The 66,104-nt window shown below is 31.2% G+C and overlaps 5 protein-coding genes and 1 pseudogene across 5 annotated transcripts in view; 1 reads left to right on the top strand and 5 right to left on the bottom strand.

Moving 5' to 3' along the window:
* Positions 1-8,247: 8,247 nt before the first annotated feature.
* LOC116402768 lies at positions 8,248-8,846 on the bottom strand. The gene has a single exon (XM_031882922.1). It carries the CDS (start codon positions 8,746-8,748, stop codon positions 8,515-8,517), a length of 234 nt encoding a protein of 77 aa, XP_031738782.1. The 5' UTR covers positions 8,749-8,846; the 3' UTR covers positions 8,248-8,514.
* Positions 8,847-18,010: 9,164 nt separating this feature from the next.
* Positions 18,011-21,492, bottom strand: LOC116401739 (annotated as a pseudogene).
* Positions 21,493-32,533: 11,041 nt separating this feature from the next.
* Positions 32,534-39,645, bottom strand: LOC116404130. Its single transcript, XM_031886380.1, is given in 5 exon segments — positions 32,534-34,714; positions 34,716-35,991; positions 36,196-37,877; positions 38,024-38,180; positions 38,306-39,645. Coding segments are annotated over 5 exon segments (6,636 nt in total).
* A 10,495-nt stretch (positions 39,646-50,140) lies between these two features.
* Positions 50,141-54,167, top strand: LOC101208350 (vesicle-associated membrane protein 713). The gene is made up of 4 exons (XM_004150481.3): positions 50,141-50,646; positions 51,647-51,837; positions 52,719-52,882; positions 53,737-54,167. The coding sequence occupies exons 1-4, from the start codon at positions 50,427-50,429 to the stop codon at positions 53,825-53,827; spliced, it is 666 nt and encodes a 221-aa protein (XP_004150529.1). The 5' UTR covers positions 50,141-50,426; the 3' UTR covers positions 53,828-54,167.
* Positions 54,168-54,682: 515 nt separating this feature from the next.
* Positions 54,683-58,882, bottom strand: LOC101209318. Its single transcript, XM_004150484.3, has 3 exons — positions 58,019-58,882; positions 56,742-56,926; positions 54,683-55,374 (listed from the first exon to the last, which is right to left on the bottom strand). Exons 1-3 carry the CDS (start codon positions 58,578-58,580, stop codon positions 54,943-54,945), a joined length of 1,179 nt encoding a protein of 392 aa, XP_004150532.1. The 5' UTR covers positions 58,581-58,882; the 3' UTR covers positions 54,683-54,942.
* Positions 58,883-63,454: 4,572 nt separating this feature from the next.
* The window catches only part of LOC101208107 (putative clathrin assembly protein At5g35200), a 6,084-nt gene continuing 3,434 nt past the window's right edge, over positions 63,455-66,104 (bottom strand). Inside the window, exons 8-16 of the mRNA XM_004150480.3 lie at positions 65,959-66,009; positions 65,794-65,859; positions 65,647-65,712; positions 65,475-65,555; positions 65,311-65,388; positions 65,022-65,189; positions 64,731-64,809; positions 64,398-64,516; positions 63,455-64,174 (exon numbers count right to left, since the gene is read on the bottom strand). Coding sequence (XP_004150528.1) covers positions 63,812-64,174; positions 64,398-64,516; positions 64,731-64,809; positions 65,022-65,189; positions 65,311-65,388; positions 65,475-65,555; positions 65,647-65,712; positions 65,794-65,859; positions 65,959-66,009 — 1,071 coding nt within the window. The 3' untranslated portion in view covers positions 63,455-63,811. The remainder of the gene's footprint in view (positions 64,175-64,397; positions 64,517-64,730; positions 64,810-65,021; positions 65,190-65,310; positions 65,389-65,474; positions 65,556-65,646; positions 65,713-65,793; positions 65,860-65,958; positions 66,010-66,104) is intronic.

A 66,104-nucleotide genomic window follows, 5' to 3' on the forward strand; every position in this document is an offset into this window, starting at 1 on the left:
ATAGTACTGTATGTTTGGCATATGTTTGTTATAATGAACGACTATTAAATTTAAGAATTGTGGATCCAATTATAGTGTATTTGTAACTCTGCCGCGTAAATTAGGTTAATTATGTTGTCATCAATGAGATGTATATATTTTTGTTATGAACAAATTGGACCTATTTGTTATCATCGATGACTTGTAACTTTTAAGAACTGTGTATTTGAATTCTAGAAAATTTATGGTTTGAGTACTTTATTGATCAGATAAGTAATGTGTATGTAAATTATATAGTATTTGACGTACTGAACTTACTTATGTGAATTTCAATTACGATAAAATTTTAAATTCAAAGTGTTATTAACAATATGTATTTTGAAGGTATTTAAATTCAAAATTTTCTATAAATATTTTGAAATATAAATAATTTAAAATATTACGAAAATGTTGAATTTATGTTTGTCATTATTTTAGGAATATGATGTAATATTTGAAGTCAAGATATTATAAAATAACAAGGTTGAAATTTTGTTAGCCATTTCCATACGTGCTATTGTATATTATCTTATAATTTTTTTAAAATAATTTAAAATATACATAATATGAAAGTGTTGAATTAATGTCTACCACTATTTTAGAGATAATGGTACTATTTGAATTTAAAATATTAAAAAATATAATGAATCATGAATAGTTAAAAACATGTATTATCTACCTAAATGGATATTAACGGATAAAAAAAAGTTAAATTTTGGAATCACAAGTTTTAAGAAAAATCTTAATATTTTTTCGATTGGTTATTTTTTAGTTTATTACGATAAAATTTGTTATTCTCATTATTATCTTAAAATTTTATTTTCGCAAAATGCTTCTCAATTATAAAAATCCCACAATCTGATAGACAATAAAAAATAAAAGTGAAATTATGAAAAAAGAATAAAAGATACCCACAGTTGAATTAAAACGTCCAACAAAAAAAATATAAATAGCAAAATGTTTTTGAATTATAAAAATTGCACAATCGGATAGAAAATAAAAAATAAAACTGTGAAATTATATAAAAAAAAATACCCTCACTTGAATTTACAAGTCCAACAATTTATAGAGTTTTAAACCATTAAAAAACACCAAAATATTCTATAACTAAATTAAATACCACTAAATTTAGAGAGTTTTGTTATTCTCATAAATATTCCATTTATCTAGGAATATTTCTTTTTCTAAGTTTGTGTTCATAAATAGTTATGGATCCTTTATCATTGTCAGTCATACTATATTTTTTAAACCATGTTGATGTGGAATATAACAAGTGTAGATAGTAGTGAATAAGAAGTTTTGAGACTAATCACAAATTGCTACATCACTTATTAAAATAATGATGAAAAGTGCAAATAATTAAATTTGAGACTAATTAAAATTGACATGTGCCCCAAATTAAAGAATTGAAAACATAAATTGGCCAATTCTAATAATGGCACATGTTTTCATCTTAACTATTGGATTAAGATAATCATTTTGGTTCAATTAAATATTATTTACTTGGACTAAGTTCAATTAAGCCTAAAAATAAGTTTAATTGAGCCCAAAAACTAAATATTACCCAAATCCATGTGATTGAGCCCAAGAGTCTGGTTCATGGACCAACCAAGCTCAAGCCTATAAAGCCCACCAGTGAACTCTATAAATAGAGAAGTTCTTATTTGAAAAAGTTGGAAATTTTTTACTCCAGAAGGTCTAGAGATAATTCTCCCAAGAGACAGAAGACTCCTTAACTCCTGAAGTCGACTAACCTCAAAGATTGAAGCTCATTTGAAGATACAAGCTTTCTTCTAAGACTCTAACTTCCCTCGAAGATTGAAGCTCCTTTGAAGATACAAACTTTCTTCCAAGACTCAAACTTCAAGAACATCACATGCTCCGCTTCCTCAAATCAAGCGTAGACATTCAGCTAACTTAAAGAACATCGCGTGCTCCGCTTCCCTAAATCAAGCATAGACGTTTAAGAAACTTCAAGAACATCACCTGCTCCGCTTCCTCCAAATCAAGCGTAAGCATCCAGTCGAGAGAGAATCAGATGATCAAATTCTAGAGATCGAACCACATCGCATCAAATCAACAAAAATACAACATCAACACTAGTTCAATACCACGAATCAAATTTCTCCAAAAATCTCGTGCGTACAGATAATATAGAAGATTCTCCTTTAGATGTTTTTATTTTTAAAGTAACTTGGAAGACTTTTAAGTTCCTTTTGGATACAGATTGAGAGAATTGAATATGACTTCGAAATTGATAATACAAACATCATGTTAATTGAGATATGCTTATCTAATTACCCTCGACTATCTTACATATTTGGAGTGTCACACCTCATTCTAGAGTCTCTCCTCACTAAGCCCAAGATGGCGGCATGAAGTCGACCGACATCATTCTCCTTCTAACAATATCTATCGACCCTGCTTAACCTAAACTTAAAACTATCTCTTTGTAAACACACACTGTGAAAAACATCTAAAACCTAAAAATATAAAACTTCATAACATCTTTCCAATGGACAACCTGTTTAAACAAGTCTTACATAGACGTAAATGAAATTAGAATCTCAAGAACACAAAACTATAGCTTTACAAAATCAACTTAAGTAGTTCTTACTAGTCTAATACAGACACAACAACTAAGTTCAATAATAATCTTAATTGCAGACTATCATGCACAAAATAGAATGAGTCCTACTAAAAAAATCTTAAACCCAACTTCTAGCAGAGTAGTTGAATTTTTGTCAGATGTACGAACTACAATCTCTACCATTAAGGAAAATGAAATGTTGAAGGATGAGCTATAAAGCCCCATGAGTGACAACTTTTAAAAACAAAACATGCTTACTAAAACAAGTATGCAAACACTTGAAAAAAAAAATCTTTACATCACACTTTCTCTAGGCAAGTATCTTCAGCAAAGCAACTCATGGCTTATAAGCAACTAGCATGTCATTACTACGTTGTGGTAATGCATGCCCAATACCTCTAACGTCTTCCTTCCTAACTTTAACTCTATCATGTAGTAGGGAACATCTAGTTACTTCCATCGTCCTTGTCGTAGTGGGGCAAGCCCTGCACTAACAACAGTTTCGTTGTCATGGAGTGCACGCTTAACATTGACAACAAAATAATCTTCTCAGTGCACATCATATCATCAATAGTCTCAATCTCAAATCTCAATCATACATCTAATATAAATCTTAGTAATCTAAGAACATTTAATCATGCTTTTCTTTCAAGTATACTTGCTTAAATCTCAACTTAGCTTAACTTGTACTTAGCTACTAAAGCTCTTTAACTCGACGTCACTCTTGCATCATGATTGCTTACATATCTTTAACTTAGATATTTTCATAAACTCAGCATCCAAATATTTTGCTTAGAAATATTATGTTCAAAGGAACATATTCAACTTGAATGCTTTAAAACTCAGGTCATGCATGCTAATTTGTAAATCTCATTCAAACTCTTTCTAAACTTGAAATTCATGCTTTGTAAATCATTTAATTATAACTCAAGAATAATTCAAATGCTTTAACTCAAAGCATGCTATATGCAAACCTTGAACCTAAGAAATCTTAAGTCTTTTAAGGAACTCAAGAGATGAACAAAGATCAAGTTTATTAAAATAAAATAGTTTAAAATTGGTGTTGCAATAAAAACTGGAAAAGGATTTTACTAAGGTTGATGGTTGCTAAGTGTTATGGAAGATGTGTCATTATTTTGGTATTAAGTTAAAATGACAAAGGTTAAGTGTCATTGTAGCTAAAGTATGCCTAATTAGGAATGTTTAAGATTTGAATGGGTGTTGGCTAGTCTTGTTACAGACTTCTAGGCATCCAAAGAAGGTCATAAGAACCTTTAAGGACACAAGTTGGTAGCCAAAAATGTTAATTTGGTATAGCCAAGAAGTGTCAAGACAACCTCTATAGGACAAGGCTAGGGGGACATGCACATGAGTGGCAAGGATAGCTAGGCTCTTAGAGTGTCAAGCTAACCTCTAAAAGAAGGATGACATGCGGCCAAGAGACAAGGGCCAAGGGCCATGTGGCCAAATGCTAGTCTTTGGATGACATGGTTTGTTAAAGGCGTTGAGAGATGATTGAGAGGTTAGGCGAGCAAAATGAATTCATAGGCATTCTACACTTGAGTTAGGCAACAAGAATTAACTAAAGAATCTCCCAAGGCAAAGGGGGTAGGTAGCCAAGGATGATATAAGCATTATAAACCAAGAGGTGAGGTGGAGTGCAAGTGGATAACATGCAAAACACCTACATTTTTCCAAGTAGGAGGCGTAAGGTAAGCAATATGAGGTGGAAAGTGAAATGTATGCGATGTAAGAGACGAGAAGGAGGTGTCAATTAAGGAGCTAACATGCAACGATCCTTATATAAAGACAACTTGGATGAATGGTGTTGGCAATCCACTCGTACCAATTGGATAATTCAGCTTGAAAAATCTCCTAAATTGGGTCTAGTATCAAGGAAAGGGATGCCAAGTAGAGAAAATGTCAAGAAGGGAGGCGTTGAAGTGAGGAAAGACGCAAAGGTCATTCTTGAGGGAAAACTAGAAAGTGTTGAGTATTTTGGAGCTACAGAACTTAATACTTGAAATTTTTTGCTGACATTTTGAGGTAAAGCTAGTTAAGACATTTATAAACAAGTTTGTAGAAAGAATTTTCTTGATTTGAGTTCTAGATTTTATGTTATTAAGCTCCAAAGTTGAGAAGTTTCTGGACAAGGCCAAAGGTGAGTCGAGTGCCAGGATGACAATATGAGATGGACGTGCAAATTGAGCAAGAGAGGTTATTAAGCTCGGAGCATGCGATAAGTATATTTTTCTCAAATAGAATATAAATACCCTATTCCCAAGACAAGTGGAGTTTGTATATTTTTCTCAAGCCAAGAAGAAAAACCTCAAGTTTGTGAGTGACTTGCATTAAAATGTTTTATTTAAATGCTTAAGATTTTCAAATCAAATTTCAAGTTGGAGAAGCAGTAGCTAGTGGATGAAACTTTATTTTAAAAGTTATTTATGAAGCTTGATTTCAAGTTACGCAAACATGGGCTTGTGTTATATATTACCTTTTAAAAGATCTCTAAAATGTATTTCCAAGCATAATTTATTATGTATGATTTCAAGATACACAAACAATATGGTTTAGGGTTTAGAATATTAATAAAAAAAAACAATTGAGATTATAAGGATAAGACGAAGAATGAAATTATAAGCCTTGCACGATCCAAATGAAATGTTTTATTATTGAGCAAAAAGTTAGCATAAATAGATTGTTCAGTTTTGAGTTGAAAAATATTATATGAACAAAAGATTAATATAAAAATATATACGTCAAATTGCACGTCAAATACGTGTTAAACTCTTAAAAACAGATATACCAAATCGAATATATCTAGCATATATTTGAGAAGTATTTAAAGTGTCACGTATTTGAAATAAGAGTTAGAGAAGAATTGAGTTGATTTTAATATTGTAAACATGGATAGGGAAAAGAATATATGAAGTAGTGAAAGAAAAGAAAAGAAATAAAATAGAGGTGTGAGGGTGTGATAGAGGCCACCTTTGGGGATGCAAACAATAATTATGGAGCCGAATACTGTAGAAGGAGACTGAGGTGTCCCTTTTAAGAAGAAGAAAAAAAAGTGCGTTTCGTCATTCTCCTTTAACTATATTATAAAAAAAGAAAAAAAGAATTGAAAAGAAACTAATAATTGAACTCAAATGAAAATGGAATAAAAACATAGGATGTGTCCAATCCACACAAATAAAATTTAGTCAAATACGGACGTTGCTTTCTTTTTTTCTTTGATAGAACCACACACGCGTCAACCTTTAAGTTAACAATTGTTTGGAGGGAGAGAATTGAAAGGAAAACACAGCCAATTTATATAAGCTGAGTCGGTAGAGGCACATGCTTCATATTTTTATATTAATTTTTTAAAATGTTAAATTATAATATATATTAAATAATATTTTATTTTTATCAAAACTATCATTCTCTCCTCTCACAATCGATTGTGGTTTTTTTTAAAAAATTTCAATATTTGAATTTTTTACTGTATTGTTTCTTATATAAAATTTTTGAATCCTCTCCTAAATCAAAACAAAAATTATTTGAAATTAATTATATTTTTCAAAATGATAAGTTTTGAGAATAAAATGGTTGGAAATTAAGTATGTGTGTATTTGGGTTGGTTGTGCATGAAAATATTAATTAAGAATGTATGAGAATTAATTTCTTTTTTGTATTTCAATTGTAAAATTAATTATAAAAAATCTATAAATTTTCGATATATTAATTGATAAACGATAAACCAAATTCAAAATTACGAAAAAAACATTATTTAACAATCAAATAATAATATTAATTAAATTATTAGTTAGAATAATTTGATGAATATATATAATTATGATGTATTAAATAAATAATGTTTTGTATATCCAATTTGAAATTTGTAATCATAAATCGAGATACTCTCTGATTGAATAGGAGGTGATAGAGATGGCAAGAAACTGAAATTAAGTGACCAACCATAGGCTAGCGTAGTCTAGTTAGGAAAACTTACCACGATCAGCTGATTCAAGGGAATTAGGATGCTTGGGCAGTTAATCACATGGAAGCCGAGAGTAAGTCTCTTGATGTATTCTATATCATAGAATATACAGTTGTCGCAGGGTAAGACCACTTCTGGTCATCCAGACAAAGTTGAGTGACATCATCATGTTCAGGAAGAAATTATCAAAATAGTCTTGAGGACAATGACAAACATATCTTTTTCAGCTTTACTTTTAGTTTTTATCTTTGTGTATTATTTTGTCTTTTTATAATAATTTCTTTTTAGTTTATGTTTAAATGCTTTGTTAGATTACGAAGAGACGAAGATAAGTGAGGTTTTCTCCGACCCAAATCTTATCGTAATATTTTAATTTTGAAAGAAAGATTATAAAGAGATAAGTTGTTAGTTAAGGTCATGTGCTGTGGACAACTTTCTTTGTCTTTTTCTAGGTGGGTAATTATTGTATTTAATTTGTAAAATTAGTTAGGAAAAATCTATAAAATTTTGAAATATTAATTGATAAGCGATAAACCAATTCAAAATTTTGAAAAAGAAATTATTTAACAATCAAATAATAATATTAATTAAATTATTAGTATAGATTTAATGAAGGTATATAATTATGACGTATTAAATAAATAAAACAATTAATAAATTTTAGTTAATCATAATCATCATTCAGAATTACAAATAAATTAATTATTTAATTGATAGTTTTATTCATCGATTCTTTGCCGATTATTTAAAAACAAGCGTGAGTATGTTTGTGTATAAACTGATATATTATATTAACATAAAAAGTAAGTATATATATTAGTTTTTATTACATTGTAGTATTTAAATTAAAAATTATCATTTTAATTTTAATTAAATTTAATTTAGAGACATTTTTAAATATAATAATAAAAAAGTATTTACATCCTAAAAAAATGGATGGCTTGGATTAAAATTTTGCTACGACCCTAAATAGTTTGTTAATTCTTCTATTTTAAAGATTTTTCTTTAAAACTACTTACAAACTATAACAAAATTATCAAATTCTTTAGTGAGTTATTTTTAAAAGTTGTCAAAAATAACAAATTTGACAAAATATTTACAAATTATAGCAAAATTTTGGATTTTATCAATAGGTATAACACAATTTCAAATTCTATCAATAACAAACATTTGATGAACACCGATATATTTCTATGGGTGACATTGATAGACATGCTAGAAGTTTATCAATTTCTATCGTTAATAGAATAAAACATTATTTGTTATATGGTGTGTATAGTTTTAATTTTTTTTCTATTCATATGATGACTCTTCTTTAATATTTGTATGTAATTTATTAATCTTAATAAAAATATATAAAATGAAAGAAAAAAGAAATGGACTAAAGAAAAAAAAAAAAAGATAACGGATACATCCCATTATTATAGACGAGTATAGTTCATACAAATAAATGATTGTACGAAATTACTAATTCTTATACCTAAGCTATAAAGTGGTGTATCAAACAAAGACATCTTTATTCCTAACTTATTTTCCTAATCGGAATTCCCGTAATCGAAACTGCAGACTTAATATCAAGATGTTATCTTCTCAATAATGTTGCTATGTTTTGTTGGGGGCGTGCTTTCTTTGCTTAAATAATTTGTGTTGATCATTTCTTTTACATAACATTTATTATACATATGAACAAGAATCAATCCCCAACATTAAACATTATGATTCCATTTGAAAGTACCATTTTAACATCATATCCTAACAACAATTAATTGTATAATTCCCAACGTTTTTACTTTATCTAAAATTAACTGAATTTAACTTTATTTATTTATGTAAGAAAAAGACAGGACCAGAATTTATGATCACAAAGCTTCTTGAGCTTGTCCCATTTATACTAAAAGAAAAGAAAATAACAAAAAGTTTCTCAAATAGGAATCGCATTAGACACGGAAGGGTAAACAACGGTGACCGGATGACCCATGATACGGCGGCCTTTGTGGTGGCGGAATAAGTAAACCAGAGCTCCGACGGGCCACTCCACCACCGCCGTCACAACCAAGGCTAAGAACCCCAGGCTCGGCCCAACCAACCTGCACCTGCACGGGTTCCTATGGGTTCCACACTCGATGCAGATCGGAACGCCGAGTCTCACACCCATTTCTCCGGAGCACAGCGGAGTATTGAGGGAAAATAGGGAGAGAAGGAATTCAGGGATTGTGAGAGGAAACGTATGATAGATTAAAGTTAAGGAATTTGTGAGTTCGCTGATTTTGATTTATAGACGGAAGGTCAATATGTGAAATTGGGATTTCTTAATGGAAACGTGGCTATCTGAACAAGACGTGTCGCAGAGATGGGTAGTGGTACAGGTGTCCTCCTACTATTGCTGGATGTTAAAAGTTTGATTTAAGAATACCGGCCCGGCCCAACCGATGTTGAAAATGGGCCGAAAATACGCCCAATATGTTTTTGTTAGTTTACATAAAAGAAGCCCAATTTTTACCCATCCATCTATTCAACCATTCTGATCTCAGGAATTAGATAAGGTAGCCACTTTTAAAGTTTGCATTTGGAAATACTAGCAAATATTACAGTAATGTATACCATATTATATTATAAGATTTTCACAAATGTCGTAAATTGACTAATATTTTATAAAAATATAGAACCAAAATTATTCATTTATCTATATTTATTATTAATAATATATTAAAAAATAGAAAAAGAAAAAGGAAAGTAGACCATGATTAAGATTTGCATTTATAAAATATGGTAGGTGTCCTCCTACGTAAATATGGTAGGTGATTAATTATGTTATGGTAATATTATAATTAATTTTATTTTTGTGATCTTTTTAAAAAATTCTTCCCTCCCATCCTCTTTCACTTTCCAATATCTCTTGCCTATTCTTTCTTTTGTTTTGCATTATTTTTCATATTTTTCACGTAGTTATAATATATATTAAATAATACGGTGTATATTTTATGAATGAAATATTCTTATATTAAATTGTTTATGTATTTTATTTAAATATTCATCTCTTAGGTAGTAAATAATATGTTATGTTTGAAATAATAATGATTATGTATGAAACATGTTTGTGTTTACCTGAACATGAATGAGAAAAAGTTATGATGAGTATATGTAATATATGCCACTAAAACATTAGTTGTTACGTTGAAGAAAATTAAGTATGTTTGCATTGTATGGACTTTGATAAAAGAATTGAAGGTCTAGAGAATTGTATGAAAAAAGTGGTTGAATATATGTTAAATTGGTTTCTGAATAATATATATGAAACAATATATATTTTATAAATGAAAGGTTATGCTATCAATTTATTAAACTGGTTTATATATTTTATTTCAAATATTCATATTATATGTGATAAATAATAAGTTATGTTTGAAATAATATTAGCGATTAATTACAAATATATTAGGTTATGATTAAGGGTATATTAGGTTATTATTAATTGTTATGTTGCTAGTATTATGGAAATACTGAAACATTATATGTGTATATTTTTAATATGATACAGTATATTATACTATCGTGTTCAATGTTCCTGGGATTTTATGAGATATTATTAGTTGAATGGAGATAAAATGTTCACTATGCTTCTTATAAAGATATTTGGAATAAGATGTACATTACAAACATAAATGATAACGTTCACCATATATTTGTAATAATATGGTGTATATTAAAGATGTAGATTTCTTACAGTAACATGAAACACAAACATTAATAACCATAAACAATGTTGTGATTCGAGGTACTAATAGATTATTATTAAGTTTTTTAAAATAATTTTTTATTCACCTTTTTAATTGCAAATCTATTAACAAAAAATACTTTTGTACAAATTTCAAACTTCTCAACCTTAATTCCCATCAACCAAAAAATAACCAATCTTGTGCAACCGCGATCATGACAAAAAAGCAAAAAAGAAAAGAAAGAGAAATGAAAAAGTCGATGAAAAATGTGGCATAAGGAGTTTTGAGAAAATCGACGCCCTATAGGCTGGTATGTGTCATGACGATGGGTGATGGTGATGGTGATGGTGATGGAGTTCGGGTAAAGAGGGCAACTGGAATGGGATTGAAACCACATACTCATACAATCCTTACGGAAGTAAATCATGAATTATCTTTGCCTCTTCATCTCCAACAAACAAGCTTGGAGTATAAGAACATGTATCTATTAACATTTTTTAGTTTTTTTTGGATGATTCGTTCAAATATCACTTAGACATTTTTTAGATTCATTGTAGTGGGTTTTACATTTTGTGATCATACTTAGACATTTGAAACTTATTTCTATTGTTGTTGGTTTTGAGAGTTTACATTTTTAGTTAGACTTTAGTTTTAAAGTTGTACTTGAGATTTATTCATTTTGATGTTCCTTTCCTAGATTTATATAGTTTGAAGGAAGGAGAAATAACTAGTTTTTTAGACTTTCTAACCGAGTTAACTATCTTTTATGTATTTAATTTTTTTTTGTTTATTTTGGTATGCCAAAATGGAAGTTAATATAGCACACGTACCTTGACACATTAGAGAATTATGGTTTGTTACATTTTGGCAAAGTATTAATTGTCAGAAATATTTTCATTTTTAATTTTTTTGTTGCAATGTTTGATATATTTTGTTATAGTCAGAAAATTCATTCTATATTTAAAAATTAATTTAGAAGTCTAATATATTAATAATAAATATGAAAAAAAACTAAAATTGTTTTGGCCACGTACATATATGTACTAATTTAGTGTGGGGAGAAATTTTCTTTACTCCGCCAAAATTTTTTTCGTTGGCAGAAATAGTTTCTCCCCACAAAGCAAAATGGACAGAAAGTTTATTTTTGCCCCGACGTAATGAATTGGTCGTGGACGAAAAGACTATTCTTTCGAAGTCTTTTTCGTTGCCATAAAGTATATTTTTGCCCACGTAATGATGATCGTGGCAAAAATAACTTTCAACCGACGTTCTTTTCGTGGCAAGAAAATATAGTTTTGCCAACGTGATGATGATCGTGGACTAGAAATATCTTTTTCTACCCACGATTTTAATTTTTGTGTGAGAATTTCTACCGATGCAACGTCAGAAACGTGGGTCAAGGAAAAGACGACAGTGTTTCAATCACGCAATATGTACACCAAAAAAAACATCAATAAAAGGTATGTTCACGTTTTTCTGTGTCAGACGAAAATTCTTGTAGTATAGAGTGAGGAAAGGATATTAAAATCCAACCTTGTTTTGGATTTAGGGTATTGTATGATGGAGAACTCGAACATGTGGGAAGCAAAGTAATTAGAGGACAAGTGGCGTATTTGTTCCACGTGTCCAAAGCCAACAAGAATGTCTCTTTCACAATTGGGTCGGTATAATTGAAATATTCATGGGGCTTAGTATATGAGGATCCCATAGTTGGACTCAAAAGTTATTTAAAATACAAGTAACTTGGAACACTTAACTTTTATTTTATTATTTGGCAATAAGGTTGGAAAAATTGAATACGATTTGGAGATTGATAATAATAATAATGAGCATGGTAGATGAGCCATATTGCCCTCAAACCATGAATAATCTTACCCATATAAAGAGCCCCAAAATAATTGTTCCACTCAACCTACATAAAAATGAATGAATCACTTTTTTTTTTTCTTTGTGTGCAAATGCTTTATTTACGATATATATAGTTAGAAGCATCAAACATCTATCTTGTGTAATTTAGTTATATATGAACAAAGGTAATTATCATTTCAACTATTTTTTTATAATAATTTATAATTATTATATATATATAATTATCTTAAAATATATATTATTTGAATTCCAACTAATTCTGTTTAATGGAAATGAGTTTTTTCAATTTTTAATCTAAGAAATTTAATCAATTAAATTTTGGAAATGGTACAAAATAGAAGATTTGATAAAATAAAAATATTTACACATCAGACAAGAATGAAAAATGAAGTATAATAAAATTGGTCTTTTATTGGTTTTGTTTTATGGAGTTTAACTATTTGCTCATTTTTTTCTATTTCGGAACAAAATCCATTAAAATTTGTGATAAATATAAAAAACAATTAACCAAGGGATGATTTGAGATGGATGCTAGCAACATTTTTTGAAACTTAAACATTTAAAAGATCCATCAAATAACTTTTAAATTTCGTAGTTATTGTAAATAAATTATTGTTTTATCTATTTATGTGTTTGGTAGAGAATATTTATTCTGTTTATGTTTTCAAATTGATGATTATGTAAATATGCGATTCTGTTTTCTAAATAACTATTTTTGAATGATATATTCAAACAGTCTAATTCTATAAAAAATATTTCAATGTTTCTATTAATTATTCAAAATTTGATTTTTACATTTTAAAAGTTGAATTATGTTAATACATATAAAAATATTAATTAGCAATTTGTTATGTTACAAACTCAATTTATTTTTTTTAGTCTACGTGGAATTTTGTCCTTGTTTGATAAAATCTTAAAAAAATGTCTCACTTCTATTTATATTGGTTGTCAAATAAAAAAGACTATATATATATATATGTGTGTGAGGTTTTATTAAATAATAGACTAAACTCTAACTCTATATTTTTTTTCCAATGATAAGGACTAAAATTGCAACTTAAACAACTTCTTTAATATAAATTATATCTATAGAATTAAATTAATACTAACTTATTGTCAATTAAGAGTGTGTTTGGTTGAGATTTTGAAGTATTTAATTTTGTTAAAAAAAAAACTATTTTGAAAAGTTGCAGTGTCTCCCAAATTAGAATAATTTCTTAGAAATTCATTTATAAAATAATTAATTTGAGAGAAATCATTCAAAACCAAATTTTTAGAAAATGAAGTTGAGGTGATGGAAAAATTGGCAATTTTTCTATCTTTATGAAAATTACAAAATTGCCCTCCATACTATCTCTCCAATCTTATTAATATTACATTGTTGAAAGAAATAAAGTATGGTTGAAAAATTATCTCACTTTTTTTTTCTATTTTATTTTGAACAATTACTAAAATGAAACTATCTAACAAAATTTATAGAAAAAACAATGTTTTTTATTCTAATTTTACTAATTTCAAAATTTTAAAACAATTAGTTCTAAGATATGGTGCCATAAATTTTAAAGTATATTTCTTTTAAAAAATTAAAATATATGTATTTTTTATGAAATTAGGTCATACTATTTAGTAGTCTTTTATAGTAATTTGAATTAAGTATAAACCTTTTTGGTTTATGACAAACTAAACAAAATTCACATATAAACACTTATAAAAAAGTCTAATCAAACATGTAAGTGTTTAAATTTAAACTCATTTTCAAGAAAGTATTTAAAAGAAAATGCATCTTTAAAAAAACATGTTATTAGTTCAATCCAAATGGACCTAAATCTTAGTAGATAAGTAAGACTAGTTTTATGATTTATAAATATATAACATAAAACACATCTAAACATTTTTTTGAAAACGAGAATCTAATTTTTGAATTAATCACCCAACACAAATTTTAAAACATAAAATAAATTATGTTTTCCTTAAATCATTGTTCTCAAATTCTCTACCACATGGGTCAAATAACTAAATGTTGAGATCTTTCTTAGATATAATCAATTTTTTAAAATTTTAGAGTGATTAGAAAATGAAATTGTCTCTTTTGAAAAAATATTGAGACCATTTTAAATAAATTCAAATCATTTTTTTATTTTTTAATTGTAAAATAATTAAAATAGAAATTTATGTATTATTCTTTTAAAAAGAAAAATTACATCAAATGACAAAAACATTTAGAAAAAAATAGCTTATTGCACCTATTTTTTGCATAGTGTGAATATGACAAGATGGTAGTCATAGGACTATCGAAAGGCTATCAAACGGTAATCATAGGACTATCGAAAGACTATCTGACAATAATCACAGGATTATCTACTTTTACAATTTAGAAAATGTAATGACATGGACCCTATTATCATAAATTTATTTGCTATTTTTGCAAGGATACTCTAAAAGAATCTATTAATTAGGTGAGTTAGTTCTAGCACCGCAAGAAGAGATAAAATAGTTAAAAAAGAATTGTTTCCATATATCCACTTTTTAGCAAATCAATATGGAGGATTAATTTTCTAATTTACCTCGAGTAATCCTAAAGTCAAAATCCCTTCAACTCTTCTATTTTAGATTTTTCTTCTACTCTGCCATATCCCCCACTGAAAATACCATCACCACTATCGCGACGTGATCGCTACGTGGAGCGGCCAACCTCCCCGTTTATTTAATGTTGATAAATAAATAGTTTTGGAGTCGCCACCAACTATACTAAGGTGTGATTGGTCACCCAAAGAAAAAAATAAAAAGATGGTCTACGTAAATTCATGAGATTTAAGTTCGGGAGTCTGTTGTTTGTAGGGAATGTATTAGCACCTTACAACACCCATAAAATGGTTACCAAACTAAATTTTAGGGATTCACAAAACAAAGTTTTTATTTAGCTTTTTTTTTTAAATGTCTCATGTTTATCAATTTACATCAAAGAAAATAAAACATAATCATGAATTGATAATTATGGGTGGCATAGAAGCCATTAAAAAAAATGAAGTTTATTTTTATTTCAAAAGATATATTTTTTTTTATATATTCACCTCAAGAATATTAAAATACCAAAACTTTGATATTTTAATTTCCATCATAAGTATCTAATGAGAAATTTCATGTATCTAAGAATTAATAAATTCATAGAAAACACTACTAAGTCTCATTTAAAATATGAAATGTGTTTATTTATTTTTAAATCTATTAATTAAATTTCAAATGGAGAAATTTCATGTATTAATGGAATTTAAATTATAAAATTCATAAAAAAAACAATATTTTTTCCAATTTACATTTTTATATTTAAATTAGAAAATAAATAATAATACTCGCAAAACATATTATTAACTAAGGTAAAAATACATTGAAATAAAATAATACGGATAAAATAAATACATACATGATATAAGAAGGATGAAAAAATAATGTAAGATTTCGGGATGCAAAATAATTAATTAAGGCAGAGACTAAATTAACCCACGATGACAGACTAATTAATTGATGCAGTGCCAAATGAATAATTATTAACATGGGATGTCAAATGAGTGTCAAATAATTAAAGAAGACTAATAAATTAATAATTAATTACTGCAGGATGTCACGTTAATACAAACGCAAATAATTAACACAACATACAAATAATTACCACAGGATACATGATGTTGATTAATTAATTAATACATGAGAATAATTAAACAGAAGTAATTAACAGATACCAAATGGATGCCAAATAGTTAAGTAGATGCAAATAATTAACACATAATGTCAAATGGGTGCCAAGTGATTAAAGTAGGCATGCAACATGTTAATTAATTATTTAATGCATGATGTCACGTTAATACAGATGTAAATAATTAACACAACATACAAATAATTATCACACAATGCAGGATGCTGATTAATTAATTAATGCATCAAAATAATTAACAGATGTCAAATGAGTGCCAAATAATTAACTAGATACAAATAATTAACATAGCAGCCTAATAATTAACACTATGCTAGTTAATTAAACAAATGAAATAATTAACATAGCACCCAAATGGGTACCAAATAATTAACGCATGATGCAGAACACTAATTAATTAACGAAATAATTAACGCAAAACCATCCACCATGAATTTAATAATAAAAAAAAAACTTACCAACACGTGTGTAGGCTTCTTTCTTGATCCTCTCAATCTCTTCCCAAATCAAAAAGATTACTTTTTACGTATCTCTCTTTTTCTAAAAAAGCTTCTCCTCTTTTTATAGGCAAATGTTTAGGATAGGTTTGATCGATTATTTTAAGTGAAATGGAGTGAAAAGACTACCGAGAAAAAGTGGGAGAAAGTGGAAGAAAGTAGGAGAAGTGAAGAGTACTGGGAGAAAGTGAGAGAGTGAGAAGGTATGAGTGTGGTGACGAACGAAACGAAAAATAGGGGATGGTTGAAAAAAAAAGAGAAGAAACAACCCTTTTATTTTTATTTTTATTTTTAGAATATGTTTTTGTTTTTATTATTTTTTTGTTTTAAAATATAAATTTAAAATTTAATATTTAAAATTCAAATTCAAATTCAAATTCTTTTATAATAAAAAATAAAATAAAAAATATAGGAAAAAATATGGTATCTACAGTTTGCCCCTCTTTGTCCATTCTGGAATTATTTAAAGCTGGACAAATGAAATAGATAAAGTATTTGGGCTGATTTATTTTTATTTTTTAGAGAGATAGGAAGAAAAAAAAACTATCAAATGAAAAGGATATCACCTTATCTTCAAAGCTAGGTCTGATAAATGAGGATCTGATAGACAGGCTTCGGCCTCACTTAGATCTGGGCTCGATTTAACCAAATTTAAAAAAAAAAAACATCAACCTTAGCTCTAGGACTAGTTTGATAAATAAGGAAAGGACCTGATAGACAGCTTCGCCTCAGCTTCATATCTGGGCTCGATTTAACCAAATTAAAAAAAAAAAACATCAACCTTAGCTCTAGGACTAGGTTTGATAAATGAGAAAGGACCTGATAGACAGGCTTCGCCTCAGCTTCATATCTGGGCTCGATTTAACCAAAATTTGTAAAAAAAAACATCAACCTTAGCTCTAGGACTAGATTTGATAAAGTGGACTCATCCTTCTTTTAAAACTTAAATTTAATTTAAAATATTGTGCTTTTCAAAGGAATAAATAGCTCACTACTCCATTTTACCAATACCATTAACAATTTATGAGCATTGTCGTCATAGGATAGAATAAGACATATATCACGAGAATTTTTTAAGCTGTCAAACTCGCCTCTCTTCGTATCAAAACAAATGAATCCAACTGCGATAGATTGTACTATGTTGTAAAAACATAATATTGTTTTAGTTTTGGACTTCACAAAACATGAATCCTTTAGGATGTAGACTTCCAATTACAACAACTCACAATCATAGAGAAATGTGTCTGGACTTGTAAACGCCTACATTTCTTAAGTCTTAACAAGAGAAAATCATGGCTTTTACTTGGTTTGCAAATACAATAAGTCGTACTGAATCTTTATTAATTAACAAATAGATAGAACAAATGGGCTAATGAATAATGGATGTTTACTCTATTTGATGGCATTTAAAAAGGATGAAAGAAAGAAAAAGGATTGACAAATAAAGAAGTGTTTGATATATATGATAAGAAATGAAAAGATAACAACGATTCTTGGAATAGGAGTACAAAGAGAGGAGATAAGGGGAAGTTTATACAAATGGAAATAACATTCTAGGAACTAAATGTAAGTTTCCTAGAAATACCCCGACTTCTTTCAACACTACGAAGTTTTCTATGAAAAGGCTCACGCATAGTATCTTCGAACATAATCTGAATTCACCGGATTTTTTAACTCAACACCATCCATATTGGTTAAAAGTAAAGCTCCTCCTGAAAATGCCTTTTTTACCACGAACGGACCTTCATAATTAGGAGTCCATTTTCCTCGATGGTCCTTTAGAAATGGAAGTATCCTTTTTAACACTAAATCTCCTTCTCGAAAACTTCGAGGGTGTACCTTTTTATTGTATGCTCGCATTAGTCTTTTTTGGTAAAGTTGTCCATGACTTAATGCTGTCAAACGTTTTTCTTCAATGAAATTCAACTGCTCATAACGACCTCTTATCCATTCAGCTTCATCTAACTTAGCTTCCATGAGAACTCTCAATGAAGGTATCTCAACTTCTAAAGGTAGGACAGCTTCCATACCATAAACCAAAGAAAATGGTGTTGCCCCTGTTGAAGTACGAACTGATGTGCGATATCCATGCAATGCAAACGGTAGTATTTCATGCCAATCTTTGTATGTTGTTGTCATCTTCTCAATGATTCTTTTAATATTTTTGTTGGCTGCCTCAACTGCCCCATTCATCTTGGGCGATATGGAGTCGAATTTCTGTGATTGATCTTGAATTTCTCACAAAGTTCGTCCATCATTTTGTTATTAAGGTTCTTGGCATTATCTGTAATAATACCCTCTGGTAGACCATAACGACAGATCAACTCTTTTTTGATAAACTTGACACACTCCTCTTGTAACATTGCAGTAAGATGCCGCCTCTATCCATTTAGTGAAGTAATCAATGGCTACAAGAATAAAACGATGACCATTTGAGGCTTTAGGATCAATGGGTCCAATAACATCAATTCCCCACAAAGAAAATGGCCATGGTGCTGACAAGACATGCAATGGAGATGCTGCTGCATGAATCCTATCCATATAAATTTGACACTTTTTACATTCTCTTGCATATTTTATGCAGTCTGATTCCATCGTTGTCCAATAATAACCAGATCTAAGTATTTGTCTGGCCATAGTATGTCCGTTAGCATGTGTTCCACATATTCCTTCATGAATTTCTATCATAATTTGTTTTGCTTCTTCCACATCAACACACCGAAGGAGTACCATATCATGGTTTCTTTTATAAAGAACTTCACCACTTAAGAAAAAGTTCATGGCCAACCTTCTTATTGTGCGCTTGTCATTCTTTGAAGCTCCATATGGATATTCTCTACACTTTATGTATTGCTTGATATCAAAATACCATGGCTTTTGTCATTTTCAATATTCATGCAATATGCCGGCGCATCTCTTTTCGTAATTTGGATTGGATAAAGCTCATACTCAAGATTAAGATTAAACATGACTGCCAGGGTGGCTAATGCATCTGCCATTCGATTGTCTTCCCTATGAACATGGTCAAATGAAATTTTCTCAAAATTTTGAGATAATTTTGCAATGTATTGGCTATAAGGCACCAATTTAGCATCTCTTGTTTCCCATTCTTCCTTGACTTGATGTATTACTAGCATTGAGTCACCCAAAACTTTCAACTTTTTAACACTCATGTCGATTGCTGCTTGAAGTCCCATAATACAAGCTTCATATTCAGCGATATTGTGAGTGCATTAAAACATAACTTAGCTGTTAGGGGAAATACCTTTCCTTTTGGGGAAATTAGTACAACTCCAATCCATGTCCCAACTCATTTGAGGCACCATCAAAAAGCATAATCCAAGTCTCATGATCGTAGCATCATTTTCAACTAAAAATATGTTTTCATCAGGAAAATCAACGCTCATTGGCTCGTAATCTGCTACTGGTTGGGCAGCTAAATGATCAGCAAGCGCACTTCCCTTTATTGCTTTTTTAGTAACATAAACAATATCATACTCTGACAACAAAACTTGCCACTTTGCAATTCTACCAGATAATGACGGTTTCTCAAAAATGTATTTTATTGGATCCATTTTTGAAATAAGCCATGTCGTATGATATAACATATATTGCCTCAAACGGTGAGCGGTCCATACCAAAGCACAACAAGTTCGCTCTAACATTGAGTATTTCGACTCATAATCGGTGAATTTTTTGCTTAAATAATAAATAGCATGCTCTTTCTTCCTGATAAGTCATGTTGTCCTAGAACACCACCCATAGAACCTTCTAAAACCGTCAAGTATAGGATTAACGGCCGTCCTGGAGCTGGAGGTATCAATACAGGTGGGCTTTGTAGATATTGCTTAATTTTGTTGAAAGCTTCTTCACAATCCTCATTCCATTTTCCTGGATTATTTTTACGTAAAAGCTTGAAGATTGGTTCGCAAGTTGGGGTCAAATGTGAGATAAATCTGGATATGTAATTCAGTCTTCCAAGAAAGGCTCGAACTTCTTTTTCCGTTTCAGGGGATGGCATGTCCATGATAGCCTTCACTTTATCTGGGTCTACTTTGATCCCTTCTTCACTGACAATGAATCCCAACAGTTTTCCCGAGGTTGCCCCAAATGTACATTTGGATGGATTTAATTTCAATTGATACTTTCTCAACCGATCGAATAATTTTTGAAGTATAGTTGTATGATCTTCATTTGCCTTGGATTTTGCAATCATATCATCAACATACACCTCTATTTCCTTATGCATCATATCATGAAAAAGTGTAACCATTGCTCGCTGATATGTTGCCCCGGCATTTTTCAAACCAAAAGGCATTACTTTGTAGCAAAATGTTCCCCAAAGGGTAATGAATGTTGTTTTTTCTCTATCTTCTTCAGCCATTTTGATTTGATTATATCCTGAAAACCATCCATGAAGGAGAAAGTTGAATATCCTGCAGTGTTATCCACCAACATGTCGATGTGAGGTAAAGGGAAGTTATCTTTTGGACTAGCTCGATTTAAATCTCTATAGTCCACACACATTCTCACTTTTCCGTCTTTTTTAGGTACTGGAACAATGTTTGCCACCCATTCAGGATATTTGGAGACTATGAGGAATCCTGCTTCAATTTGTTTTTGTACTTCCTCTTTATTTTAATCAATATATCAGGCTTCATTTTACGTAGCTTTTGTCTTACTGGATTGCATTCTGGCTTCAAAGGAACACGATGTACTACAATATCCGTATTTAACCCCGGCATATCCTGATAACTCCAAGCAAAAATATCTGAGTACTCACGTAACAAATTGATTATTTTTTTTCGAGTTTCACTGGTCATTGATGTGCCAATTTTTACCTCTTTTGATTCCTCCTGAGAACCCAAATTGATTACTTCAACTAGCTCTTGGTGAGGACCTAAGACCTTATCTTCTTCTTCTACTAATCTTAACAGTTCTGAGGATATTCTCCCAGCATTTTCATCGTCACTCTCTTTGTCAGATTCCATAGTGTATATTAAGGTATCAAGGGTAGAACTGGAATTACTAACATCTTCGTTCTTATGAATGTTGTCTATGAAAAAGTTTGGACTTTTGTGTTTAATTTGCAAGATGCAAGAAAGAAAGCAGAGAGAAGAAGAAATTAGAAAGAATGAAAGGAAAATGCGAAAATTTCATTAAATAAAAAAAAGTACATTCCATTTTGTAAAGCAAACAAAATACTGTGGCCTTAAGTAGAACCAACTAGAAAATTAAAACAAATAAAAGTTTAATCATTACTCTTGAAAATCTCCAGAAAATGTAGGTAGGTCTACAACATCCCAATTGTTAAGCTCAAAATTAGGTGGACATGCATAAACTTTTCATCTTCAAATGATGCTTCTTGTGCCACTGCTGCAATTGATAACTCTCCATCTTTGTTAACAAACAATTTTGAATCAGAGTCACGTGATGAGTAACTTATACCAGCACTTTGAAAGTATCATATAATGCTGGTATAAATTTTAGACTTGGATCAAACTCCCTCATCTTGTTTCCAACACTTTTTTCTTTTCTTGAAAATTTTATCATATACGTTTGCATATAACCCAAACCAAATCTCCCTTCATTGCTTGGTGTATTTAGAAGTGTTTCAAGCTTTGATTCAAAATATCCTCCACTCTCATCATCCTTGTCGTAACTTTAGGCATGTGTGACTTTATTACTTCACCTGCAGTTGCTTCATCATAGTTGCATGAGCAATTTCAAAAGAGCGAAAAGAACACTCTAAAGCTTCTTCTTGCCTCCACATATGGGGTTGATATCGGTTTTGTTATCAGAAAATCTTCCTCTCCCATTAAACAAATCATCTTACTCCAACAATAAATTTCAATTTTTGATGCAATGTAGATGGCACCACTCCTGCAGAGTGAATCCAAGGACGACCTAACAAAAAGCTGTAAGTAGGTATTATCTCCATTACTTGAAAGACTATATTGAAAGTACATGGGCCAATTTGATTGGTAATTCAATGTCACCAATTACTTCTCTTCGTGATCCATCAAAAGCTCTTACCATAGTACTTGATTTATGTATGACATGTCCACTGGAGCTTTAATAGTGTAGATTTAGGCATTATATTAAGAGCTGAACCGTTATCCACTAAAACTCTTGCTATGACATAATCCTTGTACTTCACTTGAATATGCAGTGCTTTTATATGGCCTAAACCTTCAGGAGGAATTTCATCATCCGTGAAGACTATAGTTTGAAGACGTAATGCTTCCAATAATTCCGCTGAACTTTTCCACTGAAATGTCATGTCCAACATGTGCCTTATTCAAAATATCTAATAGCACTTTGCGATGAGGCTCTGAATTTAAAAACAAAGATAATAAAGAAATTCGAGCTGGAGTATTATGCATTTGCTCTATGATCTTATACTCACTTTGTTTTACTATTTTCAAGAATTCGTTTGCTTCCACTGTAACAGGTTTTTTGCATTCTATATCTTTTGTTATGACAGACATCTCTACATCTGCTCTTTGTCATGTTCATTCACATTTCTTTTCTCACTTTTCCTCCCTTGCCAATGTTAAACTACTTGAAGGAGCTGTTAAATTATCTGGTTTATAACATCTTCACTTCGAGTTATCCCGCTGATTCCTGTAATATTATCAACTGAAGGACCTGTAATGACTTGGCAATCATACCGCCATGCAGCTTTCAAATCCTTAAATTTGAAAGGACTCGGTACTTCGACAATGAGTTGTTTAGGATTGCAGGAACTTGATTTATTACGATTTTCTTGATAAAAGACTGTCAAAGGCCTTGGTAAAAAGGATTTTCCTTTTTTGCAACTTCACCCATTAATGTACATATTTTATTGTCTTTCATCTCATCTTTTCCTTGTCCTTCGTATACTGTGAGTATCTTCGAATCCATAAATTGTTGTACTTTAGATCTAAATGTACAACATCGTTGGATAGGTGGCCTGCAACTCCTTGATGGAATATACAACGTTTGCCTTCATCGTATCCTTCGTATCTTATATTGGGGTCTAAATATTCCAAACTAACATATCCTGCTTCAAAAAGACCTTCAAAAGTGTTTCCATAGGCATCCTTATCTCATGAACTTCATTTTTACACTTTCCAACAAAACAATCTATCGCATTCACTTTTGAATTTTCATGATTAGGAAGTGGATTGTTGTTGAATCCTTCTCACCAGCTTTTTTGAAGCTCAACCATCCAGCATTAATTAAAGATTGCACCTTCCTTTTCAAAGCTAAACAATTTTCAGTTGAGTGTCCTGCTCCTCGGCATGATAATCACATCGAGCATTTGGATCATACCATTTTGGATAAGGAGGTTGTATAGGATTTATTGGGATAGGAGCTAACTGTCGATTATGAACTAGCTGAGGTAAAAGCTCTGTATATGTCATAGGAATTGGGTCAAATCGAAATGTTTCTGAGTTGGTCTTGCTACCCTGACCTTGTACAAACGGTCGAGAAAAGTTTGAATTAACAAGTTTTGGGGCTCCAGAGAGAGTGGGTTGGTACATAGTTGTTATAAGGGATATGAGTAATATTGCTTATATATGAAGGAAAACTTTGGTCATGTTTTCTTTGGCAAAAGTTGATTTGTGGTTCCCTAAATTAGGAAAACCAATTGCATGAACCTCACCTTCTTTCTTCTTAGGTGTTGCTCCTTTCTTTAATCCACCATACTCAGCTGAAGTCTCTATTAACCTCCCATGTTTTATCCCATATTCAATTCTTTCACCAATAACAATAATGTCAGAAAAATTGGTTGTAGCATTACCAATCATTCGATCATAGAACGGCGCCCGCAAAGTATTCATAAACATAAATGTCATTTCTTTGTCTGTTAATGGTGGTTGAACCTCTGCGGCTATATCTCTCCATCGTTGAGCATATTCTTTAAAGCTTTCTGAACTTTTCTTCTCCATCCGTTGTAAGTCTAAACGATCTGGAGCCATATCAATATTATGTTGTATTGCTTTAGAAATGCATCAGCTAAATCCTTCCAAACATGAATGTGTGCATTATCTAATTGAATATACCATCGAGTAGCTGGACCAGTCAAACTGTCCTGAAAGCAATGGATCAACAATTTGTCATTACCAATATGCGCTGCCATCTTTCTACAATACATTATAAGATGACTCCTTGGACACGATGATCCATCATATTTGTCAATTCGGGAACTTTAAACTTTGTTGGAATGATCAAACCCGGTACTAAACACAACTGTGTTGCATCTATATTTCCATAAACATCAGTCCTTCAATTGCTCGCAATCTTTCTTCCAAAACATCAGTTTTTGCTTAGCCGGAGTGTTTTCATTTTGCCCCATGTCTTGAATTTAGCCTGAGCTTCCAATTGTTCTTATCTGGGACAGGAGGTGGAACAAAAAGTGGATTCATAGCAACATAATGTTGAGCGGTTTGAGTGTAGCGTTCATGTGGCGTGGCGTAAATCCTGGGGGATAAATGGGATCATCGGTGTCTTGAACCGGATTACTTGATTGTGCTGTTTCTACGACGACTTTTCCTTTTCCTGCTGAAAGCAATTCCAGTATTTTTGAAACTTGTTCCCCAAGATTATTAATATCTTGTCTCATTTTATCCATGTCTTTATCTTGTTCTTCCATGATTCGACTTCTATACCGTGTATTGTAAGTATGGAGAATTGGAGTAGGACGAGCTATGTTTTTCTTTGATTATTATGAGAACTTTGAAGACCAAAGAGTAAAAGGAAAAAAAAAAATTTAAATTAAATAATAAATTCAAATACAATAAATCAACACAAAATATAAACTTGTAAAAAAAAAAAAAAAAAATAATAATAAATAATAATAATGAAATGCAATAACAACAACTTTGTTCATAATAGCAAAATAAACAGCTTAATAAAAACGACCAAAATGTCCAAGTTCTCTGCATATCATCTTTAAGAATCTATTAAGATCATCTGAATGTGGTCGTATTGAGAAAAAATTAATCCTTAAATCAGCTGCCATTCCGCAAAACCATTTGCTCTTCTAGACACTATTCTGAGAAATCCAATTGTTTGATCTACACGTTCAACTAACGTTTGAAAATCTCTCCTTTGCAAGTCATAATCAACCTTCATTTGCATGTAATCTGTCTTCAATAATTTGTATTCTTGCACTATTCTCTCACTTGAATTTTGAAATGCAGTAAGTTGATGGTGTAAGGAATCAGCATAATTTTTCAGTATCTTATAATCTTCAGAGTGCTCGACCATCTTCACATGTAGGCTATCGACAGTTTGGCGTAGAGAACAATTGTGTACTTCCAAATCTACTATTTGTGCTTCCCGTTTACCAATTGACGATTTCAAATCATTGACAAGCTCGAGATAATATTCCTTCATGCTTTCTAAGTCTTTAATATATTCATCTTGTGATTCTACTGTTGCCTGTAATATTGTCTTTTCATTTTTCAAACTTCTATTCGACTTATTCATTCGCCTCATCTCTTCATCTAACACCTCAAGATTCTTTTCTAATTTATCTTGGTTTTTTAAGAAACTCTTGGTCTTTTCAAGCTCTTTCTGCAAAAAAGTCGCATGATTTCCATTGGCTCGTCTCTTTTTGAAGTTTCTCATTCTCTTGCTCTAACAGTCGATTTTTCTCCTCTAATTTAGTGATCTTCTCAACCCACTGGTTGGTTGTTCAGAGCTTGGCTCCTCTACCCTTTCAACTACCTCCCTTAAGGTATATATTACATTCTTCCTTCTATTTGTCTGCCACGCCTCATATCCACTAGTAACCCCTTCATAGTGTCCTTTGTCTTTTATCTTCCTCACAGACTTCCATGCACATACTGCTCGATGTTTTTTCCTTTGACAATCTTCATGATCGTATGCAAAATCAGAGTCTTGTAAATTATGAGTTGGTGGTATAAACTGTTTGAGCCAAACTTGACGCAAAACTAACAATGGTGTATAGTTAACACCTCCCCACGGTCCCAACAATGGCACACTATGGAAATCTCCACATCTGTAAATTATGCTTTCAAAGGCATCCATTGGGCTTTCCATATGACATCTTCAGAACTCAACGTTGAAAAGAAAGACACCCAAGTCTCCTTCTTTGGATATGTTGGGTTCCAAACTGCCATACCAAACTCACTAATTGTGTTTCGCATTAAATTCCATGGGCTACTGAATTCTAACTTTGGACACCTAAACTCTGCCGGAAATTTGATATGGCTGTGTATCCAAATATATAATAAAGGAACACAACAATTCAATTTTCCTGCACCTTTATTTCTACAGAAGTTAAGGGATCGAAAAGTTTCAGCCAATATAGGTATAATAGGATCGACTCCTCGTTCTATTTCAAAGAATAATCTGATCACTTTCCCATCGACATAACCTTCTGCTTTAGGAAAAATCACCGCTCCATAAATGCATAATGCCAAGAGAGCAAGACCTTTGTCTTCATCAATGTACGTCTGTGTCATCATTAATAGATAGTCAAATGGCACATTCTCTTCTCCACCCTTAACTTTTATATGTTTCTGAATTTCAGTGGCATGGACGGTTTCTAAAAATTTTGACAAAGTCCTTTTTGTTGTTTGCTTAGGGTTAAAGAAATAAACAATTTCCCTTTCCTTTCCAGGCATGCTAAGCATAGCTTGATATTCTTCTATGGTTGGCAGTAAATCACATGACCCAAGTGTGAAACAATTATATGCTGGATCCCAAAAATTAATTATGGCTCTTAAAGCAAAATGATTCACCGGTATGTACATCAACTCTGCTATATGTCCATATTTCTTCGAAAAAATGAATCTCCGTTGAGGTGTCAATGCCTCCCAAATCATTTTTAGTTTTGCTAAATCATTTTGTGTAAAAGAGAGCTGACACTTGGATAGTACTGATATTTGAGAAGAATCATTTATGCTATCCCCAAATTTTTGTTGTGTCTCTTCAGCCCATTTAAGAACATCACTTGGCTCATCAAATTTGGATTCATAAGATGAATGCATTGACATATTGGACATTCTGGTATTTAAACAACTGTTTATTTTTTGCACAATTATAACAAAAAGATATAGTCAAATCACTTTGCACAATAATAACAAAGTAACAAAACATGAGAAAGAGAAAAAAAAGAAAAAATAAATATAAATAAATAAATAAAAATTTAAAAATTAAAAAATTTAAAAAATTAAAAAATTAAAAAAAATTAAAAAATTTAAAAAAAATTAAAAATTTAAAAAAATTAAAAAAATTAAAAAAATTTAAAAAAATTAATAATATAAAATTAAAAATGTAGAAAAAATGTAGGATAATAATAATAATGAATAAATAATAATAATTAATAATTAATAATTAATAATAATTAATAACCGAAAATTAAAAAAATGTAAAAGATGTAAAAAAAAAATAATAATAATAAAATAAGGTTTTCAGGCACTTGTAAGCATTACTTTCCTTGTGGTTGAAATCAAAGACCAAATTTAAAGAAAGAAAAAAAACAAAATGAAAAATTCGTTTTTTTTTTTTAATATACTATGATTAAACCCCATTTTAAAAATAAATAAATAAATAAAAAGGAAATATGTCAAATTTTATAAAAATGTGAAACTTTGTTTTCTTTTTTTTAAATAATAATAATAATAATAAGACTTTGGATAAAATAAGCTAGATAGAAAAATGACATAGTGTTGGTATCAAAACTTTTTTTTAAAAAAAAAGGCCCTCAAATTTATTCTAATGTTATTTAACTAATAACAGAAGAATTAATCTGAGAATTTTTCATGTGCCTGCACGGGAGTCGAAACCCCTCGAAAGTCAACACTACTTCATCCTCAATTCTAGTCCTATAAGGTTGTAGCCCGGGTAGAGGGCTTGTGAGTGTGTGTAAATGCATGATGACATAAAAATATAAAATAAAATAAAATAATAAAAAAATAAAAAAAAAAAAAATAAAAAAATAATACCAATAACATAGTACAAAATATTACATCTGAATCAAATAAAAACAAATAATTAAGTGAACCAACATATTATAATATAATAATAATAAAAGATAAAATATATGGCTCGACTCTCCAAAATCCCCAGTGGAGTCGCCAAGCTGTCGCGACGTGATCGCTACGCGGAGCGGCCGACCTCCCCGTTTTCTTTTATTTTAATAAAAAATTTTGGAGTCGCCACCAATCATATTAAGGTGTGATTGGTCACCCAAAAAAAAAGAAAGAAAAAAAAATGGTCTGCGTACATTCAGAGATTTAAGTTCGGGAATCAGTTATGTGTAGGGAAGGTGTTAGCACCCTACAACACCCAAAAAAATGGTTACCCAATTTTATCTTTTAAATTAAATTATAGAGGTTCACAAAATAAAATTTTTATTTAGGTTTTGTTTAAATGTCCCATGTTTATCAATTCATATCGAAGAAAGTAAAACCTAAGCATGAATTGATGATTATGAGTGGCATAGGAGCCATTAGAAAAATTAAGTTTATTTTTGTTTTAAAATATTTTTATTCACCTTAAGAATATTAAGATACCAACACTTGATATTTTAATCTCTATCATAGGTGTTTAATGAAAAATTTCATATATCTAGAATTAATAAATTCATAGAAAATATTACTCAGTCTCATTTAAAATATGAAATGTGTTAATTTAAAAAAAATAATCTATTAATTAAATTTCAAACAGAAAAATTTCATGTATTTATGGATTTTAAATTATAAAATCCATAAAAAATAATACTTTTTCTCCAATTTACATTATTATAAAAAAAATAATAATGACAAAACATTATGAAATTTGAAAAATACTTAGGTGTAATATGCTGAGATAAAATAAATACATTGATAATATATGCAAAATGTAAAAGATATTAATGTAGGATGCAAGATAATTAATTAATACAACACATGCAACATAATTAATTAATTCAAAATGATGCAAAATAATTGATTAATGCAGGATGCAAAATAATTTATTAATGCATAATTAAACGAGGCCAAATGGATATCAAATAATAATTAACAGTTGAATGCTAAAGTAGGTTTGGCCCAATATGCAAATAAATAATATTCCGAATAAATAATCACACCAAAATAAATATCAAATAATTATAGCCACATATGCATACTGATTAATTAATACATCATGCAAATAATTAGAATGAGGGAGTGAAAATGTCACATACAAGTTGCTAATTAATTAATAGGCCAAATGAAAAATGGTTGTTGCCAAATATTAATTATATCATGCATAATTATTAACATGGATAATATATGGATAACAGTAATTATTAACGGAGTATGCCATATGGATACATGGATAAAGTAATTAACAAAAACGGTAAAATGGATGCCAATGAAGAATGAGTATTGCCAAATACAAAAGGCTAATTGATTAATTATGCATAATTGATTAATTATGCATAATTATTAAGGCATGCCATATGGATATAAGTAATTAACTGTAAAATGGGTGTCAATGAAGAATGAGTATCCAAATACAAATATATGATGCTAATTAATTAAAAAGAAATTAACACATAATGGATGCCCAGTAATAAAAGAAAATTAACACAGAATGGATGCCCAATAATAAAAGAAAATTAACACATAACAGAATGCTCAATATTTAAAAATTAACACAGAATGGATACACAGAATGGATACCCAACAATTAAAAAGAAATTAACACATAACAGAATGCTCAATATTTAAAAATTAACACAGAATGGATACACAAAATGGATACCCAACAATTAAAAAGAAATTAACACATAACAGAATGTTCAATATTTAAAAATTAACACAGAATGGATACACAGAATGGATACCCAACAATTAAAAAGAAATTAACACATAACAGAATGCTCAATATTTAAAAATAAAAAATAAAAAAATTTAATATAGAATGGAAGGTAGAATGCTCAGTATTAAAAAAAGATACAAATAATAAAATTAACATGTCAAATGATGGTAAAATGATGAACACGATAGTTCATAATTAAAAGCAGTATATCAAACAAGAAAAAAAAAATCATTAAACCAGAATAAGAATAAAAAGAGGAAAAAGAAAAAAAACTTACCAACAAGTCTGCCCTTAAATGCCAAAGGTTATTCTTTTGATCTTCTTTCACTCTTCACCTCTTTCTAAATCCTCCAGTAATAAAAAAAAGATCCTCCCCCTTTCTTTTTTCCTCTTTCCTTTTTATAGGGCAAGCTCCATTGTTTTTTTTAGATCACGAGATGGAGTGCAGACTACAGAGAAATAGGAAGAAAGTGGGAGAGTGGGAGAAAGTGATAGAGTGGGAGAAAGTGGGAGAGTGATGACGAAGAAAAAGTGATGGTTGAGAAAAAATAGGAAGGAAATCAAACCTTTTATTTTTATTTTTATTATTTATTTTTAAATGTATTTATTATTATTATTATTGTTTTTTTAAAATATAAATTCAAATTCAAATTCAAATTCAAATTTAATTTCTTTTTCTTTTTCTTTTTTCTTTTATAATAAATAAATATAGGACAAAATACGGTATCTACAGTTTGCCCCCCGTTGTCCATCCTGTAAATATTTAAAGGTGGACAAAGGAAATAGATAAAGTATTTGGCCGATCTTTTTTATTTTAGAGAGAGAAAAAAGAAAAAAGAAAAAAAAAAAAAAAAAAAAAAAAAACATCAACCTTAGCTCTAGGACTAGGTTTGATAAAGTGGAAGGACCTGATAGATAGGCTTCGGCCTCAGCTTCATATCTGGACTCGATTTAACCAAATTTTTTTAAAAAAAAAACAACATCAACCTTAGCTCTAGGACTAGGTTTGATAAATGAGAAAGGACCTGATAGACAGGCTTCGGCCTCAGCTTCATATTTGGGCTCGATTTAACCAATTTTTTTTTTATATAAAAAAAAAAAAAAAAAAAAAAAAAAAAAAAAACATCAACCTTAGCTCTAGGACTAGGTTTGATAAATGAGAAAGGACCTGATAGACAGGCTTCGGCCTCAGCTTCATATCTGGGCTCGATTTAACCATTTTTTTTAAAAAAAAAAAAACATCAACCTTAGCTCTAGGACTAGGTTTGATAAATGAGAAAGGACCTGATAGACAGGCTTCGGCCTCAGCTTCATATCTGGGCTCGATTTAACCAATTTTTTTTAATAAAATAAAAAAAAAAACATCAACCTTAGCTCTAAGACTAGGTTTGATAAATGAGAAAGGACCTGATAGACAGGCTTCGGCCTCAGCTTCATATCTGGGCTCGATTTAACCAATTTTTTTTAATAAAAAAAAAAAAAAACATCAACCTTAGCTCTAGGACTAGGTTTGATAAATGAGAAAGGACCTGATAGACAGGCTTCGGCCTCAGCTTCATATCTGGGCTCGATTTAACCAAATTTGTAAAAAAAAAAACATCAATCTTAGCTATAAGCCTAAATTTGATAAAGTGGACTCATCCTTCTTTTAAAACTTATTTGAAATTTAATTTAAATATTGTGCTTTTCAAAGGAATAAATAGCTCACTACTCCATTTTACCAATACCATCAACAATTTATGAGCATTGTCGTCATAGGATAGAATAAGACATATATCACGAGAATTTTTTAAGCTGTCGAACTCGCCTCTCTTCGTATCAAAACAAATGAATCCAACTGCGATAGATTGTACTATGTTGTAAAAACATAATATTGTTTTAGTTTTGGACTTCACAAAACATGAATCCTTTAGGATGTAGACTTCCAATTACAACAACTCACAATCATAGAGAAATGTGTCTGGACTTGTAAACGCCTACATTTCCTTAAGTCTTAACAAGAGAAAATCATGGCTTTTACTTGGTTTGCAAATACAATAAGTCGTACTGAATCTTTATTAATTAACAAATAGATAGAACAAATGGGCTAATGAATAATGGATGTTTACTCTACTTTGATGGCATTTAAAAAGGATGAAAGAAAGGATTGACAAATAAAGAAGTGTTTGATATATATGATAAGAAATGAAAAGATAACAACGATTCTTGGAATAGGAGTACAAAGAGAGGAGATAAGGGGAAGTTTATACAAATGGAAATAACATTCTAGGAACTAAATGTAAGTTTCTTAGAAATACCCCCGACTTCTTTCAACACTACGAAGTTTTCTATGAAAAGGGCTCACGCATAGTATCTTCGAACATAATCTGAATTCACCGGATTTTTTAACTCAACACCATCCATATTGGTTAAAAGTAAAGCTCCTCCTGAAAATGCCTTTTTTACCACGAACGGACCTTCATAATTAGGAGTCCATTTTCCTCGATGGTCCTTTAGAAATGGAAGTATCCTTTTTAACACTAAATCTCCTTCTCGAAAACTTCGAGGGTGTACCTTTTTATTGTATGCTCGCATTAGTCTTTTTTGGTAAAGTTGTCCATGACTTAATGCTGTCAAACGTTTTTCTTCAATGAAATTCAACTGCTCATAACGACCTCTTATCCATTCAGCTTCATCTAACTTAGCTTCCATGAGAACTCTCAATGAAGGTATCTCAACTTCTAAAGGTAGGACAGCTTCCATACCATAAACCAAAGAAAATGGTGTTGCCCCTGTTGAAGTACGAACTGATGTGCGATATCCATGCAATGCAAACGGTAGTATTTCATGCCAATCTTTGTATGTTGTTGTCATCTTCTCAATGATTCTTTTAATATTTTTGTTGGCTGCCTCAACTGCCCCATTCATCTTGGGGCGATATGGAGTCGAATTTCTGTGATTGATCTTGAATTTCTCACAAAGTTCGTCCATCATTTTGTTATTAAGGTTCTTGGCATTATCTGTAATAATACCCTCTGGTAGACCATAACGACAGATCAACTCTTTTTTGATAAACTTGAGCACCACTCCTCTTGTAACATTGCAGTAAGATGCCGCCTCTATCCATTTAGTGAAGTAATCAATGGCTACAAGAATAAAACGATGACCATTTGAGGCTTTAGGATCAATGGGTCCAATAACATCAATTCCCCACAAAGAAAATGGCCATGGTGCTGACAAGACATGCAATGGAGATGCTGCTGCATGAATCCTATCCATATAAATTTGACACTTTTTACATTCTCTTGCATATTTTATGCAGTCTGATTCCATCGTTGTCCAATAATAACCAGATCTAAGTATTTGTCTGGCCATAGTATGTCCGTTAGCATGTGTTCCACATATTCCTTCATGAATTTCTATCATAATTTGTTTTGCTTCTTCCACATCAACACACCGAAGGAGTACCATATCATGGTTTCTTTTATAAAGAACTTCACCACTTAAGAAAAAGTTCATGGCCAACCTTTTTATTGTGCGCTTGTCATTCTTTGAAGCTCCATATGGATATTCTCTACACTTTATGTATTGCTTGATATCAAAATACCATGGCTTGTTGTCATTTTCAATATTCATGCAATATGCCGGCGCATCTCTTTTCGTAATTTGGATTGGATAAAGCTCATACTCAAGATTAAGATTAAACATGACTGCCAGGGTGGCTAATGCATCTGCCATTCGATTGTCTTCCCTATGAACATGGTCAAATGAAATTTTCTCAAAATTTTGAGATAATTTTGCAATGTATTGGCTATAAGGCACCAATTTAGCATCTCTTGTTTCCCATTCTTCCTTGACTTGATGTATTACTAGCATTGAGTCACCCAAAACTTTCAACTTTTTAACACTCATGTCGATTGCTGCTTGAAGTCCCATAATACAAGCTTCATATTCAGCGATATTGTGAGTGCATTCAAAACATAACTTAGCTGTTAGGGGAAATACCTTTCCTTTTGGGGAAATTAGTACAACTCCAATCCCATGTCCCAACTCATTTGAGGCACCATCAAAAAGCATAATCCAAGTCTCATGATCCGTAGCATCATTTTCAACTAAAAATATGTTTTCATCAGGAAAATCAACGCTCATTGGCTCGTAATCTGCTACTGGTTGGGCAGCTAAATGATCAGCAAGCGCACTTCCCTTTATTGCTTTTTTAGTAACATAAACAATATCATACTCTGACAACAAAACTTGCCACTTTGCAATTCTACCCGATAATGACGGTTTCTCAAAAATGTATTTTATTGGATCCATTTTTGAAATAAGCCATGTCGTATGATATAACATATATTGCCTCAAACGGTGAGCGGTCCATACCAAAGCACAACAAGTTCGCTCTAACATTGAGTATTTCGACTCATAATCGGTGAATTTTTTGCTTAAATAATAAATAGCATGCTCTTTCTTCCCTGATAAGTCATGTTGTCCTAGAACACCACCCATAGAACCTTCTAAAACCGTCAAGTATAGGATTAACGGTCCGTCCTGGAGCTGGAGGTATCAATACAGGTGGGCTTTGTAGATATTGCTTAATTTTGTTGAAAGCTTCTTCACAATCCTCATTCCATTTTCCTGGATTATTTTTACGTAAAAGCTTAAAGATTGGTTCGCAAGTTGGGGTCAAATGTGAGATAAATCTGGATATGTAATTCAGTCTTCCAAGAAAGGCTCGAACTTCTTTTTCCGTTTCAGGGGATGGCATGTCCATGATAGCCTTCACTTTATCTGGGTCTACTTTGATCCCTTCTTCACTGACAATGAATCCCAACAGTTTTCCCGAGGTTGCCCCAAATGTACATTTGGATGGATTTAATTTCAATTGATACTTTCTCAACCGATCGAATAATTTTTGAAGTATAGTTGTATGATCTTCATTTGCTTTGGATTTTGCAATCATATCATCAACATACACCTCTATTTCCTTATGCATCATATCATGAAAAAGTGTAACAATTGCTCGCTGATATGTTGCCCCGGCATTTTTCAAACCAAAAGGCATTACTTTGTAGCAAAATGTTCCCCAAAGGGTAATGAATGTTGTTTTTTCTCTATCTTCTTCAGCCATTTTGATTTGATTATATCCTGAGAAATCATCCATGAAGGAGAAAGTTGAATATCCTGCAGTGTTATCCACCAACATGTCGATGTGAGGTAAAGGGAAGTTATCTTTTGGACTAGCTCGATTTAAATCTCTATAGTCCACACACATTCTCACTTTTCCGTCTTTTTTAGGTACTGGAACAATGTTTGCCACCCATTCAGGATATTTGGAGACTATGAGGAATCCTACTTCAATTTGTTTTTGTACTTCCTCTTTTATTTTAATCAATATATCAGGCTTCATTTTACGTAGCTTTTGTCTTACTGGATTGCATTCTGGCTTCAAAGGAACACGATGTACTACAATATCCGTATTTAACCCCGGCATATCCTGATAACTCCAAGCAAAAATATCTGAGTACTCACGTAACAAATTGATTATTTTTTTTCGAGTTTCACTGGCCATTGATGTGCCAATTTTTACCTCTTTTGATTCCTCCTGAGAACCCAAATTGATTACTTCAACTAGCTCTTGGTGAGGACCTAAGACCTTATCTTCTTCTTCTACTAATCTTAACAGTTCTGAGGATATTCTCCCAGCATTTTCATCGTCACTCTCTTTGTCAGATTCCATAGTGTATATTAAGGTATCAAGGGTAGAACTGGAATTACTAACATCTTCGTTCTTATGAATGTTGTCTATGAAAAAGTTTGGACTTTTGTGTTTAATTTGAAAGATGCAAGAAAGAAAGCAGAGAGAAGAAGAAATTAGAAAGAATGAAAGGAAAATGCGAAAATTTCATTAAATAACAAGAAAGAGGAAAAAAAAAAGTACATTCCATTTTGTAAAGCAAACAAAATACTGTGGCCTTAAGTAGAACCAACTAGAAAATTAAAACAAATAAAAGTTTAATCATTACTCTTGAAAATCTCCAGAAAATGTAGGTAGGTCTACAACATCCCAATTGTTAAGCTCAAAATTAGGTGGACATGCATAAACTGTTTCATCTTCAAATGATGCTTCTTGTGCCACTGCTGCAATTGATAAACTCTCCATCTTTGTTAACAAACAATGTTTTGAATCAGAGTCACGTGATGAGTAACTTATACCAGCACTCTTGAAAGTATCATATAATGCTGGTATAAATTTTAGACTTGGATCAAACACCATCATCCCTTGCTTTTCCAAACACCTTTTCTTCTTTTCTTTTTGAAGCCTAATTTTATCATATACGTTTGGCATATAACCCAAACCAAATCTCCCTTCATTGCTTGGTGTATTTAGAAGTGTTTCCAAGCTTTGATTCAAACCATATCCTCCAACTCTCATCATCCTTTTTGTCGTAACTTTAGGCATGTGTAACTTTATTACTTCACCTGCAGTTGCTTCCATCATAGTTGCATGAGCAATTTCAAAAGAGCGAAAAGAACACTCTAAAGCTTCTTCTGTTGCCTCCACATATGGGGTTGATATCGGTTTTGTTATCAGAAAATCTTCCTCTCCCATTAAACAAATCATCTTACTCCCAACAATAAATTTCAATTTTTGATGCAATGTAGATGGCACCACTCCTGCAGAGTGAATCCAAGGACGACCTAACAAAAAGCTGTAAGTAGGTGTTATCTCCATTACTTGAAAGACTATATTGAAAGTACATGGGCCAATTTTGATTGGTAATTCAATGTCACCAATTACTTCTCTTCGTGATCCATCAAAAGCTCTCACTACCATAGTACTTGATTTGATGTATGACATGTCCACTGGGAGCTTTAATAGTGTAGATTTAGGCATTATATTAAGAGCTGAACCGTTATCCACTAAAACTCTTGCTATAACATAATCCTTGTACTTCACTTGAATATGCAGTGCTTTTATATGGCCTAAACCTTCAGGAGGAATTTCATCATCCGTGAAGACTATAGAATTTGAAGACGTAATGCTTCCAATAATTCCGCTGAACTTTTCCACTGAAATGTCATGTCCAACATGTGCCTTATTCAAAATATCTAATAGCACTTTGCGATGAGGCTCTGAATTTAAAAACAAAGATAATAAAGAAATTCGAGCTGGAGTATTATGCATTTGCTCTATGATCTTATACTCACTTTGTTTTACTATTTTCAAGAATTCGTTTGCTGCCTCATCTGTAACAGGTTTTTTGCATTCTATATCTTTTGCTATGACAGACATCTCTACATCCTGCTCTTTGTCATGTTCATTCACATTTCTTTTCTCACTTTTCCTCCCTTGCCCCAATGTTAAACTACTTGAAGGAGCTGTTAAATTATCTGGTTTATAACATCTTCCACTTCGAGTTATCCCGCTGATTCCTGTAATATTATCAACTGAAGGACCTGTAATGACTTGGCAATCATACCGCCATGGCACCGCTTTCAAATCCTTAAATTTGAAAGGACTCGGTACTTCGACAATGAGTTGTTTAGGATTGCAAGAACTTGATTTATTACGATTTTCTTGATAAAAGACTGTCAAAGGCCTTGGTAAAAAGGGATTTTCCTTTTTTGCAACTTCACCCATTAATGTACATATTTTATTGTCTTTCATCTCATCTTTTCCTTGTCCTTCGTATACTGTGAGTATCTTCGAATCCATAAATTGTTGTACTTTAGATCTAAATGTACAACATCGTTGGATAGGTGGCCTGCAACTCCTTGATGGAATATACAACGTTTGCCTTCATCGTATCCTTCGTATCTTATATTGGGGTCTAAATATTCCAAACTAACATATCCTGCTTCAAAAAGACCTTCAAAAAGTGTTTCCATAGGCATCCTTATCTCATGAACTTCATTTTTACACTTTCCAACAAAACAATCTATCGCATTCACTTTTGAATTTTCATGATTAGGAAGTGGATTGTTGTTGACATCCGGCTTCTCCCAGCTTTTTTGAAGCTCAACCATCCAGCATTAATTAAAGATTGCACCTTCCTTTTCAAAGCTAAACAATTTTCAGTTGAGTGTCCCACTCCTCCGGCATGATAATCACATCGAGCATTTGGATCATACCATTTTGGATAAGGAGGTTGTATAGGATTTATTGGGATAGGAGCTAACTGTCGATTATGAACTAGCTGAGGTAAAAGCTCTGTATATGTCATAGGAATTGGGTCAAATCGAAATGTTTCTGAGTTGGTCTTGCTACCCTGACCTTGTACAAACGGTCGAGAAAAGTTTGAATTAACAAGTTTTGGGGCTCCAGAGGGAGAGTGGGTTGGTACATAGTTGTTATAAGGGATATGAGTAACATTGCTTATATATGAAGGAAAACTTTGGTCATGTTTTCTTTGGCCAAAAGTTGATTTGTGGTTCCCTAAATTAGGAAAACCAATTGCATGAACCTCACCTTCTTTCTTCTTAGGTGTTGCTCCTTTCTTTAATCCACCATACTCAGCTGAAGTCTCTATTAACCTCCCATGTTTTATCCCATATTCAATTCTTTCACCAATAACAATAATGTCAGAAAAATTGGTTGTAGCATTACCAATCATTCGATCATAGAACGGCGCCCGCAAAGTATTCATAAACATAAATGTCATTTCTTTGTCTGTTAATGGTGGTTGAACCTCTGCGGCTATATCTCTCCATCGTTGAGCATATTCTTTAAAGCTTTCTGAACTTTTCTTCTCCATCCGTTGTAAGTCTAAACGATCTGGAGCCATATCAATATTATGTTTGTATTGCTTTAGAAATGCATCAGCTAAATCCTTCCAAACATGAATGTGTGTATTATCTAATTGAATATACCATCGAGTAGCTGGACCAGTCAAACTGTCCTGAAAGCAATGGATCAACAATTTATCATTACCAATATGTGCTGCCATCTTTCTACAATACATTATAAGATGACTCCTTGGACACGATGATCCATCATATTTGTCAAATTCTGGAACTTTAAACTTTGTTGGAATGATCAAACCCGGTACTAAACACAACTGTGTTGCATCTATATTTCCATAAACATCAGTCCCTTCAATTGCTCGCAATCTTTCTTCCAAAACATCTAGTTTTTGCTTAGCCGGAGTGTTTTCATTTTGCCCCATGTCTTGAATTTTAACCTGAGCTTCCAATTGTTCTATATCTGGGACAAGAGGTGGAACATCAAAAAGTGGATTCATAGCAACATAGTGTTGAGCAGTTTGAGACTGTGTAGCGTTCATGTGGCGTGGCGTAAATCCTGGGGGATAAATGGGATCATCGGTGTCTTGAACCGGATTACTTGATTGTGCTGTTTCTACGACGACTTTTCCTTTTCCTGCTGAAAGCAATTCCAGTATTTTTGAAACTTGTTCCCCAAGATTATTAATATCTTGTCTCATTTTATCCATGTCTTTATCTTGTTCTTCCATGATTCGACTTTTATACCGCGTATTGTAAGTATGGAGAATTGGAGTAGGACGAGCTATGTTTTTCTTTGATTATTATGAGACTTTGAAGACCAAAGAGTAAAAGGAAAGAAAAAAAAAATAATTAAATAAATAAATAATAAATTCAAATACAATAAATCAACACAAAATATAAACTTGGCAAAAAAAAAAATGATAATAACAATAATAATGAAATGTAATAACAACAACTTTGTTCATAATAGCAAAATAAACAGCTTAATAAAAACGACCAAAATGTCCAAGTTCTCTGCATATCATCTTTAAGAATCTATTAAGATCATCTGAATGTGGTCGTATTGAGAAAAAATTAATCCTTAAATCAGCTGCCATTCCGCAAAACCATTTGCTCTTCTAGACACTATTCTGAGAAATCCAATTGTTTGATCTACACGTTCAACTAACGTTTGAAAATCTCTCCTTTGCAAGTCATAATCAACCTTCATTTGCATGTAATCTGTCTTCAATAATTTGTATTCTTGCACTATTCTCTCACTTGAATTTTGAAATGCAGTAAGTTGATGGTGTAAGGAATCAGCATAATTTTTCAGAATCTTATAATCTTCATAGTGCTCGACTATCTTCACATGTAGGCTATCGACAGTTTGGCGTAGAGAACAATTGTGTACTTCCAAATCTACTATTTGTGCTTCCCGTTTACCAATTGACGATTTCAAATCATTGACAAGCTCGAGATAATATTCCTTCATGCTTTCTAAGTCTTTAATATATTCATCTTGTGATTCTACTGTTGCCTGTAATATTGTCTTTTCATTTTTCAAACTTCTATTCGACTTATTCATTCGCCTCATCTCTTCATCTAACACCTCAAGATTCTTTTCTAATTTATCTTGGTTTTTTAAGAAACTCTTGGTCTTTTCAAGCTCTTTCTGCAAAAAAGTCGCATGATTTATCCATTGGCTCGTCTCTTTTTGAAGTTTCTCATTCTCTTGCTCTAACAGTCGATTTTTCTCCTCTAATTTAGTGATCTTCTCAACCCACTGGTCTGGTTGTTCAGAGCTTGGCTCCTCTACCCTTTCAACTACCTCCCTTAAGGTATATATTACATTCTTCCTTCTATTTGTCTGCCACGCCTCATATCCACTAGTAACCCCTTCATAGTGTCCTTTGTCTTTTATCTTCCTCACAGACTTCCATGCACATACTGCTCGATGTTTTTTCCTTTGACAATCTTCATGATCGTATGCAAAATCAGAGTCTTGTAAATTATGAGTTGGTGGTATAAACTGTTTGAGCCAAACTTGACGCAAAACTAACAATGGTGTATAGTTAACACCTCCCCACGGTCCCAACAATGGCACACTATGGAAATCTCCACATCTGTAAATTACTGCTTTCAAAGGCATCCATTGGGCTTTCCATATGACATCTTCAGAACTCAACGTTGAAAAGAAAGACACCCAAGTCTCCTTCTTTGGATATGTTGGGTTCCAAACTGCCATACCAAACTCACTAATTGTGTTTCGCATTAAATTCCATGGGCTACTGAATTCTAACTTTGGACACCTAAACTCTGCCGGAAATTTGATATGGCTGTGTATCCAAATATATAATAAAGGAACACAACAATTCAATTTTCCTGCACCTTTATTTCTACAGAAGTTAAGGGATCGAAAAGTTTCAGCCAATATAGGTATAATAGGATCGACTCCTCGTTCTATTTCAAAGAATAATCTGATCACTTTCCCATCGACATAACCTTCTGCTTTAGGAAAAATCACCGCTCCATAAATGCATAATGCCAAGAGAGCAAGACCTTTGTCTTCATCAATGTACGTCTGTGTCATCATTAATAGATAGTCAAATGGCACATTCTCTTCTCCACCCTTAACTTTTATATGTTTCTGAATTTCAGTGGCATGGACGGTTTCTAAAAATTTTGACAAAGTCCTTTTTGTTGTTTGCTTAGGGTTAAAGAAATAAACAATTTCCCTTTCCTTTCCAGGCATGCTAAGCATAGCTTGATATTCTTCTATGGTTGGCAGTAAATCACATGACCCAAGTGTGAAACAATTATATGCTGGATCCCAAAAATTAATTATGGCTCTTAAAGCGAAATGATTCACCGGTATGTACATCAACTCTGCTATATGTCCATATTTCTTCGAAAAAATGAATCTCCGTTGAGGTGTCAATGCCTCCCAAATCATTTTTAGTTTTGCTAAATCATTTTGTGTAAAAGAGAGCTGACACTTGGATAGTACTGATATTTGAGAAGAATCATTTATGCTATCCCCAAATTTTTGTTGTGTCTCTTCAGCCCATTTAAGAACATCACTTGGCTCATCAAATTTGGATTCATAAGATGAATGCATTGACATATTGGACATTCTGGTATTTAAACAACTGTTTATTTTTTGCACAATTATAACAAAAAGATATAGTCAAATCACTTTGCACAATAATAACAAAGTAACAAAACATGAGAAAGAGAAAAAAAAAGAAAAAATAAATATAAATAAATAAATAAATAAAATTTAAAAAATTAAAAAACTTTAAAAAATTAAAAAATTAAAAAAAATTAAAAAATTAAAAAAAAATTAAAAAATTAAAAAAAATTAAAAAAATTTAAAAAAAATTAAAAAAATTAATAATAAAAATTAAAAAATGTAGAAAAAATGTAGGATAATAATAATAATGAATAAATAATAATAATTAAAAATTAATAATTAATAATAATTAATAACCGAAAATTAAAAAAATGTAAAAGATGTAAAAAAAAAAAATAATAATAAAAAATTAAGGTTTTCAGGCACTTGTAAGCATTACTTTCCTTGTGGTTGAAATCAAAGACCAAATTTAAAGAAAGAAAAAAAACAAAATGAAAAATTCGTTTTTTTTTTTTTAATATACTATGATTAAACCCCATTTTAAAAATAAATAAATAAATAAAAAGGAAATATGTCAAATTTTATAAAAATGTGAAACTTTGTTTTCTTTTTTTTAAAATAATAATAATAATAATAAGACTTTGGATAAAATAAGCTAGATAGAAAAATGACATAGTGTTGGTATCAAAACTTTTTTTTAAAAAAAAAGGCCCTCAAATTTATTCTAATGTTATTTAACTAATAACAGAAGAATTAATCTGAGAATTTTTCATGTGCCTGCACGGGAGTCGAAACCCCTCGAAAGTCAACACTACTTCATCCTCAATTCTAGTCCTATAAGGTTGTAGCCCGGGTAGAGGGCTTGTGAGTGTGTGTAAATGCATGATGACATAAAAATATAAAATAAAATAAAATAATAAAAAAAATAAAAAAATAAAAAATAAAAAAAATAATACCAATAACATAGTACAAAATATTACATCTGAATCAAATAAAAACAAATAATTAAGTGAACCAACATATTATAATATAATAATAATAAAAGATAAAATATATGGCTCGACTCTCCAAAATCCCCAGTGGAGTCGCCAAGCTGTCGCGACGTGATCGCTACGCGGAGCGGCCGACCTCCCCGTTTTCTTTTATTTTAATAAAAAATTTTGGAGTCGCCACCAATCATATTAAGGTGTGATTGGTCACCCAAAAAAAAAGAAAGAAAAAAAAATGGTCTGCGTACATTCAGAGATTTAAGTTCGGGAATCAGTTATGTGTAGGGAAGGTGTTAGCACCCTACAACACCCAAAAAAATGGTTACCCAATTTTATCTTTTAAATTAAATTATAGAGGTTCACAAAATAAAATTTTTATTTAGGTTTTGTTTAAATGTCCCATGTTTATCAATTCATATCGAAGAAAGTAAAACCTAAGCATGAATTGATGATTATGAGTGGCATAGGAGCCATTAGAAAAATTAAGTTTATTTTTGTTTTAAAATATTTTTATTCACCTTAAGAATATTAAGATACCAACACTTGATATTTTAATCTCTATCATAGGTGTTTAATGAAAAATTTCATATATCTAGAATTAATAAATTCATAGAAAATACTACTCAGTTTCATTTAAAATATGAAATGTGTTAATTTAAAAAAAATAATCTATTAATTAAATTTCAAACGGAAAAAATTTCATGTATTTATGGATTTTAAATTATAAAATCCATAAAAAACAATACTTTTTCTCCAATTTACATTATTATAAAAAAATAATAACAATGACAAAACATTATGAAATTTGAAAAATACTTAGGTGTAATATGCTGAGATAAAATAAATACATTGATAATATATGCAAAATGTAAAAGATATTAATGTAGGATGCAAGATAATTAATTAATACAACACATGCAACATAATTAATTAATTCAAAATGATGCAAAATAATTGATTAATGCAGGATGCAAAATAATTTATTAATGCATAATTAAACGAGGCCAAATGGATATCAAATAATAATTAACAGTTGAATGCTAAAGTAGGTTTGGCCCAATATGCAAATAAATAATATTGCGAATAAATAATCACACCAAAATAAATATCAAATAATTATAGCCACATATGCATACTGATTAATTAATACATCATGCAAATAATTAGAATGAGGGAGTGAAAATGTCACATACAAGTTGCTAATTAATTAATAGGCCAAATGAAAAATGGTTGTTGCCAAATATTAATTATATCATGCATAATTATTAACATGGATAATATATGGATAACAGTAATTATTAACGGAGTATGCCATATGGATACATGGATAAAGTAATTAACAAAAACGGTAAAATGATGATGCCAATGAAGAATGAGTATTGCCAAATACAAAAGGCTAGTTGATTAATTATGCATAATTGATTAATTATGCATAATTATTAAGGCATGCCATATGGATATAAGTAATTAACTGTAAAATGGGTGTCAATGAAGAATGAGTATCCAAATACAAATATATGATGCTAATTAATTAAAAAGAAATTAACACATAATGGATGCCCAGTAATAAAAGAAAATTAACACAGAATGGATGCCCAATAATAAAAGAAAATTAACACATAACAGAATGCTCAATATTTAAAAATTAACACAGAATGGATACACAGAATGGATACCCAACAATTAAAAAGAAATTAACACATAACAGAATGCTCAATATTTAAAAATTAACACAGAATGGATACACAAAATGGATACCCAACAATTAAAAGAAATTAACACATAACAGAATGTTCAATATTTAAAAATTAACACAGAATGGATACACAGAATGGATACCCAACAATTAAAAAGAAATTAACACATAACAGAATGCTCAATATTTAAAAATAAAAAATAAAAAAATTTAATATAGAATGGAAGGTAGAATGCTCAGTATTAAAAAAAGATACAAATAATAAAATTAACATGTCAAATGATGGTAAAATGATGAACACGATAGTTCATAATTAAAAGCAGTATATCAAACAAGAAAAAAAAAATCATTAAACCAGAATAAGAATAAAAAGAGGAAAAAGAAAAAAAACTTACCAACAAGTCTGCCCTTAAATGCCAAAGGTTATTCTTTTGATCTTCTTTCACTCTTCACCTCTTTCTAAATCCTCCAGTAATAAAAAAAAGATCCTCCCCCTTTCTTTTTTCCTCTTTCCTTTTTATAGGGCAAGCTCCATTGTTTTTTTTAGATCACGAGATGGAGTGCAGACTACAGAGAAATAGGAAGAAAGTGGGAGAGTGGGAGAAAGTGATAGAGTGGGAGAAAGTGGGAGAGTGATGACGAAGAAAAAGGGATGGTTGAGAAAAAATAGGAAGGAAATCAAACCTTTTATTTTTATTTTTATTATTTATTTTTAAATGTATTTATTATTATTATTATTGTTTTTTTAAAATATAAATTTAAGATTCAAATTCAAATTCAAATTCAAATTTAATTTCTTTTTCTTTTTCTTTTTTCTTTTATAATAAATAAATATAGGACAAAATACGGTATCTACAGTGTGTAGAGACATAAAAGATCAATGTTTGAGATACAGCTTAAAGGGTCTATAGGATAGGTATAAGGTAGGGTACCTTATCCTGGTAATATTATGGATACGACTCACTTTGTACTTGATACAAACACAATGATCCAATGTGTTCGTATAGGAGACATGCGAGTTGGGGTATCCTATGCAATGAGTTTGCACAAGACTGGACCACAAAATGTAATCACTAGGTGTAACTCTGTTAACTAGTTAGGTTTCTGTTTCATTAGGATGACCTAGGAAATTTATTCTTAATCCTGAGTGTATTATGAACTCTTGTTCGTGAGGGATTGTCTTTTGATTTGTACGAGTGAGAATGGTCAGATTTTCGACTCAATATGCTTATCATTTTCGGGACAAGACCGAGCGGAGAGATGGGAACATAATCACACAAGATGGAATTAACTCATTTTCGACTTTAGGGTAAGTAGATGAGTGTTTTCTTGAATGATGTCTCTGGACTTGAACAAATGGCCCTACCCACTCTATAGCACGAGAGAGGTTTATGTGTTAGTTATTGGACCATAAACAGGTTGTTCATTAGAGGAGCACTAGTATTTAAGGACTAGAAGTAACCCAAGGATAAAACGATAATTTGACCTAGCTGGTGTTACGAACACTTGTGAATGACTAACTTACTTTTATTGGTCTATAACTCGTGGACACATAAATATATCTACAGTGAGAAGAGTTCAGTTGTGAGTCTTTAGTGGAGTGTACGCGCAGTTAACTAATATTGATTAATGTGGTTAATGAGTTTAACGAAGTAATCTCCTATCAATGTAGCTTCTGATATGTAGGTCCATTAGATACACTTCCTAACTCGTAAAGGGTAATGAGATTTATTTGTCTTGGTTGTAATTTGAAATGTTCAAATTTACTTTGGGAATTAATATAATGTATGGTGATACATTATAATATAAAGTTTATATTTTAATTAAACTTTATTACATAAATTTAATTTTGGACATTATTCAAAATTAATTTTTAAGAGATCAAATACTTGAATGAGTTCAGATTTTAATTTAATATGAATCTAATTCATATTAAAACTATAGGTTAAAATTTAATATGTATATGATACGCATTACTATGAGAGAAATTTATATTTAAATATGATTCAAATTTGGATTAAATTAAATATAAGATATTTAATTTAGCAAAATTAATTAATTTCTAGTTTAATTTTATTTAATTAAATTAAAACTACAGGTTATGTGATAGATTTTTATTTACATATAATTTAAATAAAATATTAATTAAATATGATTTAATTAATTATTTATTTTTAAAATAATAAATAGTGTTCCTATTTTTCTCTCCAACTTCACTCTTCTTCGGTCTGAAAAAGGGGGAGTTATATGTACGACAGAATGAAGTTTTATCATCGGTCTTTTTACTCAGTGTATTTTCTGAGAAGAATTCTCATTGAAAATTTTCTCGCTCCAATTCTTGTTCCCACCAACCAAAATCTCACTCAAAGAATAGGAATGTTTCCAAGTGACGGTGCCTCAATTTGAGGATTGACAGATACAAAGTCGACAACGTGCATAAGTATTCTATATTTCTTTTACTATTCTCTGTATTAAAATTAATAGCATGCTTGGCCTTCTTAGAAATTTGTTTTTGTATTTTTGCCAATGTATTGGTATTTTTAGACTTCCAAATTAAATTAAGTAATGGTTCCGTTAAATTTTTCACTATGTTAGGACTATTATCCCTACAAAATTTACTTTTGATGGGTATGTCCAAAACTCAAAAAAAAAAAAAAACAACAAAATGGCTCAAAATGGCTGAAAAATGGTCAGAAGAAGGCTTGCGGCTCGACAACACAAAAGGAAAGGCACTCGGCTCAAACCATGCACTCGAAAAGAAAGTAGGGGGCATGTAAGCTCTCGTTATGTTCCCCTTTATTTTAATTGTTTATCTAATATCTCCTAAATGGTGAAAAAAAAAAAGTTAGAATACTTTTACACTCTTCAAAGTTGATTTAGTTGATAAGAAAATTTAGAACCCTTTTAGTTGGGTTTTGGGGTTGAAATATTTTTAAGATGTTGAAGAAGGAAACTAAGGGCAAAAAGGTAAGTTTAGTTTGGAGAGATGGGCATTTTGGTATTTTTATTTATATTATTAGTACATATATTTTTTAAAAAAATGAAAAAGGCAAGAAAAGAGTGGGGGAGAGTTTCTTCTTCTTTGTGGAAGCCCACGCGTCCCCCGTTCTTCTTCGTCAACCAGCCAGCCTCACCACCCGACAAAGGCTAGCGAACTCCACCGCCTGACGACGGCCAACAATGAGTCTCGCATGCCGTCCTTACAAATCTTAAGGTGGAACTTGTTGTGGTCGCATAGCTTGCATCGAATCTTTCGTTTCGCATCCAACCTTTCACACTAGACACGAGCCACTTTTTGACACCCACTCTTTTAACCACAGCTCCGGAAATAAACTCAATCGCTATTCATATCCATTCTCCATTCAGATCTGTTGCTTAATGTGTAAGATCAGTTTGAGGTTTTTTTATGGTGATTTTTTAATACTCATTGAGTTTCGACTTGATTTGAGTCTTAGAAGAGTTCAAGCCATTCGAAAGCTTGAAATCAGAAGTTTTGCAAGTAAGATTTTAAGCTTTTTGAAGTTGATCTTGAGTACTCATCTAATCTTAGTGATAGTACCGAGTAAACCATGGGGTGGATACTTGATTTTGAACTTAGAAGGTGGTTAGGATGCTGCCCATTGAGGTTAAGAGTACTTTGATTAATTCTTGACAAGTTTTGGAGTAGTTTAAGTGAATTTCCTTCGAGTTCTTACATGCCCATCAAATCTAAGCATTTATATTAGATTATTTATAAGACTCGGGTCCTAAAGTTGAATATTAAAGCTCAAGCAGGAACTTTCTTCTAGCTTTGGAGGTCATTTGGGTGTTGTTTATATTGAAACACTCAAATAATTTTGAAATTCCACGGCAATTTATCTAAAAGATTTGGGTAAAAAAGAATCAATGCAAATCAAAGTAATCTTTTATAGCTTTTCATTTCATCAAATTTTGGGCATATTTTAACGATGCAAATCAATTATTTGAATCAATGCAAATCAAAATTGCTTTCATCCAAATCTTCTAACTCTTTAATCTTTAGCAACCTATCCTACAATAATGGCAAATATATATAACAGATTTTCTAATTTGTTATATTTTAAACCATTTATTAAATAATAAATAATATATTTTTAATAACTATTTGAATTTAAATTTTAGATCATTCTCCTAAAATAATGTCAAATATAAATACAATTTTTTTTATTTTTTTATATTTTAAATAACTTATTAAATAATACATAATATATATTTTTAATCAGAATTTGAATTTAAATTTTAGAATTGTAATTATGCATGAATTGCATTTTTACAATTATTTGAATCTTTTATTTTAGGTTTCATTTGCGGAGGAACAGATTGCCCTGATGAAGAAGAAGATTATGATAAGGCACAAGAATAAGACCGAGCATTTAAACAAATTGGAACTTGCTCTTCAACCGATTAAAACCTTTTTCAACCTTTCGTCGAATGCTTTCTTCAATTGCTTTAAGATTTTGGAGCGGACGAATGGAATAAATGTGGAGCGGAAGAATGCTTTTCTATGGAGGAAAACGATGGATCAAGAAAACTCAACTTAGAAATCTATAAATGGCGGGGAATCTCCTTCATTTGAAGGATAAAAGATCTTGAGTCTAGATAAAATTCTCCCAACCATCAAGAAGATTGTCTAACTCCTAAAGTTGAATCGCTCTTGAATCGTTCTTGAATCACTCTTGAAGATTGAAGTTTTTCGAAGATACAAACATTCCTCCAAGATTTCAACTCTAAGAACATCTACGCACTCTGATTTCATACATCAAACGTACACAATTCAACTAACAGATAATCAAAAGATCAAATACTAAAGATAGTCAAACTCAAAAAATAAAATGGTGTAAAGATAAGTTTAACCCCACAATATACACAACTCAGAAGGATAATACATAACTTTTGCATTGGCAAGAAAAACTTCTTTATAATTAGCAAAACAAAATGTTGGAATCAAATGTACAATTACAACTATCATATTAATGTGAGTTTTTTTTTCACCATCTCATCATCCTATATTATCTCAACTTATTAAAAAAGAATGATGTGAAACTTTTTTTCCTTTGGATAGTTTCTTTTAAATGAAAAGGTTGTAAATATTTTTATTTATTACTAATAAATAGGGACATTTTTTTATATTTTTACAAATAAATTGGTTATTTTTCAATATTTGAAACAACCATTTTTCTTTTACTTTAGAAAAATTTTAGAAAAACAAACAAAACTTTTAGGTAATTTTGAATTAATTTAAAATGGAATAAAATTGAAACAATTTTTCATACTAAACTATAAATTTTATTGCCATAATGTTAGAATTCCTTTGTTAATAACACGTGGCTACCAACCGTGATTTTACCCGCTAATTTACAAAGCCAAATATAAAACCCTTTCTCTTTCCCGCCAAGTTCGGGCAAAACCCCTTTGTTGGCACAGCGTAGCGCCAATGGCATTGAACTACGACGCTACATTTCCAACTCACCGCTACCCCCAATATTGGTTCTTCGTCTCCGACCTCTCCTCCTAATTTAGAACACTTAAATCTCGGCCTCTTCAAAGAACATATATCTTTAATATATCTTGCTATTCGGTTCAAAATCATTTCCGCTGCCAAATTATCTCCGGTTTCCGATCCCCTGAGGCCTCTGGCCTCCGACCTTCCACCTCCGTCCTCCTCTTCTTTTTGCTCGCTTTTGAGGAGCGATGGGGATTCTCTATGGAATGGTCGCCAGAGGACCCGTTGTTTTGGCAGAGTTCAGCTCTACACAGACGAATGCAAGTGCTATTGCGAGGCAGATCATGGAGAAGATGAAACAAGGAGACGATGATAGCAATGCTTCCTATTCTCATGATCGGTACATCTTTCATATTAAGAAGACTGATGGCCTCACCGTTCTTTGTATGGCCGACGAAGCCTCCGGAAGTAAGTCTTTTCTGTGATTTCATTTCTTGATTTTTTTTCTGATGCTTAGTTCGAAATTTCAATCCAGCAAGGATTTCAGGCACGGTTCTTAATAGAGATAACAATAATAGGTTTTCTTAGTGATACTTGAGGAAAGGAAATGCGTTATGTGAATCTTTTTCTGGTAGTTTTTACGATGCTATGCTTTTGATAAACGATTCTGAGTTCTATGCGTTGATTTCTGTCCCTTAAAATTGCGAATGAGCTTTTGTAGCTTGGGGATTGGGTGAAATTGTGACGACTTCGTTATTTTCCTCATTCTATTTGTTCGAACCATGTGGATGTGTAATATTATCAAGAGCGTAGAACATTATCTATCGCATTTTAAACCGAAAATTTGGACGTTCTCTGCTTGTGTTGTAATTGTCTGTTAACTGAATTTCAATGTTCTTAAGGACAGAATAAACTGTTTTGCTCAGACGGATTTGTTTGAAATGATTTCTTGATTTACTGTGTATAATCAATGGTTTCTACTACTTCACTCACTAGGCCGTATAAATCTGAGAAAGTAAAGAATTGATCCGGTTATATGAATCTTCTTTCTATTTGATGGAGAATTGCAAGAAAAAAGTTAATTTACAAGTCGTAGGCTGCTTCTGCAAATTCACCTTAAAGCTTCTACGAGATAGTGTATTTTCTGTTTGGTTTCCGTCTGATAATTTCCTTGAAACATAATGCAAACAAATCATATTTCCTGCCGAACTTCAAACACCAAGTTTATCAACATTGAACAACTTTCGTGTAAATAGTATATGATGTATTAAAATAGCGTTGCTTTAGTTCTTGTTGAACTCTTGGAAAGTTTTTAGATCAAGATTGATTGCTCTGAATTTGATTCTACTTGTGTTGAAATTCAACAGCCATCTTATACAGATCAACTCTTCTCTGAGTTGGTAGTTTCACTGCCAACTTGATCAGATATTAAAGGATGATAATCATAATTCTATCAATATTTGTGTAGGGAGAATTCCTTTTGCATTTCTAGAAGACATTCATCAAAGATTTGTAAAGACCTATGCTCGCACAATTCTCTCAGCTCCTGCATATGCCATGAACGATGAATTTTCAAGGGTTCTAAGCCAACAGATGGACCATTTTTCAAATGATCCAAATGCAGATAGGCTAAACCGCTTAAAAGGTGAAATGAGTCAGGCAAGTTCAGAAAATTATCTAATAAATTCTGTTTGATCAAAGCAAATTGTTCGAGTAATTGACCATTTGAAATAAACGGTTCCTAGTGATTTTCAAAGTTTAGCTAATACTAACAGTCGTTGACGTTTCCCACCGGTACGTAACTATAGATTTAATTAGCTATATCATAGTACATAAAAGAAAGACTTCGATGATAGATAAGAATATTCCTAATGGTTCAAATGCGAATAGGCTAAACTGTAGTCAGGCAAGTTTAGGAAACTTCTATCGAACTCTATTTGAATTTTTATCTAAGAAGTTCATCCCATCATCTTTTGAAACAACGGTTCTCTGTGCTTTCCAAACTCCCAGCTCACAATCCTTACTGTCCATTAATTTTGACTCTTCAATAAAGTTAATTAACATTGTGAATCCGACCAAAGTCACACATCCGTTAGATAAGGAGATGATCTTGGATATATAATTAAGGACAACTATAAGCTTTTGGAAAGATACCAAAAGCAAAATCATGACTGTTAGATGGGATGCTTGTCCTAACAAGCATCAAAGTACTTTTAAGAAATATTTTGTTCTAGGACGATGATATATAATTTCTCCCATCAGTTTACTTTTGGGTCTAGTTTTTATATATCTTGTTCTTATGCGAGATTGACAATGAATATTATATTAACATTTCATTTTCATCATCCAGTATAGAATAAAAAGAAGCATATAATGATTAAGATAACTGTCTTTAAAGAAAACTTGTTCACATTGGGTGAGTATTTGGTTTTGGAATACTTCAATTATGCCGGAATAGAATACTTCTCTCAGCCTTTCGGCTTAGATCAAGTGTTATTATGCCAGAATAGAAATTCATCAAACATTGGTATTTGACGCAGGTGAGGAATGTGATGATGGATAATATAGAGAAAGTGTTGGAAAGAGGTGACCGGTTGACTTTGCTGGTGGAGAAAACCACAAACATTCAAGGAAATGCAGTTCGATTTCGAAGGCAATCACGACGCTACAGAAACACCTTGTGGTGGAAAAACTTTAAACTCACGTAAGTACTTTCGACCATATTTGTATATTTTGTACACACTCACCCACTCAATTAAGAAAGTGTTAGCACGAATTATATCAATAAGTAGTCACTTCATGCATTATACTAAGTTTTTTTAAGTTTGGTAAGTTGCCTCAAAATAGGTACGACTATTATCAAATCATCATAGAAATAATATTAAAAAGAAAAATAAAAAGAGAAAAAACTCAAACGGATGACTTGTTAAGCATAAATTTAATCTTTCTAATATATTCCCTAATCAATTATTGAGAAAGAGTCAGCCATGTATTTAGTCCACTGCGATTTAGAGATTTTTACGTCTATCCTTCCCGCCAACTGCGATCCTCTGTTTTCATTGCTGATGGGCCCCAATGATTTAAAAATCAATCATAGAAAGAAAATAAAAAGGGGTGGAAAATAATATTTGAGAACGTGGTTAGCCATGCTCATGTGGTAATTATGATAGACTTTTATAGTAAATATGGGAGGAAGTGTATAAGTAAATGCTTTATGTCTATCACAGAAAGAGAATATGGGTTTTTTCAGTATAACAATTTAGGTGTAGGGAATTGAAACTCCAACTGGAGGGACGGAAGCTGGCTGGCAAATCTCTTGAACATGTACTTCTCTGTTATCTCCGTAAACGGTTTCATCAATCACATGGGATTGTGAGCTGCGCTGCTAGGCAGCCGGTTGAAAGGAAATTTTCTAGTACCATGGTACTAGTAGAGAATAATAGTCTGTCACTTTCATATGGAATCCAAAATTACTTATTAGAAATCAAAGCCACAATTGATTATGACCTTCTGCCCATGATATTATTTTGAGTAATCGTGTGCTAATCCTGTCTACAGATGTTCATTGATGCTCATTTTCCCGATCGTCCTTTACATCATGCTAGCATTCTTCTGCAAAGGGCCGCTACTGCCGTCTTGCTTGAATTAGAATAGAGTGCAGAAGATGCAGCTAAGTGATCTTTTATCACTTTGTTCAAGAACATGTACCTTATTTTATCAAATTTGTACAATGAAATATATGTGCAGTTTAAATCTTATTCTGCAAAATATAATGTACAGACAACGCTCAAATTTGAATCCACTTTCATGCATTGCAACCTTCGTATGCCAATAGGCGCAGGCGCTGGAAGCATCAAATTCCTCCTCCTTTGCTACCCAGAAGTTATGACAATTTTCCCGGTAAGATATGCAAATCTACATTCACTCGTTTACACTTTGAGAGAAAATTACTAGAAGTCATTTATATGCAATTTTGTTTTTACCTTTTATTTCCATTTTTTTTTCATTATTTTTTTCAATGTAGTTATAGTAATTTTTTAGACTTTTGTTTTTAATCGGTAAAAACTAAAAACTTCACAAGCACATTTTAGAAAACGAGAAAAGTGGTACGGACGTATAAATCCCATAACCACTTCTAATAAAATAAAAATTGCACTTGAAAAGGTAAAAAGAATAAAAATTAGAAATTGCGTAATTTTTTTTTAAAAAAAAGTATATTTAAAAGCGTGGAATTAGATATAAAATTTGAGTGATAGATCATGTTTGGATGTTTGGAAGCAATTCCGAAACTGTTATTAAGAGTGAGTAATTCTGAAACTGTTATTAACAGTAGATATTTTCAAATTCACTTGAACATACTCAACTAATTTTATCAGTATGAAAGCTACACTTGTAAATTAAATATAAAATTAATTCCAAGGGATTAAAAACTTATTTTGAAACGGATTTCAACAATTTTAATATTACTTCCCCACTAAAGTAATTTAATAAAAATAAATAGTAATTTTTAAAACTTTCAAAATCACAACGATCATTAAATTACGGGGCACTCAATTGACAGAAAGAATAACAATGCATTAAATTCACTAAAACCTAAATACCTTATGAAGAAAAAAAACATATGCACAAAATTTAACCTATGAAAGAAGTCAAATAAAAAAATAAAAAAAAAGACCTAAACTATAAAAAGCCTTATGGCACTCTAACGCAAAGAAAAGCAAGTTTGGAGAAAAACGAAGATCTCCTAATGATTATGTCCATCTTTTAATCAAATTCATCCACATCAAACCAATCACTCGAATCCCCACCTTCTTTTGAGTCTTGACTTTCATGCAGCTGAACCCAATCACTAGATTCGGTTGATGAAGAAATCCTTTGTGAGTGGTTTCTCTCATCATCCTCTTCTTCTATATCACTGAATGAGACATCTTCGACCCTAATAACCCTTTTTTTGGCGGCTTTATAAATTTCTGAATCTCTCTTTGCCAATCGTTGATTGGTATTCCCTCGATCTCCATCCTCAGTTTCCAATCCTTCAATTATTTGAGTGGAGTTTCGCTTTTCCTCGGATACCGTATTTTCCTCCTTTTGTTGGGTGTCACAAACCACATTGTTATCGTAACTATTCTCAGAATTCACTTGTGGTTTCTCTTTCCTTTGGAGTTTATCCAGAAGTATGTTTCTTGCTTCGACAATCTGCCAAAAAAAGAATAAAGATATGTCAGCTTTAATAATAGTCTCAAGCTTCAGGTAGAATATATCTGAATAAAGATGTGTGTGTGGGGACTTGAATTTGATTGCAAGTCTTAAATAAAATATGCTCCAAAGGAAACGTTTGAGACAGAGACAAAGAAGAAATCAACTCAAACGATGAACGGCAATATTTGGAAATGGTTAAATGGTTGTCATGTTCAGAATGAATCCAATAGGAGAGGAACTAATGCAATTCAGATTTGTTTCCCTCCAACAATTTAAGCCTAAATCCTAGGTAATTTTATGTACTATAACTGAAATTTCTTTCTTTTAACAAAACACAAGTTATGATGAGATCATTTGCCACACCTTAGGCACACTCATCAGTCATAAGTACTACAACTGAACTTAACCATCAAAAAGTGTAGTTTGATTTGAATCCAACTGGTTAGTTTTCCGTTCAACTAATCTGGTTCTTCAAATAAACTGAAATTTTAATGATCTTAATCTTTAAATTTTGTTTCTTTGTTGTTTAGTTTCTTTGATTTTTAAAGATAGTTTTAATTATAAGCCAAAATAAATGGTCTCATTTCATTTTTCTTAACAATCATACTAAAAACTGAATATAACCATTAATTATTTAATTATTGGAAGTAAATCAAATCAACAGAGCAGAAAGATCAAACTAAACTATGGATTCAAGTGTTACTTTGTGGCTTTTTCATCTACGCTATGTTTTGTTATATCCTTGTGTATCTTAGGGCACCCACCTCTTTTCATTCCCTTAATGAATGTTTCGTATCCTTCCCTAAAAAATCCAGTAAGTATAGATCAATTTCAATATGGCTAATCATTATGGTCTCTCTCAAATGAGGGTGGATTTTTTGCTTGTGGTGATCTCACCATCACATAGATGTTAACATACATACTGGTATTCAATTTAGAATATAATATCCAAGTATTTAGCCTTTATCTACCATGGGAAAAAAATGTACCATTCAAAAGAAAAGGAAAACAAAAGTTATGACACTGCGATAATAAGCAGCACAAGAGGAACTTGAAATACAGTAATGTGTGCACACAACACAAATAAAAGCAAAAATAACGTTGAATTAGTTATGACATGCTTGAGACTGATTTGTTTAAATCAATTTGAAAATTCTTTTGGTCATTCAAAATCAATCTTAATAATATGAAAAATTGTGCTTGCATTTGTAAAAATAAAGTTGAATTAGTTTTGAACACAACAAAAACAGTTTTAACCATTTTGAAATCAGTCCTAAATATTTACTTAGACATTACTCATAAGCCATACTCATAATAAACACCAAACAACCAAAAAATGGTACGGAAAAGGAAATGAATCTTACTTCAGATGTTGCGAGAAGCTCAAAATCAGATTGGTTGAATCTTGGAAGCAAGAGTATAAAATAAATCATCCAGAATATTTCATTGCTCATGAAACTCTGAAGCTTTATTTTAAGAGCTGATATGCTTGGAACCAATTGCTCAACAGTTGAAATGTGTATTCTTTGAACGTCAGACATTTTAAAATCTGCAATAAAGCTAATCAAAGTATTATGCTGATAGTAAACAATAATTGAAGGCTGATCAATATAATAATAGGCGTGCATATGCACCCAAACGTAAAATATTTATCAATAGTTACCACCACCAAACAAGAAAAACTTGTAGTGATTGGCATAAAGTAAAAAATATTCAATGGATTTTGATGCTGACTCAACTAGCAATGCCAATTTAACGTAGTTGTCATTATAGTTAGTTGCTAACCATATGGGGAGGTATCATATCTAAGTCCTCAGGCTATATGAAATCATTAAAATGAGAATGAAAAGCAATATAGAGGTTGACACCCATAAATTGTGTTCCACAACGAGGGATGTGAAATGGCACAAATACATGCTTTCCATGGAAAAGGCTTAAGTATTTTCTAGAAAAGGTTCTCCAATTATTCTTGTCTTCTAGTTATGGAAGGGTAGATGACAGAAAACAGTAAATACAGCCTGGATTAGGCAGAGTAGGAATATGCCTCCTCTACCTCTTAGAAATCAGTATATACACATCCAATAATTGAAGATGGTAGACGAAATCAGTTACGATGATAACAATACATCCAGTAATCAATTCTTGAAATGTAAACATTCAAATTTCAGATGAGTGCTTACTGTATATCATGACTGAACTAGATTAGTCATAATCATAATTGACATCTTATTGAATGGAGAAAGTGTTAGTTCCTAATTTATCATTGAACTATTATAGTAAGAAATATATTTGAACAAACACATAAAAGAGTTCTGGGATGACATATTCCTCAAATAAATGTAACCAATGCCCCTCGCTACTTCTTTCTAAAAATATGGGAACTCCAAGCATTTGAATTAATTCATATTATTATGAAGCACAATGTACCAACATAATTTCAAATTGAAAAAAAAAAATCAGATGAATGAGCAGAAATAGAAAGAAAAAAAGAAGAAAAGAAAAAGGAGCATGCTATTTGGTCTGCGTAATGTTCTTAGTCTAATCTCTATCTTATACCAAATTCACTGGTCAATGATTAAACAGACATTTATTTTAACTTAGCATTATCACAAATATTAAGAGCCAGAGATTTTGGATTTACCTGCTTCATCAAGCGCCAAAGGAAAATTCATCCAGTACTTCGGCCGCAAAGAAATATCGTTCACAAAATTTAGAACCTCATTCGTGATTCCCGGTGTATCATCAATAGCCTCGTCTTCCAATTCGTCGTCTTCTTCATAATCGGCAGAACGTTTCCGAAACGGTAGCAAGTTAGCAGCAAACCTGGAAATCTCTCCAACAGCCTTGTTGCCATTAACAGAGAGCATCGAGAAGCCGTTCCTCAAGCCACCGCCAATCTCAGCGAGATCATTGCGAATTCCCTGAAGCGTTTGAGACGGTGACGAAGAATTCGAACTCGAATAGGAAGAATCAGCGGCAGAAACGACAGTCGGCGTCGGCGACGGTTGTGGAGCGAGAAAGTTAGCGAAGCCGCGTAGCTGACGGCTCAGCGTCTCACCGAATGCGGAGAAATCGTTGTCAACAGAAGGATCATCAGCAGTGGTGAAACGAACGCATTCCGATGGCGAAGAAGAAGCGTTAAAGTGCGATTGCGTTGAGATACCATCATCGGTGGCTTGGAAAGACTTGAAAAACCAAGACATGGTGAAATTAACAAATTCCGATGGTCCGAATCCGTTAGAGAAGGAAATTGAAAGATAAAGAGAGAGAGATCATTAGGGAGAGAGCCTTGGAACCTCGTCTCCTCCAATTTGCGGCCAAAAAGTCGCTTTCAAAACTCTACAGTTCTGTTCTCACAATTATACTTCTGCTTTTTTCTATCTCTCTCTTTACCAACTCGGCCGAAGTTCCCTGTTCGTTCGCGGTGCCGATTCTGATTATACTCTGCGGAACGGTCTAGTATAACCCCCACCAAATCCTCACGGTATGACCCACCAGGATTTTGCCACGTCAACTTGCCTCTTAATTACAGATATACCCTTTGATGATTCTTCTCATCTATTAAAAGGAAAAGTATCTTTTGGTTCTTAACTTCAACTCCATTTTGTAACTTAATCTTTTTTTATTCTTATTATTTATTTAGATTTTCAATCTAAATATTCAAATATTATATTTATTTGAAAAACATATATAATATTTATTAAGAAAAAAAAATCGGTTTATTTAGTAATTAGATTTAAAAAGATCTTTACATTTTGATTGTGATTTAAATTGGTTTTATCATAATTTTACCATTTTAGTTTGAGTTATGTTTAATTGGTTATTTCACCTTTTTTAACTTCAATTTTTCATTAAATAACCTTTACAAACATCGTTTATTAATTAATTTCAAATAATTTTGAAGTAAAGTTTTAAATTTAAATACCAAACAAAAATAAAACTTAAAATTGTAAAAATGTAAGATGTTTACAATTTACTGAGGTCTTAGATAGCAAATAGAAATTAAACTTCAACAGAAAACCTTAATGACAAATGAAAACAGGACCCAAAATCTTATAATCAATAAAATATTTTTCTCTTTATTAAATTACTAAAATCTTTTTTTACCCTAGGATTTTTTTTGTTTGATGGCAGACACTACTTTTACCTCTAAATTTCTTCTTTTATTATCTAATTTTTACTAATTATTTTAAAAAGTAAGTTAAATTTTGAAAACTAAAAAAATTAGCTTTTAAAATTATGTTTTTTTTAAAACTTGGTCAAGAACTTAATCATTTTTATGTGTCCAATATTTTATAAAGTTTTAAGATTTTTAAATTTAATTTGCGTACGTGTTTAAATATCTATATTATATATTAGTGAGTATCTGGACTACCTTAATTAGTTTTTTATTATTTTTTTTACCACCACTCAAATTGGTTTGCATGTAAATGTTATGTCTAATAAATATTTACTTTGATGGAAGGATTTTAAAATATAATTTTATTTTTTAGAGGTAGAACAAAAATAGTGAGTAACTCACAGACAGAGATATAAATAACAAAAACTAACCATCTTAAGAAAAAGAGACTAAGAATTTGAGTCAATATTTGTGAGAAAATAAAGAAGAAAGATTTAAGCAATTAAATAAAACTAACCCCCACCTTTTGGGGTGTCTATGGAATAAGAAAGTAAGATTCAAGAATTTCATTTTTAGACTTTACTTACTCAATTTTATATTCTTCACATTTTCTACTTATCATCTAAAAGTAAAGTTTTAAGTAATAAATACCTAGTTAGAGACTATTTCATCAATACAGGTTCTTTTTTTCATAGATAAAATTATTAATTTGATTTTAAAACATAAAATGTCCTTGAAACAACTAGAATAAAAAAATTATTATTTAAAATTATGAAAATGGGTTAGAATTAAATTTGTAATTTCAAGTTTTGAGAAATTAAATAAACATAAATCTAAAAAGTGAAATATAAAGTTGTAATTTAATTGAGATATTTTAAATTTTGAAATTTGATGGACCCATTTTTTATTTCTTTTATTTCATTTCATTTGGTAGGGTGTCTAATTTTAAAAAACAAAAACAAAAACAAATGGATTAGGTAATGGAACCTTTGGTTTTTTTTTTTTTTTTTTGTCACATTCAATTTTTTGTTTTTCTAATTTTAAAATACATGTTTGAAATTATTTATGAAAAAACTATGAAAGAAAAATATGTTTTTAAAACGGGTTTATATTACTTAGTGTTTCTATTAGATAAAACTTAGATCCAACAATGTTGTGTGCCAGTAATAAAGCATTGGGATTTACACAAGTTTTTTAAAATATGAAATCATCCATCGATTTTATATTTTGAAAACAAAGAAAGAAAATTTCTTTTAAATTTATTTATTAACTCATATATTTGAAATTATATGTATATATTTGTATAAATTATTTATAAAAAAAAATTGTGGCTAAGATTTTAATATTGTAGATGAAATATTCTTTTATTAAAATGATTTAGAAGTTTATTTATGTGAGATACCGTGAAAGGTCAGAAATCATAATGAGCTAAATTACTTTATTATTTTTTAAATTTAAATGGTAAAAATTAAATTGTAAAATTTAAGAGTGATATCTCTTTAAAACTTGTATCAACCATTAAGTTTATAAATGTATCCATTTAAACTCAAACTTATATCTTTTTTATCAATTTAGATATATTTTTATAAGTAAATAATTTAAATGGATACATTAGTTTAAATTAATATACTTGTAATTGTATTAGTTTGTGGTTTAAATCGACAACAATCAGCAATACATAGAGTTAATAATTTTTTTTTAAAATAGTAGATTTTACAAAATATTTATAATCTATAACAAATTTTAAAATTGATAGTTATTGATATATATCAATTGATAGAATCTAAAATTTTGCTATAGCTTGTAAATTTTTTAATTTATTTTTATTTTTTCTAAAAGTGTCCCTAAAGTTAATATAATTATTAGTTTATGTTCTAAATTGATAAAGTTTTATATAGGTTGGGGATATAAATTGACTTAATTTTTTAATTCTTAGAAAGGCCCAAAGATTTGGAAGATTATTTTTTCTTTCTTCTTTTTTTCCTTATATGTAATGGATTTCTTTCTTCCTCTTTTTCTTTTAACGTTTTATTTTGTTTTATTTTCAACCAATTTTATTTATATTTGAAAAATACTAAATTTAGAATTAAGGTTTTATAAAAATAAAAAATATTTAATTGTATTAAAGAAAATAGAAAGTGTTTACCTCCTACCGATACTTTGGATTTACCAGAATAACGACAAATTAGAAGGTTTAGTTTTACAAATAAATAGCAAAATTATTTTTAAATGGTTAGAATAACAAAATAAAAAATCTGAAAAATAAATAAATGAAACAAGTCTCAAATGCTCCTACCTAATTCAAAAACTTAGCACAAATACAATTGTTCACCTACAACTCAAATACTATGTAATTAAATAACACGTCCTTGTTGAAATTGTGCACGTTTAGGTATTCCAACCTTGTCACTCTATTCACATCTTGAAAGCTTTGAAACTCTTCAAATCGAAGAATCCAGCTTTTCTATCTTCCACTTTTGTAGATTCCTAGAAAAAAATCTTGAAATCATTCGTCCCCTTCAAATCTTCAAAGTCTTCAATTAGTTACAGAAAATATTGGAGCTTCAAGCTTCGTTCTCCTCAAAACTTTCAAAGTTTCATACATTTGATACAAATCAAAAGGATTTTCTTCTTGCCGACCATCTTTTTCATCAAACCGATTACAGATTCTTTTTTGTTTGACACAAGGATGAACTTCAAGGATTTTCTTCTTCGCTCGTTTGAGCTATGCTTCTTAGGGAACTTTAATTATACTTCTCAATTGAATATATTTTTATTTCTCCGTGTGATTTCTATTTAATCAACATTGTCTTTTTTAATCTAAATGTATTATTATAAAGTATATCTAACTTAATCAAGGGCATCATTATCCACACCACCTATGTAACATGAAATAGAGGAAATCACATAAAAAATAAAACCTATAACACAGTAATAATGCAACCAACTTTATAACAATCACATACTAATTGATATCGTTAAAGAGTAGAGATAACAATCAATATTAAATAATAATCAAACAATAATTTAAATATCATGCAATCAATTAAGAACCAACTTTAGATAGTAATGAGACAACAATCCTATAACAGTTAGTATCATTAACAATCAAAGAACAATTAATATCAAATAGCAATCGAACAATCATAGAACAAACAAATATATAATAATAACGTTCAATATCAAATAGCAACTAAACTGTAAAAAATGGAAGGTAATCAAATAACCAAGAAGATAATTAAGCAATATCCACCGTTACTTTGACAAAAACAAAAACTAACTGATTTTTAAAAAATAGAAACTGTATAACAATTAAATAGCAACCACAGGGCTTGAAAAATAGAAACGTAACTATATAACAATTAAATAGCAACCACATGGCAAGCAAGCTGAAGTTCATGCATAATCCCATAAATTGTTAAAGAGATTACCAACATAAACTCTAAGAATCTAAGATTCAATTCTTCGTACAACTTTTTCAAAAAAAATTAGTTTGGAGATATTAGACTTTTCAATTTCTCAATGAACCACAGATTTTATTACTTTTACACAAAAGAAAAAAATGGTGTTTGAATCATGGACCTAATTTTTTCAAATTATTTTATCAATCTTTATTGCCCCAAGATAAATTTGATCAAAGACTAAACTATAAGAACAAGAGATTACCTTAAGAAAAGTACATAGTTACTAAATTTGTTCTATTAAAGTACAATATTATCAAAGCCTATATTAAATTGTTAATTTTATAAAAGGAATTCGTTGAATTAAACATTTCAAATTCAATAATATAACTAAACAGCAATTTTTTTAATGACAAATTCTTACGAACGACGTAATTGCAAATTTTTAATGAGAACCTCAAAAGACTATTTGTGATAATATTTACAAATCTTGTCTTTTGTTTATTAATTTTTCCTCTTTTTTGGGGGGCAAAAGATGACAATCCAAAACAATTCCTAGAGGATAAATATCAAAGAGGGGTTTAAATAAATTTGCTACATACTGATTTTACAGAGTCCTACATGAAAATGAAAATTAAAAGGAAAAAAAAAGTTGAAATTTCCCGCTTAATTGCAGGATGACAGCAAATTTGCCAAGTATCTAAAACATTATTACCATCTTTCCATGACACAAATAATCAATCAAAATCCTGTCTCACTAATTATTATCAAAAGAATCTCATTCTAACCTAAACTTAGCTACTGCACATACACAACATATTGTACATCTGTATACTCCATATTTATCAATCCCCAAATTCCAAGAATGATTGATCAATTAACATCCCTATCAGAGTAAATTCTTTGAATGATGTTAAATGAGACCATATGGATTGGAAGCATGAACAGGCATACCCGGACCGTAGTGGTAGGCGTTGGTTCCATGAGGATTTCCAAAAGGATTTGACTGTTGAGGTGGTGGGGTCATCATCATCATTTGTTGCTGCTGCTGCTGCAACATGAAAGCTTGTTGCTGGTTGGCCATAGCTGCCATTTGTACTGAATGAGGGGCAGCTACTGCAGACGAAGCGAAAAAGGGATCGTGCATTGGCTGTTGTTGCATCATGGCACCATGCATTGGGACTGGCTCCCATGGATTGTAACTCACGTTCTGATTGTTTCTTCTGATTGCATCGTCATATAAGCTGTCTAACGTAAGCAAGTCCAACCCTCCGGCCTTTGGAAATCAGTTCAAAGTGATATTAGAACATCATAAATTTGGGCAAAGAGAGAATGGAACGTTGTCTAGAAGTCAGAGCAGTAGAACTATAATGGGTTGCTATGGACAAAGTTAGATGAAAAGATGGAATACAAGTCAGGAAATGTTACTGATTTACATCACTATTGTACATAACTCAGTATGAATTAAAAATTTTATGTTTAGTGGATAAGATAAATACCAATTTGCTTGTAGCAGCTACACTTTCATTTGAGCTGGGTGCCGTGACGAGTGCCAATTCCCAGCCTGTAGTTGTAGTACCATTAGCTTGGCTTGGAGCAGAACTGGTTTGTTGATCGGCTGTGATCACAAGCAGTAAAATTATACACTGAGCTGACTCCACGTGTATACTAGTTACTATTACCACAATATTGAAGTTTTAGAGTTCACTATTTTACACACAAAAAAAAGGGAATGTTATCATTTCAAATTTGGGTTCTCCTGAACATATATTGAACTGTTTTCTATTATTAATGAACTTTGAAGAAAATGCAGAAAGAAAGAAGAGAACTACCAACTGGGACAATAGCCAACGCCAGAGAATTCTTCTCATCTAAATTGGAAGTAACCTCAGGTACAGGATCGTTCAAACCCTAACCAAAAACAGATAATTATCTCAGACAATGTATTTCTAGAATAATTATCTCGTTACAAAAAAATCTGTTTAGATAACAAATATACTTGTAAAAAGTACACTTCTATTTACTTATTAATGGATAGTTTAGTGTTTTTTTGTTTGAAATGTTCAAAATACCTATGTCATGTACTAATATTGGGAGTAGATTAGCTAACAAAAGAAGCTTACCAACAAGTCAGGTTGTTCAGTCACGACTGGTTCTACTTTAACTGGTTCAGGTGGTGGGGGAGACGGGGCTGGTGGAGGTGCCACTGTTTGTTCCACTTGAGCTCCTGGTTCCTTCTTGTACTCAATAGCCAAAACTTCTTTAGGGGCGGCCAGTTTGTTATCAGCAACCTGCTTGTTAGTTAAGATGAAAGAAAAAGAGTTCAGGTGGATTTTACATCTTGGAATTAACCGACTAACAACGGTGCAGAGTACAAACAAATTGAGAGCAAAAAGCAAAGATCAAGCTGACCTGTTCTTTACGAACTGTTGAAACCCGAGGAGCTTCTCTTACATATTCTTCCATGGCTTGTAAAAATGATGGAGGGGGCTTCAAAGTAACACAGAAGATACAGAACTTAGTACTCTTTTAGGGGAAAATGTTGAAAAGACTGATAGCAAAGGGGGCCAGCATACCTGTTCAATCTTTATAAACTTCTCACCACGCCCAATATCAAGACTTTTACAAACTTCATAGAATTCGGAAAGCCTCTCTGCCTGCAAAATTGAGAAAGTTATTCACAATATCTAAAAACTCTCGATTGTGCACTACTATGGTTGATTAAAACAGAAAGCCCGGTGCAAGTACCTGCTGGCCAGCTCTCCTGTAAATATCCAGGGCTTTCAATGCATCTTGGCGTTGCATCTCAAAAAACTGAATATTTAGACCATGTTAGACTTTGTTTCAGTTTTTGCATTTCAATCAATCTTATCAGACAATCAGATCAATCATTACCTTGTCAACCAAATTTACTGTACCGTCACTGATGGCCTGATAAATTTTGACGCTTTCAGAAGCAACCTACAATAAGGTAGAAGACATGAGAATGAGAAGGAACAACTATGCAAACAAGTAGAGCTTTTTCGATGGGCATGCAAGATCATAAGAAGAGGTTCCTACCAATGAAAGGGCCAGCTGGATTACGAAGTTATGAACTGCGGCTCCTTGTGGCTGCAGCAAATTAAAAGATTGTTCCACAATGAATAAGGAAATCCTGATATTTAAAAATAAAACCATACAACATACTATTTCCAGTAATACATAGT

The sequence above is a fragment of the Cucumis sativus genome, chromosome 1, assembly GCF_000004075.3.
Source record: "Cucumis sativus cultivar 9930 chromosome 1, Cucumber_9930_V3, whole genome shotgun sequence".
NCBI lineage: Eukaryota > Viridiplantae > Streptophyta > Magnoliopsida > Cucurbitales > Cucurbitaceae > Cucumis > Cucumis sativus.

Bases quoted from the DNA above. Each gene is read 5' to 3' on its own strand.
- LOC101208350 (XM_004150481.3), top strand. From the start codon at position 50,427: ATGGGGATTCTCTATGGAATGGTCGCCAGAGGACCCGTTGTTTTGGCA. The intron at 50,647-51,646 runs GTAAGTCTTTTC...ATATTTGTGTAG, and splicing joins GGCCGACGAAGCCTCCGGAA to GGAGAATTCCTTTTGCATTT. The intron at 51,838-52,718 runs GCAAGTTCAGAA...TATTTGACGCAG, and splicing joins TAAAAGGTGAAATGAGTCAG to GTGAGGAATGTGATGATGGA.
- LOC116402768 (XM_031882922.1), bottom strand. From the start codon at position 8,748: ATGGGTGTGAGACTCGGCGTTCCGATCTGCATCGAGTGTGGAACCCAT.
- LOC101209318 (XM_004150484.3), bottom strand. From the start codon at position 58,580: ATGTCTTGGTTTTTCAAGTCTTTCCAAGCCACCGATGATGGTATCTCA. The intron at 56,927-58,018 runs GTAAATCCAAAA...GCTTTATTGCAG, and splicing joins TTTGGCGCTTGATGAAGCAG to ATTTTAAAATGTCTGACGTT. The intron at 55,375-56,741 runs GTAAGATTCATT...TTTTTTTGGCAG, and splicing joins AGCTTCTCGCAACATCTGAA to ATTGTCGAAGCAAGAAACAT.